Source organism: Henckelia pumila, chromosome 3, assembly GCF_033568475.1.
Source record: "Henckelia pumila isolate YLH828 chromosome 3, ASM3356847v2, whole genome shotgun sequence".
Lineage (NCBI taxonomy): Eukaryota > Viridiplantae > Streptophyta > Magnoliopsida > Lamiales > Gesneriaceae > Henckelia > Henckelia pumila.
In genome coordinates, this window is record NC_133122.1 from 16,582,510 (window position 1) to 16,652,606 (window position 70,097).

The 70,097-nt window shown below is 37.4% G+C and overlaps 8 protein-coding genes and 1 pseudogene across 8 annotated transcripts; 7 read left to right on the top strand and 2 right to left on the bottom strand.

The window, feature by feature from the left end:
• The first annotated feature begins 8,619 nt into the window (after positions 1 to 8,619).
• LOC140886715 (purple acid phosphatase 22-like) lies at positions 8,620 to 11,727 on the top strand. The gene is made up of 5 exons (XM_073293447.1): positions 8,620 to 8,757; positions 8,860 to 9,154; positions 10,464 to 11,032; positions 11,260 to 11,348; positions 11,466 to 11,727. Exons 1-5 carry the CDS (start codon positions 8,620 to 8,622, stop codon positions 11,683 to 11,685), a joined length of 1,311 nt encoding a protein of 436 aa, XP_073149548.1. The 3' UTR covers positions 11,686 to 11,727.
• A 1,133-nt stretch (positions 11,728 to 12,860) lies between these two features.
• Positions 12,861 to 16,494, top strand: LOC140888144 (subtilisin-like protease SBT4.15). The gene is made up of 11 exons (XM_073295833.1): positions 12,861 to 12,956; positions 13,260 to 13,354; positions 13,446 to 13,543; positions 13,633 to 13,776; positions 13,865 to 13,970; positions 14,314 to 14,821; positions 14,919 to 15,019; positions 15,109 to 15,327; positions 15,406 to 15,514; positions 15,589 to 15,802; positions 15,944 to 16,494. Exons 1-11 carry the CDS (start codon positions 12,861 to 12,863, stop codon positions 16,492 to 16,494), a joined length of 2,241 nt encoding a protein of 746 aa, XP_073151934.1.
• An 873-nt stretch (positions 16,495 to 17,367) lies between these two features.
• LOC140888145 (purple acid phosphatase 22-like) lies at positions 17,368 to 18,426 on the top strand. The gene is made up of 3 exons (XM_073295834.1): positions 17,368 to 17,769; positions 17,997 to 18,085; positions 18,207 to 18,426. Exons 1-3 carry the CDS (start codon positions 17,368 to 17,370, stop codon positions 18,424 to 18,426), a joined length of 711 nt encoding a protein of 236 aa, XP_073151935.1.
• A 1,173-nt stretch (positions 18,427 to 19,599) lies between these two features.
• Positions 19,600 to 25,455, top strand: LOC140888147 (subtilisin-like protease SBT4.15; annotated as a pseudogene).
• Positions 25,456 to 26,327: 872 nt separating this feature from the next.
• On the top strand, positions 26,328 to 27,382 carry LOC140888148 (purple acid phosphatase 22-like). Its single transcript, XM_073295835.1, has 3 exons — positions 26,328 to 26,729; positions 26,957 to 27,045; positions 27,163 to 27,382. Exons 1-3 carry the CDS (start codon positions 26,328 to 26,330, stop codon positions 27,380 to 27,382), a joined length of 711 nt encoding a protein of 236 aa, XP_073151936.1.
• A 1,176-nt stretch (positions 27,383 to 28,558) lies between these two features.
• Positions 28,559 to 32,191, top strand: LOC140888149 (subtilisin-like protease SBT4.15). Its single transcript, XM_073295836.1, has 11 exons — positions 28,559 to 28,654; positions 28,959 to 29,053; positions 29,144 to 29,241; positions 29,331 to 29,478; positions 29,563 to 29,667; positions 30,011 to 30,518; positions 30,616 to 30,716; positions 30,806 to 31,024; positions 31,103 to 31,211; positions 31,286 to 31,499; positions 31,641 to 32,191. Exons 1-11 carry the CDS (start codon positions 28,559 to 28,561, stop codon positions 32,189 to 32,191), a joined length of 2,244 nt encoding a protein of 747 aa, XP_073151937.1.
• A 250-nt stretch (positions 32,192 to 32,441) lies between these two features.
• LOC140886910 (IQ domain-containing protein IQM3) lies at positions 32,442 to 36,275 on the bottom strand. The gene is made up of 9 exons (XM_073293820.1): positions 35,918 to 36,275; positions 35,604 to 35,718; positions 35,393 to 35,458; positions 35,161 to 35,249; positions 34,652 to 34,739; positions 34,282 to 34,428; positions 34,081 to 34,173; positions 33,440 to 33,541; positions 32,442 to 33,070 (listed from the first exon to the last, which is right to left on the bottom strand). Exons 1-9 carry the CDS (start codon positions 36,271 to 36,273, stop codon positions 32,597 to 32,599), a joined length of 1,530 nt encoding a protein of 509 aa, XP_073149921.1. The 5' UTR covers positions 36,274 to 36,275; the 3' UTR covers positions 32,442 to 32,596.
• Positions 36,276 to 42,259: 5,984 nt separating this feature from the next.
• On the bottom strand, positions 42,260 to 47,705 carry LOC140886543 (monodehydroascorbate reductase). Its single transcript, XM_073293154.1, has 10 exons — positions 47,547 to 47,705; positions 46,523 to 46,594; positions 45,321 to 45,372; positions 44,761 to 44,841; positions 44,495 to 44,613; positions 44,184 to 44,403; positions 43,968 to 44,086; positions 43,745 to 43,870; positions 42,967 to 43,107; positions 42,260 to 42,755 (listed from the first exon to the last, which is right to left on the bottom strand). The coding sequence occupies exons 1-10, from the start codon at positions 47,595 to 47,597 to the stop codon at positions 42,432 to 42,434; spliced, it is 1,305 nt and encodes a 434-aa protein (XP_073149255.1). The 5' UTR covers positions 47,598 to 47,705; the 3' UTR covers positions 42,260 to 42,431.
• Positions 47,706 to 48,955: 1,250 nt separating this feature from the next.
• On the top strand, positions 48,956 to 50,163 carry LOC140888150 (uncharacterized). Its single transcript, XM_073295838.1, has 4 exons — positions 48,956 to 49,131; positions 49,458 to 49,750; positions 49,825 to 49,865; positions 49,930 to 50,163. The coding sequence occupies exons 1-4, from the start codon at positions 48,956 to 48,958 to the stop codon at positions 50,161 to 50,163; spliced, it is 744 nt and encodes a 247-aa protein (XP_073151939.1).
• Positions 50,164 to 70,097: the final 19,934 nt, after the last annotated feature.

The window sequence follows — 70,097 nt, forward strand, 5'->3', positions numbered from 1 at the left end:
TCCCACAGTTGGATGGCAAACAAAACCAAAAGCATGATTTTCTACATAATATACTTTATAATGTCCTTAGTTCCATCATTCATAAGTTACGATTTTTTTTTAAAAAAAGAAATAAAAATTTTTGCCCATGCTCAAGACTTTACACCTCCATTTGCATTAATATCTAGTCCTTTCATATTTATTTTTTATTTTGGTAATATCCGGATAATCTAATTAGAATGTTACGTACCCGCGGCCTACCTCTTATGGATGTTATTTATACTTGAGGTGGTTCGGTACGATATATCGCGGCATTCAATGAATATCGCATATCGTATTGAAAATTTCGGTATATCGAAATGTCGGTATACCGAAATTTCGATATGATATATATAAATTCATATCGTTCTTATCGAAAAATTTTGATATACCAAAATTCGGTACGGTATCTATATGATACAGTGTATATCGACATTTTAAATATTTTAAAGCTATTTTTTAAAAAAAAATGTCGGTATACGCGGTATCATACCGATACCGTGTATACCGAATTTTTTTATATTTTTTTCGGTATACTGAAATACCAAAATTTCGCAAATCCTATACCGATACCGAAAATTTCGATATGCTATAGGTAGTATGACGACATTTCGATATTTTTTCTCAACCCTATTTATACCCATTTTTTCGTCATTTGTATTCTATTTTGTGAATAAAATTTACATATTGAGTGGAGTATAGATAAGTACTCACAATGAAATACAAATATCATGCATTCATGTGTCATAGCTATTATAAGAAAGAGCTATTAAGCTAGTTAGCTTTTAAAACAATTTTTAAAATTTTACCTCATATTTTATTGACCGAATTACAATATTATTTGAAGGGTATACCTGTTGTTCTTTATATTACATCGTACTAATAATTTTTTTTTTTTTCAAAATTGGAAATGGTTTTAGGAAACTTCTTGTTGATACCCTAAAAACTAATTTACCACGAAACATATTAATAAACTTGTTTATTCCCAATAAATTAACTCAACATTATAAATTATATCATATAAATTAATATCTTAAACCGTGTGACCTTTAATTTTTTGTACAATTTAAATATTATAAAGAAAATATTTTAATTTTTTTAAAAAAATGTCGAAATACAAATTACAAAGTAATTATAAATGCTGGGTTATTATTATTACTTTTTTCCCTGGACCAATTTAAAAGGGTTGCTTGCAGTTATGTTGCAATTTCCAATTTAATTATCCTCTGACAAGAAAATAATGGTGTTCCCAATCAAAAATAGAACAAAAGCGTGTTACAAGAAAGGGGTTATTATTAGTAAAGTCGTCGATGGGATTCTTTGAATTAGGTCTGAAGATCCAAATGATGGCAAAATTTAAAAGCGTGTAATTGATAATGGTCTGGAACGTCTTTTATTAAATTAGATTCACGCTTTTTTCGCAGCCATTTGTAGCGAGAAAATTAATAATTAATAATTAAAAAAAAAGCTGGTGGGTTCCTTTGATGATTCTTGAAAGTGGTTTTGTTTTGGGGGCAAAAGATTTTTGGATGCCCAAAGTCATCAAAACCATTCATTCATCCCAATTGAGTGCTCATCATATTCTCCTACAATATCTACTTGTATTCTCATTATGTTATCCATCTTCATACATAAATCAAAAGCAAAGTGCCATTTTCATCACTTCGTGTGTTAAAATGTTGTTTTCGTTTTCGTTTGTTTTCGATATTGTTGGGTGTTCAACTAAAATTTCAATGATATTGTTGGGTGTTCAACTAAAATCTCACATTGAAAGATCAAGAAAAGATCACGAGTTAATAGAATAATATCTTCATTGGTATGAAGTTTTTTAGGTGAAGTCTAAAAATAAATTCATGAGGGTTTAAATCCAAAATGAACAATATCATACAATTGTGAAGAATGAAGGTATGTGAGTTATGTTATATTACAGTTATCGATGAAAAATATAAATATTTAAGGCGTGCTCAAAATATATTATAGGTTGCTTAATTGAGATGTTTTGATTACATATATGATCATATATAATATGGAAGCCGGATAAATAGAATACTTGCATATTAATTTGTAGTTATATATATGTCACAAAAAATATATAATACAATAATATATTATTCAATTAGAGAGTAGCTATCCTATATGGCCAATATCCAAGCCCTATTGAGTTTGTGCGGACTAATAATTACACGTATACACGGTTGAGGGATGATTGCAATAACTATAATTCAACTTTAAATTCAATTCTCATTGGGCATTATTGATACATGTGATGACATCTTTTTTATTTTGGGGCTATAATTAATTACAAATACATGTGAATGCAAATTTTTAACTTTATTTATTATTTTTATTTTATTTTATTTTTACTTTTTAACAGCGACCTCATAATGGAGAATGGCCTCCTACTTTCTGAGGTAAATTTAATCATTTCACATAATAATTATACCAAATTCCTGCAACCCCTAATGATGGAATTACATTATGGTTGTGATCTGCATTTCAACCCTACACGTGACCCCTATATCATCAATCTTCCTCTCTTTATTCGACGATATTACGTGCAATCACATTATAAACTATTATTTTATTTTATGAGATTTTGAAATAAAAGTAAACAATCGCCTTTACATTTTGTTACACTCGAAAAAATATTTCAACTCAAGCCCGTTTATAATTGGTCTACTCGATATGGCCCAACATGTCAAGATCCAGCCTAGTTTGGACTATGTTGGACTTTGACCAGGGCTGGTCATTATGGGCCGATCTAGGCTGTTTCTAATGGGCCGCAAGTATTCTTTTCAAGTTCAGGTAGAACTCTGATATATATGAGATAAGTCTGGATCTTTTCAAATATTCACGAGATAGAGATAAACTTACAAAGGGACCAATGGATGAAGAGTCCTAGTCCAAGACATGTTATAATTCGACTAGGTAACTTACTATTTTTTCCCTATAAATACAGGTATTGTTATGGTTGTGATTATTCATTTCATTATTCACTATTCATTATTCATCACACATTCAGTCTCACGTTTACATTCACACACTCATATATCTCAGTTTACGCATTAATCATACCCTCTGCCTTCAAGCCACTGACTTTAGGCATCGGAGGGGTCACGCCGAAAATACCTTCGGCGCCCCTTGACCTAGCTGTTGCGTGTGCAGATTTTGGTGGTGCCCGACCCGACCAGTTTTATAAAGAAGTTGGAGGATTCATTCTACCGAACCGAACCCGAGGTAAAAAATCGACATCATCAATTGACGCCGTCTGTGGGAATTTGAAAACAAAGGGTTAAGATGGTGAGTACAAGAGAAGAAACAAATTTCGGATTCTCGCATGGCTTGCACATCACAAACTTGCAAAAATCATAATAATTCATTGAACCGTTGGATCGAATTCAAATTTTGCAGACATATTTATTAATATGTTTTCTAGGATCTGAACGGTGAAGATCGTGATTGGTTTCTTGTAGAATCAGATCTAAACTGCCGAACAAACATTGCTCGCTCGCACAGCTTCTATGTGTTTTTCGCATGGCTTGCGCATCAGAAACTTTCAAAATTCATAAGAATTAATTAAACCGTCGGATCGGGTTCAAATTTTGCAGAAATATTTATTAATATGTTTTCTAGGATCTGAACGGTGAGATCATGATCAGAATTTTAGGACTTGGGGAAAGGTGGATCAGACCGCCGAGCTGCAACACAATCTGCTTGCATAGTTTCTGAGCAGTGTTCTTGAAAAAGTCATTCTAAAAAATCTAACCGTTGAAATTATTTGAAATTTTTATCATGAGTTTAGAACATCTTGACGCACATTCTGGACGGTTGAGATCCATTTTCGCTTGTTATATCAAGTCGGTCCTTTGATCAAAGTATATAAGATATTATCTTGCTATACATCCAAAGTCATGTCATCGACAACGCATGAACAAGAATTACATGTTTGTTTTCTTGTGATCAAATTTGTTGGACTTCTCTTCCTTTGTATTTTTGTTTGGGTTATTTTACGTCATTGGGCATGCAATCTTGCAGTAAGGCCCAATTTTATTATATCGGGCATGCGATCTCGCTGTAAGACCATTTTTTACGTCATCGGGCATGCAATATCGCAGTAAGGCCCAATTATATCATATAGGGCATGCAATCTCGCATTAAAGCCCAATTTATGGTTTAACACTTTTAAAAGTCCGGGCAGGTCCGGCATCAAAAGCCCACATCAGTGGCATCAAAACCCACATTAGTGGTATACAAAAGCCCAGTCAGGTCTGGCACTCAAGGACCACATCAGTAGAACTCAAAAGCCCAGGCAGGTCTGGCACTCAAGGACCACATCAGTGGAACTCAAAAACCCAGACAGGTCTGGCACTCAAGGACCACATCAGTGGAACTCAAAAGCCCAGGCAGGTCTGGCACTCAAGGACCACATCAGTGGAACTCAAAAGCCCAGGCAGGTCTGGCAGACAAGAACCACATAAGTGGAACTCAAAAGCCCAGACAGGTCGGGCACTCAAAGTCCACCTCAATGGCCCACGTCAGTGGTATTCAAAGCCCAGGCAGGTCTGGCATTCAGTTTCATCAGATTGTCGTCTATTGCTCTTTGTTCGAGCTCAGTTCTAATCAGAATTTCATCTTAGACCGTTCGTCCAAAGGAATCACATGTAGTTTAGGGTCGGTTCTACATTATTGATTTAAATTAATTCTTTTTTTAGACCAGTTAGGGAGGTACTATTGTTATCTCCGAGAAAATATTTCAACCCGAGTCCGTTTATAATTGGTCTACCCGATATGGCCCAACATGTCAAGGTCCAGCCCAGTTTGGACTATGTTGGACTTTGACCAGGGCTGGTCATTATGGGCCGATCTAAGCTGTTTCTAATGAGCCGCAAGTATTCTTTTCGAGTTCAGGTAGGACTCTGATATATATGAGATAAGTCTGGATCTTTTCAAATATTCACGAGATAGAGATAAGCTTACAAAGGGACCAATGGATGAAGAGTCCTAGTCTAGGACATGTTATAATTCGACTAGGTAACTTACTATTTTTTCTCTATAATTACAGGTATTGTTATGGTTGTGATTATTCATTATTCATTATTCACTATTCATTATTCATCACACATTCACTCTCACGTTTACATTCATGCACTCATATATCTCAGTTTTCACATTAATCATACCCTCTGCCTTCAAGCCACTGACTTAGGCATCGGAGGGGTCACGCCGAAAACACCTTCGGCGCCCCTTGACCTAGCTGTTGCGTGTGCAGATTTTGGTGGTGCCCGACCCGATCTGTTTTATAAAAAAGTTGGAGGATCCATTCTACCAAACTGAACCCGAGATAAAAAAATCGACATCATCACATTTGAATTTTTAGGGGTGTAATAATACGTTTGAAACTACGGTACGGATCAAAAGATTGGAATTTTTACAAATTAGTTATAATTTTTAGTAAAGTGATTAAATGTTCGCATTCATATAAAATATAGTTTTTTTAAAAAAAAATAATTAAATGGAGATTTTTAGAGTTTCAGGAAAGCGATTTGGAAACTAATTAATTGAATCAATATTTTTATTTCGTTAATTGCGATCAGCTTTTTGAATGTTCGTGTCTTCTTTTTCTCCAACACTATCAAAGCCTAAATTGCTTTGGGCACTAACATAAAATTATGTGAAGTGGGTACCTGGAAAGATCATGCAAAGAATCTGAAATCAACCTTAATCTCATTTAATTAAATATTTTTTGAATAAAATATAATATAATGGAGTGAATTTGTTTTTCTAATTCTTCGTCTTGATTTTTTTTAAAAAATAATAATAATTCGAATACGAGACTCTTGGCTCTTACATGATACAACAATGTAAATAAGTAATTAAATAACCATATTTTATTTTAATTTATACAACCTAATTTTATTATTTATTTTATAAAACAATATATTACTATATTATAAAGTGGCCAAGTGGGAGCCCTTTAAAAAACACCTATTTTGGTGTAGCCACATAAAAATTTCATTATCACATTCATTTTTAGTTAATTATAATTGAACCAAAAAAAAACAATAACTCCTCACAAAAGTAAAAGTACATATTAATAAATCTAAATATATTTTGTTGTATTTAAATATAGTTAATATTTATATATGTTATACAGGCAAAAAGTGTCTCACGGACTAGTTATAATTAATTTTGAGGCCAACCACGTAATGAACTATCGCTACATGTGTTATTAAGATTTTGGATTAGATTTTATTTGGGCCGAATGCATAGTAGTCAGCTCAAGTAAACTGTATTGGATATATGGGCTATTTGGGCTTCTCCTAAGAAGTCAATTTTTGTAGATTCTTAAAGTCTAGCTTGACATTTAGCATAAGGCCCAATCAGAAAAAGAAAGGAACTTTTATCATCGGCCATTTGGCATGGACATGGTCATTACTCATTCATTCATTCACCATGTCTATAATATGGCCTAGACCTACAATAATTTTTTTTTTTTTTAAAAAAAGTAACGTATTCTAAAAAAAAAAATTAACTACTTGACATCTGGACTAATTTTTCAGGAAAAAAGTTTTTTCAGACAAATTCTAAAATTATCTTTTAAACATTTTGAATAATAATAATAACAATAAGGATTTTCATTGCAAATTGTGAAATTGGTAATCTATGTTAACAAATTTTATTCTTAGTATAATAATAATTTTATTTTGGCTTAATTTGGTTTTTTCTTAAAAAATATTTTTGTTTAATTTATTATTTTTTATGCTTGACACAAATATGAATATGACAATATGCTGACGTGTCCAACATGGCCACCACACGAACACACTCATGAATTTATACTATATTAAAAAAACCCCAAAGAACATGTAAAGGTGGAGATTTATCGCCTCCAAGGGGGTGTTTAAGTTGGTGGAGTAGGTGAACTCTTGACCAGATGTCGGAAGTTCAATTTCCTTTACCAACACTTTCTTGGACTAGCCTGTCACACAGAGCTTACCTAGTGCGGTTTATCTGGCTAACATAGTTTGCAGAGTATAGCGTTAGTTTGAGAGTTTACATAGTGAGCACCGAAAGGTAGCGGCTGTGGGTTCTCACGTCATAAAAAAAGGAAGAGATTTATCAATAAATATGTGGGTTCCACTTATTAAGACAGTGTTTGTATAAGTAGAGTGAAAATTTTCAATTAAAAAGATTGAGCACCTCTTAATAACTACCTTTGATATGGTCACTCTACATTTGCAATTCCAACCCATATTTGTAATTTATTTACAATTAGTTACTTCATTCAAAACTAATATTATAATCTATTTTTAAAGTTAATTATCCACCCAAAAACATTCTAAAATTTGTTCAGAGTTAACAATTATGTGTTTTTTGCTTTAAATTAGATATTTTGATTTCCAATCTTGATGATAATGTAACAAACCCGGCTTAATTAACACGGACCACTTCCATTGCTAGGGCTACATCCTATGAACCAATCCAAAATTGTAATTAATGAAGTGTACCAAGTAAATTAAATCAATTTATCCTTCAAGTATAAATGAAACTTGACAAATCCAAACGTCTGGTACTGTACATCTTGTGTTTTATTCGTGGGAAACGAATCGTGTCGATTCACGAGTTTCGAATAAGCTCGAACTCGAAATCAAATACAATTTCGAATTTGAGACTTAATCGTTTTAGTAATATTCGACTCAATTAATTGATTCATTTACACCACTAGTCCATGAATATAATTTATTCGAGCTGTTGGATTTTGTTTAATAAGAATTATTAAATGAGCGTTAAATAATATTTTGGCGTCTATTTTATATATTCTAATAATTCCAAATCCTTAAAACTTCGAAGTAAAGTCTATCCTTCCAAATGGGGTACGTGGTGGTTCGAAAAGAAAAGTTCCGTCTTACAAGATATAATACGTTAAGTTAAAATCTTTTTTTTGATTTATAATCTTTTTATTCTATGTTTTTTTTTAAAAAAATTTAATTCATCATTCACATTGGTAAAAAAAGACTGTAATATTACATGTGGCGGAACATTTAAGAACTACAAACGCATGCCCAATTTAGAAAATATTTAATTTATTTTTTTTAAAAAAAATGAGAAGATCATGTTGTAAATGTGCAATTTGCAAGAAATTACCAACCAAATTTCTTTTATAAATTTTCAATCCATACTTTCCCCCTTTTTCTAAATTAACGGATCACAATGCTTTTTAAATAGTAAACCGAAAATGTAAAATTTTCTAACAATTTCTTTACTTTACTTGCTTATGCTCTTTTCAAATTTCACGAAGGAGACCCCATTTCACATAAGTCAGAGGCTCATTGGCTCATGCGAGGGTTAAATCGAGGGATGTGCACGAGCGACAGTGACCTGAGGTAGTTAGCAACATGACCAACCCCCAGAGTATACCCCACAATATTTCAACAGACAATATATTCCACGCGAGGATCGAAACCACAACGTTGAGAAATTTCTTTCCACGTCACCTCAAATCTTACCAACTCGCCTATGCCCCTATGAGCTATGTATGACCTTTATATATAAATCCTTAGACTACACAAATAAAAGCATAAATATTCTTGTTGGAAAAAAATGAAAATAACGTTGCCAAATTCCGTCATCATCCTCTTCTTGATAACAGCCACCGGAGCTTCGCCGGAATATACCCGTCCCAATCCACGGCGACTCATTCTCCGGCAGCATGACCGGCCAGATTCGCACGCTCAACAGGTTATATATAAATATATATAACAAACCTGCCTTAGCATGTACATTTTATGTAATTATTATATATAAAGACAAAATTTATTTAATTTATTGGTTTGAATTCAGGTTCATATCTCATTGGCGGGGAAAGATCACATGAGGGTTTCATGGATCACGTCGGATAAAAAAGTGAAACCAGTCGTCGAATACGGGACGAAGAGCGGAGAATATGAAGCCTCCGCAAGAGGAGAGCGCAGCATTTCGTACAGTTACTTTCTCTACAACTCCGGGGAGATCCACCACGTGAAAATCGGGCCGCTGGAGCCGAGCACGGTCTACTACTACAGATGCGGCGGTTCCGGCCCGGAGTTCAGCTTCCGGACGCCTCCTGCTGCTTTTCCGATCGAATTTGCGGTTGCTGGTGAGCTAAATTATTATATTAATTGTTACTTGTTTGGGTGTGTTGCGTGCAATGTGTGCGAGCGGGACTTGCAAGCAATATCCTATATTATATACTTTTTTCTTGTTTTAATTTATGTTGCAAGATGTAATAATTATCAAAATATCCCTTTTATCATAAAAGGTTAAATTGACATATATAATTCCTCAATACAAAAAGAAGAAGAAACTGACGTATTTAATCTAAACAAAATGCATTCATGTCAATATTTGTGTAAATTTTAAGTGAATACTAGCTATAATTCGATATTTACTCGAGTATATATGCTGCTTTCTTATCTAATAATTTTTTTTTAGATATTCTTATCTATTAATTAATTACACGAAAATATCAGTTAATGATGTGGCACACTTATTACTATCTTTGAATTTGATTTGCCTTTTCGTGATTTGGATTCCCTGTGTGTCAAATTTCAGTTTTAATAGTTTATTATTATTATTATTATTTACTATTTTAGTCCGATATTCACTTAATTTAGCACATTTCACGTGCCGTATGAAATATCAACCATCTAACCGAAAAAAAAAACAAAAATTATCAAAAATCTAAAAAACATAAGAATAAATTTGAAAGTTGTCAATAAATTAAATGAGCCATCAAAAGCCATATATATAATGATCTCAACCTTAATTTTTTTAACCCGAACAAATACCCTGAACTTGATTGATTGACCAGCCTTATCTTCAGTCCGACCCAATAATTAACAAATTAATTTTTTTAAAAAATAGATTCGAAGAAGACATTGAAAACTGCTTATGTCGAGAAGTGTATATATAATATATTTTTTGAATTTTATTGTATTTTTAATTTCAAAATGAGACTAGTAAAAAAAAATGTCTAACTGCATTGCCAACTCTTTCGAAGCCCAATCAATAAAAATATATATCAAAGATCTTTCAACAACTCTATTCTTTCATACCCAAAAATATCCTTCGCTAGCTAATGACCTCTTAATTAAGGTTATTAATAAGTTATCTAATCTTGGTCAACATTTCAATTCGAAAAATGATTTGTAGTATATTTCAATACATCTGGAAAAGTTATTCTTTTTTTTAAAAAAAGTTTGATTCGGTGTCCCGGTTAAATAACAAAAAGGAACAAAACAAAAAAAAATCATAATTATCGGGCTAGCTAAGACCAAACTTTGAAAAGTTATTAGTCTAAAACAAAAAACATACGAACTTACATGACTAAAATTACAATTTCCCCACAAAAATATCAATTCATTTATTTAATTGGCATTTTCGCTTGAACTTTTACATATCTATAGGAGACCTGGGACAAACAGAATGGACAGCTTCAACCTTAGCCCATGTTGGGGCTAAGGACCATGATGTCTTCCTCCTACCCGGCGACCTATCCTACGCCGATACTCAGCAGCCACTCTGGGACTCGTTTGCACGTCTAGTTGAGCCGCATGCCAGCTCTAGGCCATGGATGGTAACACAAGGGAACCATGATGTCGAATCATTCCCCATCATATACCCTCATGGTTTCAAGGCATACAATGCTAGATGGCTGATGCCACATCAAGAAAGTAGGTCCACTTCGAACTTGTACTACTCGTTCGACGTGGCCGGAGCCCACATAGTCATGCTTGGATCATACACGGATTTTGACGTGGATTCGGCTCAGTACAAGTGGTTACAGGCCGATCTTGAGAGGGTCGATAGGAGTGTGACGCCTTGGATCTTTGTCTTGATACATGCGCCATGGTACAGCTCCAATCTTGCTCATATGGGGGAAGGGGAGAGCATGCGCAAATCGATGGAAGAGATGTTATATAATGCTCGAGTCGATCTAGTTTTCGCAGGACATGTTCATGCCTATGAAAGATTTGTAAGTAAATCTGTGAGAATTTCTAAGAAGTATTTCTCAGCTTTTTGCTTTCTAGAAACTCTCTCAAACACTACCTAAGTTTAATTTCTTTAGTACTATTCGCTTATAGAAATATTTACTAGGTTTTACACATTATTATTCTTAGGTTAATCAAGCCCCATAATCATCTTTATCTGATAATATTGTATATTTAATTACTATTTGATTGAAATATTTTTTCATTCTAGACTAGGGTTTATGATAATAAGGCTGATCAATGTGGTCCAATGCATGTAACCATCGGTGATGGAGGGAATAGAGAAGGACTTGCCATGTTGTAAGTAGCTTTATATATAGGCACAACCTTATATATATCTTAACTTGGAAAGAATTAATTATAAGCTTGTTGAGTACGGCATGTATATTGATTTGCTACGTATATATATATGGATAGGTTTGAGAGCCCTAGCCCTTCGATTTCGCTCTATCACGAGCCGAGCTTCGGACATGGTCGATTGAGGGTCCATAACAGAACGCACGCCCACTGGTCGTGGCACAGGAACAATGATTCCGACTCGATTCAAGCTGACGAGATATGGTTGGAAAGCCTTAGCTCTTCCACTATTTGCAAGGGAATAAAAAAAAGATCAAAATCTTCGAAAGATGAACTATAGTAAATTATGTCACACATTTGATGAACTAAGGTTATAACTCTCACAAATACAACGTATATTGATAATATATGTTCATTAAATTGTAATATTGGTGTACGGTTTTTTTTGCAACAGTATTGTTGTACCTATATATGTATCATTTGTGATTAATATAATGATTAGATTAATTATAAAATTTTTGAATACATATCGTTTTAATTATTTACTTGATTAATTTGTACTATTTTACGCCTCTGATTAACTGTTCTAATGATGCATTATAACTTATAACAAATATGGGCTAATTGCATCCACACCTCCTGTGAAAATTTTAAAAGACATAAAACCCCTCTGTGTAAAATTAATAGCATGTTAGACCCTATGTTTTAAAAAAATTAGCATAAAAACTCCTATGAGAGGGTATAAATGTGTCTGAGTTTGTATAACATATGGGTGAAATGTGCTACATTTTAAAAAACGGAGGGATGCATTAGCCTATTAATATTTTTTAAAGGGTTTTATGCCTTTTAGACTTTTCATAGGGGGTGTGGATGCAATTAGCCCTAACAAATATAGAAAAGAAAGCTTATAAGCACACCACTTCGCGCGGTAGTTTCCTTAATATTTTTTTATATATATATATACAATGATTAAATTAGAGTATTTCTCTTGTGAGAAACGGTCTTTCCGTGAGACGGGTTAATTTGACTCGTCATATATTTTTCACATAAAAAATAATATTTTTTTATAGTTCGGATCAAATAAATGATTATCGTGTCACAAATTTGACCCCTGAGTAGTGACATTTCATGACACGAGTCTTTGTGTTTAAACTATGCTTCCCCAAACTGCTTGTCCACAATACACGCATATATTTAGCAGGATCTTGGAATTTTTCCATATAAAATCTAAATTCTGGTTAGATATTACATATTATTTGTTGGTTTCCAAATGTTACAGCGCATGCATGCATGCTTGTTAATTTTAACGTACGAGGATCCGGATCATGCGTGGTGAATCTTCTTTCCTTCACGTTTTGAAAATTAATATACTGATTTTTAGTAACAGATTCAGTTCCAAAAACCCAACCCCATTCCTCTATATATATATTTGCCATGGATGTATTTATAATTATTAGCCATCTTCACTTGATCACTCTATTTTGCGGCACTAATTATTCACTAATAATACACTAAATGTCTAGGTTTTTAGTACTTTTTACGCTTCTCAATGTTGTCTTCCTTCATTCAGGCATTCTGTTAGGCAACGCAGACGATGAAAGTGCAAGAAAGGTACTGTTTTTCTTTGAGTCGAGTGCGGACTCGGCCAGCGGGGATCGCCAGTTCGGCTAGTCTCGATCGCCACCTGATTTGAGTTTATAGGTCCCTAGGAAAATTCTTGAAGTTGAGAATTATGCATTTGAGTATACCTATAAGGCTGTAACAGTATAGCTAGCCTAATAATTTATATTGAAATCATTATTACGATTTATATCATGTTAATTAAATTAAAAGTTTGGTGATCATAATATTAATATGGTTTATATATTTTTTTTTTAAAAAAAATTATGCCGTAATCATATCTTGATTTTACAGCCTTACATCGTTTACATGGGAGCATTGCCAGAGGAGAGAATGCCTGTTTCTTTATCAGACATTCACCACACTCTACTTTCAGATGTCATTGGAGAGTATGAAAATTTCTATAATACAATATGCTTTATATTATGAAGACTTGACAACCAAACGAGTTCGATATCAACATATATGGTGTGATTTCAGTGAAACAATAGCTAAAAACTCCAAGATTCATAGCTATGGAAGGAGTTTTAATGGATTTGTGGCAAGACTATTGCCACATGAAGCCGAATTATTGTCCGGTATATGAATGGTTATGGAGATTTTCTTTCTTCTGGTTCTTTAAATCGTTTTTCAAAACTGAATTTCCTGGATTTGTTCTGTTTCACAGAGAAAGAAAGCGTTGTTTCGGTATTTCAGAGCCGAAGGCGGCAGCTGCTGACAACAAGAACATGGGATTTTCTTGGAATGCCAGAGAATGTGAGGAGAAGACATGATTGTGAGAGCGATATCATAGTTGGTCTTCTTGATACAGGTTGGTGAAATTTGGTGTTTACTCAAAATTTTCCATTTTTAATGAACTATGTATGTGTTGATTTTTGATTATTTCTTTCTCGTTTCAGGAATATGGCCTGATTCCCCAAGTTTCAATGACAAGGGGTATGGGCCTCCCCCTGCTAAATGGAAGGGGAAATGTGTCAAAGGTGTGAACTTCACCGGTTGCAACAAGTGAGTATATATAATTTTCAAAGATTTTGGACTATGAGGATGGACCTAGCTATTTGGTGTCGCCCATCGTGTCCTCTAACGAGATATGTACTGATGTAATAATGCATACACCACCCCACCAAATCAAACTATATGAGATCATGTTCAACTTATATGGTAGCTAGGTTCATCGCGTAGGACTAAACGCTCGTCGTAGTACTTACGTTTGGTATGACACAAACTGCATGAATGAATTCTTGTTGAACTAGCTTCTAGTGACAGTTAAGTGTAGTCAATCTATGCTCCTCCCAAACATTCCACCAGTACTTAGTATTTATGAGTTGATCTTGTTTGACAACGGCAGCAAAGTCATTGGTGCACGGGCCTTCGATCTTACAAACATGGTTCCACCAAATGAAACTACTCCGTTAGACACGGACGGCCATGGGACTCACACTTCCTCGACCGCAGCCGGCATATCAGTGAGACGTGCAAGTTTATTTGGCATAGCAGAAGGCACGGCACGAGGTGGGGTGCCATCTGGCCGAATAGCAATGTATAAAGTGTGTTGGGACGAAGGCTGCGATGACTCGGACATTCTAGCAGCGTTTGATGCAGCGATTGCTGATGGAGTGGACATCATATCAGTATCCTTAGGGGGAGATGTCTCCAGTTACTTGGATGATTCTATAGCCATCGGATCATTCCACGGCTCGGAGAAGGGGATCCTGACCGTCTGTGCGGCTGGAAACGAAGGGCCTTATTTATGGACGGTCCACAATGTGGCTCCATGGGTCTTGACAGTGGCTGCTAGCTCCATAGATAGGAAGTTTGTCACAGATGTCAAGTTGGGAAACGGACAAAAGTTTATTGTATGTTTCATATTTTCCTTATTTCTTTCTTTGTTTTTTCATTTGCTCGAATCCTAACACATCTGATACTTCTTTTTCTGACGTTGTTTCTTGACAGGGGACTTCGCTTAATACAATTTCTCCAAAAAAGAGATTTTATCCTTTAACAAATGGAGCCCTTGCTCGAAACACCAGTCATTTTGAAGCTGGAAATGCCAGGTTTCTCAATACTAATTGAATCTTCATTTTATGTCTATACCATGACTATCTTTTGTTTTCACCTTAACATTTATCATCTTCTTTGGCAGTGCATGCGAATATGAGACGCTAGACGCGAGTAAAGTGAAAGGAAAGATCGTGTTTTGCCAGGGAGTTGGGGGTAATATTATCGTTCACGCATTAGGCGCCATAGGCACCATCATGACTGATGATTATACTGAAGACACGATGTTTGTTGAGAACAATCCATTAAGTTATGTCAGTGTTCAGGAAGGCCTAAAGATTGATAAATACATAAACTCCTCGCGGTGAGAGCATACTATGTAATATAACAGCCGAGAGATTATACTATATATTTTGATCTTTACATAATTTTGGTGTAATAGATCGCCTCACGGTGTTATATACAAATCAAGAACGATCAAAACTGCTGCACCATTTATAGCTTCGTTTTCATCTAGAGGACCCCAAGAAATAAGTTCTCACGTGCTCAAGGTAAGAAGGATATTGAGAATTTCTGGTTCTGTTTTTGTTGAGGTATGTTGTTACATGTGATTTTTTACATGTAGCCTGATATTACTGCTCCTGGAATCGACATATTAGCTGCATACACAAAGTTTGCCACAGTAACAGGACATCGAGGCGATACTCGAATTTCAAAATTCAACATAATATCAGGAACTTCAATGGCTTGCCCTCATGTTTCCGGTGCTGCAGCCTATGTCAAATCTTTTCATCCGAATTGGTCGCCCGCCGCCATCAAATCTGCTCTGATGACCACCGGTAATCTTTCATTTCGTCGACTGGCATACTTTCTTTCCATTGCACCTAAACATATAAAGCTAATGCACAATTCAATTCAAATCTTTGAAGAGCATCTACTTTTTCTTCTCCTCTTGCTGATATGTGAACTTATTTTTGCAGCTACACAAATGAGGGCAACGCCACTGGGGGCCGCGTTATCCTCAGGCTCGGGGCAGATTCATCCAAGGGCAGCATTACATCCCGGTCTGATTTACGACATTGATACTGAAGAATACATCAGCTTCATATGCAAAGAGGGGTACAACAACACAGCCGTTGCACTAATAACAGGAAACAAGAAGTACAATTGTTCCAACGTCCGCCGAGCGAAAGGAGACGATGGGATCAACTACCCTTCGATACATACGCAGCTCGACAAAAATGTGACAGAATTTTCAGCTGTGTTCTATCGAACAGTGACTCACGTCGAAGATTGTAAAGCAGTGTACAAGGCCAAAGTCAGGTCGCCGAAGGGTCTTTCGATCAAAGTGATTCCAGACATTTTGAGGTTCGATGAAAGTAATGAGAAGAAGACTTTCAAGGTGAGTTTGAGTGGAATATTCCTGGACAAGAAGACATGGTACCTCTCTGGATCATTGGAGTGGTGGAGTGATTCTAAACATAATGTTAGAAGCCCCATTCTTGTTTACAAGGATACATATGATGATTAATTTGCAAAGTTGTCAATAAATTAAATGAGCCATCAAAAGCCATATATATAATGATCTCAACCTTAATTTTTTTAACCCGAACAAATACCCTGAACTTGATTGATTGACCAGCCTTATCTTCAGTCCGACCCAATAATTAACAAATTAATTTTTTTTAAAAATAGATTCGAAGAAGACATTGAAAACTGCTTATGTCGATAAGTGTAAATATAATATATTTTTTGAATTTTATTGTATTTTTAATTTCAAAATGAGACTAGTAAAAAAAATTGTCTAACTACATTGCCAACTCTTTCGAAGCCCAATCAATAAAAATATATATCAAAGATCTTTCAACAACTCTATTCTTTCATACCCAAAAATATCCTTCGCTAGCTAATGACCTCTTAATTAAGGTTATTAATAAGTTATCTAATCTTGGTCAACATTTCAATTCGAAAAATGATCTTTAGTATATTTCAATACATCTGGAAAAGTTATTTTTTTTTTTAAAAAAAAATTTGATTCGGTGTCCCGGTTAAATAACAAAAAGGAACAAAACCAAAAAAATCATAATTATCGGGCTAGCTAAGACCAAACTTTGAAAAGTTATAAGTCTAAAACAAAAAACATACGAACTTACATGACTAAAATTACAATTTCCCCACAAAAATATCATATCATTTATTTAATTGGCATTTTCGCTTGAACTTTTACATATCTATAGGAGACCTGGGACAAACAGAATGGACAGCTTCAACCTTAGCCCATGTTGGGGCTAAGGACCATGATGTCTTCCTCCTACCCGGCGACCTATCCTACGCCGATACTCAGCAGCCACTCTGGGACTCGTTTGCACGTCTAGTTGAGCCGCATGCCAGCTCTAGGCCATGGATGGTAACACAAGGGAACCATGATGTCGAATCATTCCCCATCATATACCCTCATGGTTTCAAGGCATACAATGCTAGATGGCTGATGCCACATCAAGAAAGTAGGTCCACTTCGAACTTGTACTACTCGTTCGACGTGGCCGAAGCCCACATAGTCATGCTTGGATCATACACGGATTTTGACGTGGATTCGGCTCAGTACAAGTGGCTACAGGCCGATCTTGAGAGGGTCGATAGGAGTGTGACGCCTTGGATCTTTGTCTTGATACATGCGCCATGGTACAGCTCCAATCTTGCTCATATGGGGGAAGGGGAGAGCATGCGCAAATCGATGGAAGAGATGTTATATAATGCTCGAGTCGATCTAGTTTTCGCAGGACATGTTCATGCCTATGAAAGATTTGTAAGTAAATCTGTGAGAATTTCTAAGAAGTATTTCTCAGCTTTTTGCTTTCTAAAAACTCTCTCAAACACTACCTAAGTTTAATTTCTTTAGTACTATTCGCTTATAGAAATATTTACTAGGTTTTACACATTATTATTCTTAGGTTAATCAAGCCCCATAATCATCTTTATCTGATAATATTGTATATTTAATTACTATTTGATTGAAATATTTTTTCATTCTAGACTAGGGTTTATGATAACAAGGCTGATCAATGTGGTCCAATGCATGTAACCATCGGTGATGGAGGGAATAGAGAAGGACTTGCCATGTTGTAAGTAGCTTTATATATAGGCACAACCTTATATATATCTTAACTTGGAAAGAATTAATTATAAGCTTGTTGAGTACGACATGTATATTGATTTGCTACGTATATATATATATATGGATAGGTTTGAGAGCCCTAGCCTTTCGATTTCGCTCTATCACGAGCCGAGCTTCGGACATGGTCGATTGAGGGTCCATAACAGAATGCACGCCCACTGGTCGTGGCACAGGAACAATGATTCCGACTCGATTCAAGCTGACGAGATATGGTTGGAAAGCCTTTGCTCTTCCACAATTTGCAAGGGAATAAAAAAGAGATCAAAATCTTCGAAAGATGAACTATAGTAAATTATGTCACACATTTGATGAACTAAGGTTATAACTCTCACAAATACAACGTATATTGATAATATATGTTCATTAAATTGTAATATTGGTGTACGGTTTTTTTTGCAACAGTATTGTTGTACCTATATATGTATCATTTGTGATTAATATAATGATTAGATTAATTATAAAATTTTTGAATACATATCGTTTTAATTATTTACTTGATTAATTTGTACTATTTTACGCCTCTGATTAACTGTTCTAATGATGCATTATAACTTATAACAAATATGGGCTAATTGCATCCACACCTCCTGTGAAAATTTTAAAAGACATAAAACCCCCCTGTGTAAAATTAATAGCATGTTAGACCCTATGTTTTAAAAAAATTAGCATAAAAACTCCTATTAGAGGGTATAAATGTGTCTGAGTTTGTATAACATATGGGTGAAATGTGCTACATTTTAAAAAACGGAGGGATGCATTAGCCTATTAATATTTCTTAAGGGGTTTTATGCCTTTTAGACTTTTCATAGGGGGTGTGGATGCAATTAGCCCTAACAAATATAGAAAACAAAGCTTATAAGCACACCACTTCGCGCGGTAGTTTCCTTAATATTTTTTTATATATATATACAATGATTAAATTAGAGTATTTCTCTTGTGAGAAACGGTCTTTCCGTGAGACGGGTTAATTTGACTCGTCATATATTTTTCACATAAAAAATAATATTTTTTTATAGTTCGGATCAAATAAATGATTATCGTGTCACAAATTTGACCCCTGAGTAGTGACATTTCATGACACGAGTCTTTGTGTTTAAACTATGCTTCCCCAAACTTTTTGTCCACAATACACGCATATATTTAGCAGGATCTTGGAATTTTTCCATATAAAATCTAAATTCTGGTTAGATATTACATATGATTTGTTGGTTTCCAAATGTTACAGCGCATGCATGCATGCGTGTTAATTTTAACGTACGAGGATCCGGATCATGCGTGGTGAATCTTCTTTCCTTCACGTTTTGAAAATTAATATACTGATTTTTAGTAACAGATTCAGTTCCAAAAACCCAACCCCATTCCTCTATATATATATTTGCCATGGATGTATTTATAATTATTAGCCATCTTCACTTGATCACTCTATTTTGCGGCACTAATTATTCACTAATAATACACTAAATGTCTAGGTTTTTAGTACTTTTTACGCTTCTCAATGTTGTCTTCCTTCATTCAGGCATTCTGTTAGGCAACGCAGACGATGAAAGTGCAAGAAAGGTACTATTTTTCTTTGAGTCGAGTGTGGACTCGGCCGGCGGGGATCGCCAGTTCGGCTAGTCTCGATCACCACCTAATTTGATTTTATAGGTCCCTAGGAAAATTCTTGAAGTTGAGAATTATGTATTTGAGTGTACCTATAAGGCTATAACAGTATAGCTAGCCTAATAATTTATATTGAAATCATTATTACGATTTATATCATGTTAATTAAATTAAAAGTTTGGTGATCATAATATTAATATGGTTTATATTTTTTTTAAAAAAAAAAAAAATTATGCCGTAATCATATATTGATTATTACAGCCTTAAATCGTTTACATGGGAGCATTGCCAGAGGAGAGAATGTCTGTTTCTTTATCAGACATTCACCACACTCTACTTTCAGATGTCATTGGAGAGTATGAAAATTTCTATAATACAATATGCTTTATATTATGAAGACTTGACAACCAAACGAGTTCGATATCAACATATATGGTGTGATTTCAGTGAAACAATAGCTAAAAACTCCAAGATTCATAGCTATGGAAGGAGTTTTAATGGATTTTTGGTAAGACTATTGCCACATGAAGCCGAATTATTGTCCGGTATATGAATGGTTATGGAGATTTTCTTTCTTCTGGTTCTTTAAATCGTTTTTCAAAACTGAATTTCCTGGATTTGTTCTGTTTCACAGAGAAAGAAAGCGTCGTTTCGGTATTTCAGAGCCGAAGGCGGCAGCCGCTGACAACAAGAACATGGGATTTTCTTGGAATGCCAGAGAATGTGAGGAGAAGACATGATTGTGAGAGCGATATTGTAAGGCTCGAGATTATTTAATTTTAATCCGAGAATATTTAATTTGAGAATTTTTGGAGTTTAGATTTAAATTCTAATATTCTTAAATTATTTAGGATTGAAATTGAATTAAAAAGAAGTTTCAAGGGTCAATTTGCAAATAGTGAAGAGATGAGGGGCTAAAGTGCAATTTTGACATTTTGAGTGGGACACTTGTTTACATATGCATATTCACGTGTATTGTGTATGAAATCATCAGATTTTCATCTTCTTCAATTGAGAAAACCGAGACTTCATTTTTTTTGTTGAGATTTCATCTTCAAACCAAGATATCTCAAGATCCGTCCGGTCGATTTCAATTCCGGGCATAGTTCTACGATCCTCTCGTCAAGAGCTATGAATTGATGTAAGTATTGATGAGATTCAGTATATTTCGAAATTATGTGTGTGAAGAACTCAGAATTTGAGTATGGATATATGTTCTTGAGATTCTATGTGTTGTATTATCGCAATCGGGTCGAAGATTGGATGCCGTTTCTATTTCTTATGAATTTTTCAGCATATATTTCGAAATGGTAGCTGCTGATATGCTGGTTTATTGATGTATTTTGGCTGGTATATCATGTATTGAAGTAGATATGAATGATAGATTGGTTGGATTTCAGTTTCGGTTACCGATTCCATACCGTTACGCCGTCGGTTTGAAAAATGATCAAGTTTGAGTCTAGATTGTTTGAGCTGAGTATGATGTGAGTTCTTGCTGATGTTCTTAGACATGTTTGATGTATTTTCAGATTGAAAACAGGGGACTTCAAGTTAAGAATCACGACTTCGAAACCAATCGACGGAAGAACAAGGTTTGTGACTTGTTAGCCTTGAAGATTGAGAAGAGAATGAGCAGATTTTGATTGTGTTCTTGTTGTGCAGCTATATCAGATTGGAAGAGCTTTGAAACCAAGTTTGAAAGGTATAAGACAACCTTTAAATAAGGGCTTGTACATTCAAGAGATTTTGCTTGAATGCCCTTTCCAAAACCACATACTATGTGCTTATATGTGTTGTATTTGCACATTTACTTGCTTGTTTGACTTAGCTTGTTATTAGTTGGCTTTTACTCTTATGCTTCTAGATTTTGATGCATTCATCTTGAGCCAACAACCCTTTGAGATTTGAAATGGCAGATTCGCCAAAAGAATACGGATGTTTGGATATATATAAAGGAACCTAGGAGATAGATCAACTCCTATGGTTAGAAACTTGATATAGTATGCCAAAGTCCGGGAAAAGAGCTCAACGCCACCCCGAAAGGGAGAGTAGGTGGGAGATTTGTTGTGTTCTTATTCCCCGGGATCCCAAGAACCGATATAGAATTTGATAGCAGATTTTTAAGTCATGCATTGCTATAGATTGGTTTAATGCTTGTTGAGATGTTTATATGAGTATTTCCTTAAACTTTAAGATATGCATGATATAGTTGTTTTATACTGGGATTCAATTCTCACCGGAGATATCCGGCTATTTCTACGTTTGTATGTGTGCATGGGAATAGATGGGGCGAGCACAGGACAAAGAAGATTGTAAGAAGGACGAGAGCAAGAGTAGCATGTGGTGAACTCGGGTTTATGCAGTAGAGTTGATGTCAACCTTTGTATTTAGATCTTGTCTATGTTTTGCATATAAAGACTTGTATGAATGGCAATAATAAGAACATTTGAGCATATAGATATGTATGTTGTAAAGAACAAGAGTATGTAAGATCTTATGGTTGTATGTCAAGTTCCATGTTTAGTTACTTGATTAGTTCATGGATTTGCATGTTTTCATCTAGATTTTGATGTTAAATTCATGTTATATGTGTTTGTCAATGTTTGAGAATCAAAACAGGGACAAAGACATCATTTTTCAGCTGTTTGAAAGGCAAATCAGAGGGCCAGGCGCGCCCACCCAGCCCAGAGGCGCGGCCGCGCCTAACCAAGGCACCTTGGGTGCCTTGGCCCGAGCCCTATGCGCGCCCGCGCCACATGAGGCGCGCCCGCGCGTCAAGGTCTACTAAAAAAATAATAATAAAATTTGTTGATCTTTTGCGACGTGTTTTTGCGTCGCCAAATGTATGGTTTTGCGTCGCCAAATGTCCTGTATTATTTATTTGATTTTTAAGCAGATTAATATTCTGATTGAATATTTCTTGTTATTAATCGCCCTATAAGATGAGATTAGCACCCGAGGTCCCCACAGATATCATAGTTGGTCTTCTTGATACAGGTTGGTGGAATTTGGTGTTTACTCAAAATTTTCCATTTTTAATGAACTATGTATGTGTTGATTTCTGATTATTTCTTTCTCGTTTCAGGAATATGGCCTGATTCCCCAAGTTTCAATGACAAGGGGTATGGGCCTCCCCCTGCTAAATGGAAGGGGAAATGTGTCAAAGGTGTGAACTTCACCGGTTGCAACAAGTGAGTATATATAATTTTCAAAGATTTTGGACTATGAGGATGGACCTAGCTATTTGGTGTCGTCCATCGCGTCCTCTAACGAGATATGTACTGATTTAATAATGCATACACCACCCCACCAAATCAAACTATATGAGATCATGTTCAACTTATATGGTAGCTAGGTTCATCGCGTAGGACTAAACGCTCGTCGTAGTACTTACGTTTGGTATGACACAAACTGCATGAATGAATTCTTGTTGAACTAGCTTCTAGTGACAGTTAAGTGTAGTCAATCTATGCTCCTCCCAAACATTCCACCAGTACTTAGTATTTATGAGTTGATCTTGTTTGACAACGGCAGCAAAGTCATTGGTGCACGGGCCTTCGATCTTACAAACATGGTTCCACCAAATGAAACTACTCCGTTAGACACGGACGGCCATGGGACTCACACTTCCTCGACCGCAGCCGGCATATCAGTGAGACGTGCAAGTTTATTTGGCGTAGCAGAAGGCACGGCACGAGGTGGGGTGCCATCTGGACGAATAGCAATGTATAAAGTGTGTTGGGACGAAGGCTGCGATGACTCGGACATTCTAGCAGCGTTTGATGCAGCGATTGCTGATGGAGTGGACATCATATCAGTATCCTTAGGGGGAGATGTCTCCAGTTACTTGGATGATTCTATAGCCATCGGATCATTCCACGGCTCGGAGAAGGGGATCCTGACCGTCTGTGCGGCTGGAAACGAAGGGCCTTATTTATGGACGGTCCACAATGTGGCTCCATGGGTCTTGACAGTGGCTGCTAGCTCCATAGATAGGAAGTTTGTCACAGATGTCAAGTTGGGAAACGGACAAAAGTTTATTGTATGTTTCATATTTTCCTTATTTCTTTCTTTGTTTTTTCATTTGCTCGAATCCTAACACATCTGATACTGCTTTTTCTGACGTTGTTTCTTGACAGGGGACTTCGCTTAATACAATTTCTCCAAAAAAGAGATTTTATCCTTTAACAAATGGAGCCCTTGCACGAAACACCAGTCATTTTGAAGCTGGAAATGCCAGGTTTCTCAATACTAACTGAATCTTCATTTTATGTCTATACCATGACTATCTTTTGTTTTCACCTTAACATTTATCATCTTCTTTGGCAGTGCATGCGAATATGAGACGCTAGACGCGAGTAAAGTGAAAGGAAAGATCGTGTTTTGCCAGGGAGTTGGGGGTAATATTATCGTTCACGCATTAGGCGCCATAGGCACCATCATGACTGATGATTATACTGAAGACACGATGTTTGTTGAGAACAATCCATTAAGTTATGTCAGTGTTCAGGAAGGCCTAAAGATTGATAAATACATAAAATCCTCGCGGTGAGAGCATACTATGTAATATAACAGCCGAGAGATTATACTATATATTTTGATCTTTACATAATTTTGGTGTAATAGATCGCCTCACGGTGTTATATAAAAATCAAGAACGATCAAAACTGCTGCACCATTTATAGCTTCGTTTTCATCTAGAGGACCCCAAGAAATAAGTTCTCACGTGCTCAAGGTAAGAAGGATATTGAGAATTTCTGGTTCTGTTTTTGTTGAGGTATGTTGTTACATGTGATTTTTTACATGTAGCCTGATATTACTGCTCCTGGAATCGACATATTAGCTGCATACACAAAGTTTGCCACAGTAACAGGACATCGAGGCGATACTCGAATTTCAAAATTCAACATAATATCAGGAACTTCAATGGCTTGCCCTCATGTTTCCGGTGCAGCAGCCTATGTCAAATCTTTTCATCCGAATTGGTCGCCCGCCGCCATCAAATCTGCTCTGATGACCACCGGTAATCTTTCATTTCGTCGACTGGCATACTTTCTTTCCATTGCACCTAAACATATAAAGCTAATGCACAATTCAATTCAAATCTTTGAAGAGCATCTACTTTTTCTTCTCCTCTTGCTGATATGTGAACTTATTTCTGCAGCTACACAAATGAGGGCAACGCCACTGGGGGCCGCGTTATCCTCAGGCTCGGGGCAGATTCATCCAAGGGCAGCATTACATCCCGGTCTGATTTACGACATTGATACTGAAGAATACATCAGCTTCATATGCAAAGAGGGGTACAACAACACAGCCGTTGCACTAATAACAGGAAACAAGAAGTACAATTGTTCCAACGTCCGCCGAGCAAAAGGAGACGACGGGATCAACTACCCTTCGATACATACGCAGCTCGACAAAAATGTGACAGAATTTTCAGCTGTGTTCTATCGAACAGTGACTCACGTCGAAGATTGTAAAGCAGTGTACAAGGCCAAAGTCAGGTCGCCGAAGGGTCTTTCGATCAAAGTGATTCCAGACATTTTGAGGTTCGATGAAAGTAATGAGAAGAAGTCTTTCAAGGTGAGTTTGAGTGGAAGATTCTTGGACAAGAAGACATGGTACCTCTCTGGATCATTGGAGTGGTGGAGTGATTCTAAACATAATGTTAGAAGCCCCATTCTTGTTTACAGGGATATATATAATGATTAATTTGCAAAGTTGTCAATAAATTAAATGAGCCATCAAAAGCCATATATATAATGATCTCAACCTTAATTTTTTTAACCCGAACAAATACCCTGAACTTGATTGATTGACCAGCCTTATCTTCAGTCCGACCCAATAATTAACAAATTAATTTTTTTAAAAAATAGATTCGAAGAAGACATTGAAAACTGCTTATGTCGAGAAGTGTATATATAATATATTTTTTGAATTTTATTGTATTTTTAATTTCAAAATGAGACTAGTAAAAAAAATTGTCTAACTGCATTGCCAACTCTTTCGAAGCCCAATCAATAAAAATATATATCAAAGATCTTTCAACAACTCTATTCTTTCATACCCAAAAATATCCTTCGCTAGCTAATGACCTCTTAATTAAGGTTATTAATAAGTTATCTAATCTTGGTCAACATTTCAATTCGAAAAATGATCTGTAGTATATTTCAATACATCTGGAAAAGTTATTCTTTTTTTAAAAAAAAGTTTGATTCGGTGTCCCGGTTAAATAACAAAAAGGAACAAAACCAAATAAATCATAATTATCGGGCTAGCTAAGACCAAACTTTGAAAAGTTATAAGTCTAAAACAAAAAACATACGAACTTACATGACTAAAATTACAATTTCCCCACAAAAATATCAATTCATTTATTTAATTGGCATTTTCGCTTGAACTTTTACATATCTATAGGAGACCTGGGACAAACAGAATGGACAGCTTCAACCTTAGCCCATGTTGGGGCTAAGGACCATGATGTCTTCCTCCTACCCGGCGACCTATCCTACGCCGATACTCAGCAGCCACTCTGGGACTCGTTTGCACGTCTAGTTGAGCCGCATGCCAGCTCTAGGCCATGGATGGTAACACAAGGGAACCATGATGTCGAATCATTCCCCATCATATACCCTCATGGTTTCAAGGCATACAATGCTAGATGGCTGATGCCACATCAAGAAAGTAGGTCCACTTCGAACTTGTACTACTCGTTTGACGTGGCCGGAGCCCACATAGTCATGCTTGGATCATACACAGATTTTGACGTGGATTCGGCTCAGTACAAGTGGCTACAGGCCGATCTTGAGAGGGTCGATATGAGTGTGACGCCTTGGATCTTTGTCTTGATACATGCGCCATGGTACAGCTCCAATCTTGCTCATATGGGGGAAGGGGAGAGCATGCGCAAATCGATGGAAGAGATGTTATATAATGCTCGAGTCGATCTAGTTTTCGCAGGACATGTTCATGCCTATGAAAGATTTGTAAGTAAATCTGTGAGAATTTCTAAGAAGTATTTCTCAGCTTTTTGCTTTCTAGAAACTCTCTCAAACACTACCTAAGTTTAATTTCTTTAGTACTATTCTCTTATAGAAATATTTACTAGGTTTTACACATTATTATTCTTAGGTTAATCAAGCCCCATAATCATCTTTATCTGATAATATTGTATATTTAATTACTATTTGATTGAAATATTTTTTCATTCTAGACTAGGGTTTATGATAACAAGGCTGATCAATGTGGTCCAATGCATGTAACCATCGGTGATGGAGGGAATAGAGAAGGACTTGCCATGTTGTAAGTAGCTTTATATATAGGCACAACCTTATATATATCTTAACTTGGAAAGAATTAATTATAATCTTGTTGAGTACGGCATGTATATTGATTTGCTACGTATATATATATGGATAGGTTTGAGAGCCCTAGCCCTTCGATTTCGCTCTATCACGAGCCGAGCTTCGGACATGGTCGATTGAGGGTCCATAACAGAACGCACGCCCACTGGTCGTGGCACAGGAACAATGATTCCGACTCGATTCAAGCTGACGAGATATGGTTGGAAAGCCTTAGCTCTTCCACAATTTGCAAGGGAATAAAAAAGAGATCAAAATCTTCGAAAGATGAACTATAGTAAATTATATCACACATTTGATGAACTAAGGTTATAATTCTCACAAATACAACGTATATTGATAATATATGTTCATTAAATTGTAATATTGGTGTACGGTTTTTTTTGCAACAGTATTGTTGTACCTATATATGTATCATTTGTGATTAATATAATGATTAGATTAATTATAAAATTTTTGAATACATATCGTTTTAATTATTTACTTGATTAATTTGTACTATTTTACGCCTCTGATTAACTGTTCTAATGATGCATTATAACTTATAACAAATATGGGCTAATTGCATCCACACCTCTGTGAAAATTTTAAATGACATAAAACCCCCATGTGTAAAATTAATAGCATGTTAGACCCTATGTTTTAAAAAAATTAGCATAAAAACTCATATGAGAGGGTATAAATGTGTCTGAGTTTGTATAACATATGGGTGAAATGTGCTACATTTTAAAAAACGGAGGGATGCATTAGCCTATTAATATTTTTTAAGGGGTTTTATGCCTTTTAGACTTTTCATAGGGGGTGTGGATGCAATTAGCCCTAACAAATATAGAAAAGAAAGCTTATAAGCACACCACTTCGCGCGGTAGTTTCCTTAATATTTTTATATATATATATACAATGATTAAATTAGAGTATTTCTCTTGTGAGAAACGGTCTTTCCGTGAGACGGGTTAATTTGACTCGTCATATATTTTTCACATAAAAAATAATATTTTTTTATAGTTCGGATCAAATAAATGATTATCGTGTCACAAATTTGACCCCTGAGTAGTGACATTTCATGACACGAACGAGTCTTTGTGTTTAAACTATGCTTCTCCAAACTTCTTGTCCACAATACACGCATATATTTAGCAGGATCTTGGAATTTTTCCATATAAAATCTAAATTCTGGTTAGATATTACATATGATTTGTTGGTTTCCAAATGTTACAGCGCATGCATGCATGCGTGTTAATTTTAACGTACGAGGATCCGGATCATGCGTGGTGAATCTTCTTTCCTTCACGTTTTGAAAATTAATATACTGATTTTTAGTAACAGATTCAGTTCCAAAAACCCAACCCCATTCCTCTATATATATATTTGCCATGGATGTATTTATAATTATTAGCCATCTTCACTTGATCACTCTATTTTGCGGCACTAATTATTCACTAATAATACACTAAATGTCTAGGTTTTTAGTACTTTTTACGCTTCTCAATGTTGTCTTCCTTCATTCAGGCATTCTGTTAGGCAACGCAGACGATGAAAGTGCAAGAAAGGTACTGTTTTTCTTTGAGTCGAGTGCGGACTCGGCCGGCGGGGATCGCCAGTTCGGCTAGTCTCGATCGCCACCTGATTTGAGTTTATAGGTCCCTAGGAAAATTCTTGAAGTTGAGAATTATGTATTTGAGTGTACCTATAAGGCTATAACAGTATAGCTAGCCTAATAATTTATATTGAAATCATTATTACGATTTATATCATGTTAATTAAATTAAAAGTTTGGTGATCATAATATTAATATGGTTTTATATTTTTTTTTTTAAAAAAAATTATGCCGTAATCATATCTTGATTATTACAGCCTTACATCGTTTACATGGGAGCATTGCCAGAGGAGAGAATGTCTGTTTCTTTATCAGACATTCACCACACTCTACTTTCAGATGTCATTGGAGAGTATGAAAATTCTATAATACAATATGCTTTATATTATGAAGACTTGACAACCAAACGAGTTTGATATCAACATATATGGTGTGATTTCAGTGAAGCAATAGCTAAAAACTCCAAGATTCATAGCTATGGAAGGAGTTTTAATGGATTTGTGGCAAGACTATTGCCACATGAAGCCGAATTATTGTCCGGTATATGAATGGTTATGGAGATTTTCTTTCTTCTGGTTCTTTAAATCGTTTTTCAAAACTGAATTTCCTGGATTTGTTCTGTTTCACAGAGAAAGAAAGCGTCGTTTCGGTATTTCAGAGCCGAAGGCGGCAGCTGCTGACAACAAGAACATGGGATTTTCTTGGAATGCCAGAGAATGTGAGGAGAAGACATGATTGTGAGAGCGATATCATAGTTGGTCTTCTTGATACAGGTTGGTGGAATTTGGTGTTTACTCAAAATTTTCCATTTTTAATGAACTATGTATGTGTTGATTTCTGATTATTTCTTTCTCGTTTCAGGAATATGGCTGATTCCCCAAGTTTCAATGACAAGGGGTATGGGCCTCCCCCTGCTAAATGGAAGGGGAAATGTGTCAAAGGTGTGAACTTCACCGGTTGCAACAAGTGAGTATATATAATTTTCAAAGATTTTGGACTATGAGGATGGACCTAGCTATTTGGTGTCGTCCATCGCGTCCTCTAACGAGATATGTACTGATTTAATAATGCATACACCACCCCACCAAATCAAACTATATGAGATCATGTTCAACTTATATGGTAGCTAGGTTCATCGCGTAGGACTAAACGCTCGTCGTAGTACTTACGTTTGGTATGACACAAACTGCATGAATGAATTCTTGTTGAACTAGCTTCTAGTGACAGTTAAGTGTAGTCAATCTATGCTCCTCCCAAACATTCCACCAGTACTTAGTATTTATGAGTTGATCTTGTTTGACAACGGCAGCAAAGTCATTGGTGCACGGGCCTTCGATCTTACAAACATGGTTCCACCAAATGAAACTACTCCGTTAGACACGGACGGCCATGGGACTCACACTTCCTCGACCGCAGCCGGCATATCAGTGAGACGTGCAAGTTTATTTGGCGTAGCAGAAGGCACGGCACGAGGTGGGGTGCCATCTGGCCGAATAGCAATGTATAAAGTGTGTTGGGACGAAGGCTGCGATGACTCGGACATTCTAGCAGCGTTTGATGCAGCGATTGTTGATGGAGTGGACATCATATCAGTATCCTTAGGGGGAGATGTCTCCAGTTACTTGGATGATTCTATAGCCATCGGATCATTCCACGGCTCGGAGAAGGGGATCCTGACCGTCTGTGCGGCTGGAAACGAAGGGCCTTATTTATGGACGGTCCACAATGTGGCTCCATGGGTCTTGACAGTGGCTGCTAGCTCCATAGATAGGAAGTTTGTCACAGATGTCAAGTTGGGAAACGGACAAAAGTTTATTGTATGTTTCATATTTTCCTTATTTCTTTCTTTGTTTTTTCATTTGCTCGAATCCTAACACATCTGATACTGCTTTTTCTGATGTTGTTTCTTGACAGGGGACTTCGCTTAATACAATTTCTCCAAAAAAGAGATTTTATCCTTTAACAAATGGAGCCCTTGCTCGAAACACCAGTCATTTTGAAGCTGGAAATGCCAGGTTTCTCAATACTAACTGAATCTTCATTTTATGTCTATACCATGACTATCTTTTGTTTTCACCTTAACATTTATCATCTTCTTTGGCAGTGCATGCAAATATGAGACGCTAGACGCGAGTAAAGTGAAAGGAAAGATCGTGTTTTGCCAGGGAGTTGGGGGTAATATTATCGTTCACGCATTAGGCGCCATAGGCACCATCATGACTGATGATTATACTGAAGACACGATGTTTGTTGAGAACAATCCATTAAGTTATGTCAGTGTTCAGGAAGGCCTAAAGATTGATAAATACATAAACTCCTCGCGGTGAGAGCATACTATGTAATATAACAGCCGAGAGATTATACTATATATTTTGATCTTTACATAATTTTGGTGTAATAGATCGCCTCACGGTGTTATATACAAATCAAGAACGATCAAAAATGCTGCACCATTTATAGCTTCGTTTTCATCTAGAGGATCCCAAGAAATAAGTTCTCACGTGCTCAAGGTAAGAAGGATATTGAGAATTTCTGGTTTTGTTTTTGTTGAGGTATGTTGTTACATGTGATTTTTTACATGTAGCCTGATATTACTGCTCCTGGAATCGACATATTAGCTGCATACACAAAGTTTGCCACAGTAACAGAACATCGAGGCGATACTCGAATTTCAAAATTCAACATAATATCAGGAACTTCAATGGCTTGCCCTCATGTTTCCGGTGCTGCAGCCTATGTCAAATCTTTTCATCCGAATTGGTCGCCCGCCGCCATCAAATCTGCTCTGATGACCACCGGTAATCTTTCATTTCGTCGACTGGCATACTTTCTTTCCATTGCACCTAAACATATAAAGCTAATGCACAATTCAATTCAAATCTTTGAAGAGCATCTACTTTTTCTTCTCCTCTTGCTGATATGTGAACTTATTTCTGCAGCTACACAAATGAGGGCAACGCCACTGGGGGCCGCGTTATCCTCAGGCTCGGGGCAGATTCATCCAAGGGCAGCATTACATCCCGGTCTGATTTACGACATTGATACTGAAGAATACATCAGCTTCATATGCAAAGAGGGGTACAACAACACAGCCGTTGCACTAATAACAGGAAACAAGAAGTACAATTGTTCCAACGTCTGCCGAGCGAAAGGAGACGACGGGATCAACTACCCTTCGATACATACACAGCTCGACAAAAATGTGACAGAATTTTCAGCTGTGTTCTATCGAACAGTGACTCACGTCGAAGATTGTAAAGCAGTGTACAAGGCCAAAGTCAGGTCGCCGAAGGGTCTTTCGATCAAAGTGATTCCAGACATTTTGAGGTTCGATGAAAGTAATGAGAAGAAGTCTTTCAAGGTGAGTTTGAGTGGAAGATTCCTGGACAAGAAGACATGGTACCTCTCTGGATCATTGGAGTGGTGGAGTGATTCTAAACATAATGTTAGAAGCCTCATTCTTGTTTACAGGGATACATATGATGATTAGGACATTGTTAATTTTTCCACTTTTTATTTTCATGTAAATGGTCTTCTTTCGTTTTGTGCTTCTTAAATTTATGCTAATGTTAGGAGTGCTCTTTTGTGAAGTAGTACCAATAACCATAAAAGGCTCTTTTGTAATGTAGTATCAATACTAGGGAGATAATTTTGTAAATAATAAAATAAATAAATATTGGGGGAAAAAACATTTTTTTAAAAAAAATTCAGATTCTGATAATATAATATGATCACACACATCTAAAAGCTGAAATATCATAGATGCTGCATTTAAAAATGCTTTGTCAAGGATTATATGAACATTACACACTGTAACAGAACGTTGCAGCAGCCAAGGACCAAACTCGAGCTGAAATTACAGGTCCAAATTCAAGAACTTGCCGTGTCGTCAGTATTAAGACTCAACACGTGCAGAAGGAGAAAGCAGAGCACCGAGCCTTCTGGGGGTCGGTAATGAAGAGCATGGTCGCGGAGACAGGTTAGTGAGTTCCAATGCCTGTAACCTCAACTCCACAGGATAATCAGCAACACAACCAATCCGGGGGCCAGCTCCAGTAGACCATTTGATCGATAGCTGATGGCCCAATTGATATGACTTTGCAACATTCTTGGAGTTGATCCTTTCAAGAATTGCCGTTTTGGGAACGTCGGCTTTGGGGCTCTGGAGACCACCGGAGAGTGTCCTCTTGTAATCAGTTCTAACTTCAGGACGAATAGGTTTGGCTGTTTCGGGAGACAGGTTGTTCTCCTCAATTGGAATATCAGATGGAACTGATTCTGAAGGTAGAGAAACTTCAGGCACCGCCGCCTCGTCTTTTGCCCTCTTACTGTAATCAGAATAGTCATAGTCTTCGTTTGCCTTCCGTATCTGATAAAAGAGGAAATGGAACAAGAATATAAGGCGAAAAACTAAAAGCAGAATTACAAGTGGAACGATTGTTAGCCAGAAAGGTATATCAAAGCGAGAGAATGCATGAGAATGGGAAGCCTCCATGGTGATACAGAGATAGATCGTGTTCTAGTTATATCAACTTAATTACGCAAAATCTGAAGCAATTTATAGACGCATCTTGCCTCCAATATATAAGAATAAGTAGTTTTTTTTCCAACAATGTGTCGTTGATTGCATAGGTTCATCCAAAAAATAGAGAATGTGTTTCTTCATAGGGCTAGTTAAAGAGATGTGTGCTGACATAGGTTAAGTGAATAGTAAGTCAGGGAAAATGTAGTGATATACCTCGACTTCTTCTAGATTGACTCCATTTTCCCCGAGAAAGGATAAAAAACAATCCAGGCTCTCATCAGTTGGTTTATAGTGTCCACTGTAAGGTGAGATACACTGAAGAGCACAAAGCGTGATCATGTTAGATCGAAATCATTGAATAATCTTACATCAGTGCAACAATAAAATTAGAAAGCTACAGCTTCTCCTCGCATGTGAAATTTCTTAGATAGACATTTTACTGTGCGTATTTAGACAGAATGATGTATATAATTAAGAAATAGCAGAAGATTGACTTCAAGTGTTTGGGTTGTAGGTGACTTCCCTGATAGCGTCCCTAAACTCACAAGGACTCGAGAACAAACTTCAAGCAGTATGTTTGCACTAAGTTTACATAGTGATAAATCAGCTAACAAAAAAGGATGGAGAGATGAATCAATCGAATTTATCAGCACCACAATGTCTTTAAATGTTGATCAAATCATGTATCATAGTATTTGTCTGATTTGGCAGTATTGGGGACATCATAAGAGTGCAAGTTGATCTCTGTTTAGTCTTTACCGGAACACACGTGAAACTTTTAGAGAGGTGCATTTGGATGTAAATTCATGTCAAAACATCAGGGAACAATTTGATAACAACATCTCATATAGTACCTTAAGTATTCCATCCTCTGCCGCGAGCCTTCCAGCAGCTAGAGTAGCACCTCCAGCAAGAAAGCTTGAATGATGGAACAATCCTTTCTTTTTCTGGAGGCAAGTCAAGTACGAGAATGAAACATAACTTGCAAGAAATGGAGGATAAAGAAAAACATCAAATATGTGATAATGTGATTCTATCTGATAACCTGGCATTACCTCTCCAGCATAGAGTCTCTTGGTGGTGCCCATGACAAAGATCCATTTTGACCCAGGTGATCCTTCGTTTGTATCAAGAGGTTTATCGGTGAGTTTTTGCAATAGTTTACCGTCAACAACTACATATTCATAGTGTTCTCTCTCTTGCTGGCCAAAGCAAACATATAACCGTTAATTGGTATTACTGCTTGGAATGACTCAGATTTGCAAAATTAAGGCAAGACGCCATTTACTATAATTGCATGGCTAAATTGTGATCACAGTTCTAAATATATCTGCATTATGATTGTTTGAGCTTCTGCAAAATGGGGAAAATCCTAAAAGAAAACAAGTTTCTCAATACAAACTAACCAAAATCTTGGTCACCTACCGGTCCGAGATATTTGATACATTGCTGGCGAAGCTTTGATCTAGGGCACTCTTTAAGATCAACCTCTTTGCCATCTCCAAGATCCAACCTGCATAAAACAAAGAGTGCTGAGATCTCGACCTGCCTTTAAATTAGACACCATCTAATCAAATAAAAATGATATATGATACGTCCAGCTTTAAAGCATCAAAACCACAGAAGATCAGAAAGCCATGAACTGAAAACCAATAAAAAATTCACCAATCTTCTCAACCTATATATTCATTTAATTAAGTAAAACTTTTCCGGATCATTAACAATTGCAGGTTGATATTTAGATAGTAACATGTAGACTTTGTTTTCTTCACTTTCTCCTGTACCACAAGAATTACACCGAGCTATCATATTTGACCACCTTTAAGTGGAGCACTATTGCACTACGATGGTGGCAATTTCAGGCCATTGATTCAAGCAAAAAAGTATTATAAACTAACAAGAAAGACATAAAAAATACAGATTTTTTTTCTCACCAGTAGAAGAAGGGCTGACCAGCATTACTTTTACACCACTCTTCATAGTAAATGTGTAAGCTGTGACCATATCGATGCCTAGGATCAATCTACACAGAAATACAACAGATAAAAAATGAAACAGGTTCGTAAAAAAGCATACCATTGTGAAAAAAGGGCCAAACAAAAATCTTAAGGACCGCGGATAAAATATTCCAAAAGACTGGAAAAAAAAACAAATTAAAGCACTCACAGCCTCTATCCAGTGCTGAAAGGCCAACTTTTGTGCCTTGGCATCTTTGGACAAACCTTTGCCTACCTGTTCCCATATTTTTAATAAGCACAATCACACAACAGGGTATAATTCATTGCTCTCATCCGTCTCTTTCTTTCGTAATAATATCCATTCTTTTATTTAATTTTTATTTAATATAAAAGCCATGGAAAACCAATCCGGTTCAAACCTTGGAAGCATTTAAAGTGACACGATTCCACCGCAACGCAGCACTCTCCGGCTTCAGGAAGTTGAAAAACGAGATTGTACTGTGATTTAATCTCGCGAAATCGATCGCCTGCCACCTTCAGATTCATCATGCAACGGGAGTTTAATAAAACAAACACTTTGCCGACAGAGTAAGCGTAAAAAAAAGTAACAAAATAAAGCACACATCACAATTCACAAATCACATGACTACGTGGTGTATATGTACAAAAAAGAAGAACATTTATTGCACTGGCGAAATGAATTAATCGTTGATCACCGAAAAGGCAAGCTCACCACAGCTCTTCTGCAACAACGGCGGAATCAGCCAACATGCGGCGAGTACGGTAGCTCCGGTAGACCTTCTGAACTTTCATAGCGGCGCTCCGGGGACATCTCTCCGGAGCCTCACATTCCACGCCGTCCTCCGCCGCCATGGGTTCCTGCAGCACCTCCGAGGATCCGGAGAGATCAGAGATCCGGAATTCGGAATAGTCTCTGAAGGAGAAGGCAGGAATGTTATCAAAAGTGGGGAGCGCGTGGGGTTGGACCTCCATTGAAAGAGTGGGAGGAGGAGCTTCAGAGAGAGAGATAGAGCTACTTCCCCGCTCATCATACCTGTCCTTTTTAACGTTGCACATGAGCGTGCACATCACTCGCCACCCCCTGCGATTCAAACTCCACTCGCCCACCTAGTGGTACACTTTATCCAATCGTTTTCTCTTTATTTTTCTTATTATTCAGTCATTTTTCCGGTTGAGGAGATGTTACTCGGGTACTACCTTGCGGGTGACGTGGTGGCTCATGATTGGTTAAAATTAATGGATTCCAAGTGGGACTCACTAATTTCAACCAATCATGGATTACACGTCACCCGCATGGTAGTGCCCTACGGGTGATATGTACTAAACCCATTTTTCTCATATAAATAGTACAGTTTAGTACTAAGTATAATGTAACATAATTATATTTATGAGACATGGTGTTCTTGATATAAAATTAATATTTTTTTATTGTTTGGATAGAATAGAATATATTTATTATTAAATTCATCCGTTAATAGGAGTTCTTGTGATATTATTAACGATTGATTTCATGTAAGCATAAGTGCAGTCCCTAATGCTAAATCTGAAGATTCAAAATTGGTGTGAATTTGTAAGATCCATAATAATATATGACGCCAAATTAAAATTGGATCTTTAAATATAATGTGATGATACTATTTTTATTTTAACATCTCTCATCAAGCAATATTAACACTAGTGTTGGTAGACATGTCATGCGTGTACATATTAAAATTTGTGTTCGTATAATTTTAGTGTAAAAAAAATTATTTTATTAGGGTATGATATTTATAGATTATGTATTATTTTATTGAGATAATTTAAACTTTGGGATGTAGTAAAGAGATGTTGGAGAAATACTGGGAAATGATTGAGATAATCACGAAAATTACTAATAAACTCACATAAAAAAGTTGAATAACAAATATTATTAATGGTAAAACTGTAACTTTGGTGTCACATTAACGAAAGGGTCGATGCTGGCAGACGGGTATTGTCCGTCCACCAACATCAAAGACTCAAAATCAATTGCATCTCATAATTAGCCTTCGTATGTTAATGTGGAAAAATTCGAAGCTATCCTTCGGGTGGATCAATACGTGCTACACTCAGGGTAGTGCCCAAAAACTGATCTGGATGGACCAGATCAGTTTGTAGATCAAATGATTTGATCTGTTGAGCTGATCTGGGCCATCCAGATCAGCTTGAGGGTGCTATCCTAAAAGTAGCATCGACTGAATTCCTTTGGGTAGCTACCCAAGGGTGCCAAAACTAAAAAACTTGTGGTTACATATATACTTTATTTTTGATGAAATTATTGTGTTTCTAATTGCATTTCACGTTTAATTCGTTTAGTCACCTTCGGATAGTCATAAATGTTTTCCCCTTTTAGTTATTATTATTATTATTATTATTATTCTTTTATAAAAGAAACCGAAATAAACTTTCAAACTTTCACGAAAATAATTGATCCTAATAAATTATATACATCGAACCTAATATGAGACGGTGTTTGCAAATGATTAAAAAAATGATTATAGACTTTCTGTTACAAAGTTTCCAAGCTTTGGTAAACAAAATCCATAATCACTTTTTTAAATATTTACAAATACTAACATAATATTTTTTAATATGATAAAAATTCTTTGAATTTGTTTCGGGAGAAATTAGAGCTGCATGGGAATAAATTGAAGACTCCATTTTGGGTTCATATTTTTTTTGTAATTTTAGAACCTACTAACAAAATATTATAAAAACTCACTCAAACATTACATTAACAAGTTAACTAAATTTATCTCTTTCGGCTCATGGTATTCTTGGATTAAGTATATGTTACGAGTCAAGTCGATAATGTTGTCTATACTAGGGGTGTAAACGAGCCGAGCTATTCGTGAGCAACTCGCGAGTAGCTCGGTCAAAGCTCGACTCGAGCTCGAGCTCAAGTAGTTCGAGCATACAATTGAGCTCGAGTCGAGCTTTGAAACTATGTGATCGAATAGCTCGCGAGCTACTCGATAAGCCACATATATATATATTAAAAAATAATATAAATATATATAAATATAAATATATATAATATTATATTATATTTATATATTAATTTATTTATAATATTTAATTTTATTTATTTTATTTATTATATTTATATATATATTTATTTTATAATATATATAATATAATATTTTATTTATTTATTTATTTATATATTTTTAATTTTTATATATATATAATATAAAAGCTCGAGCTCGAGCTCGAGTACTCAAACTACAACCGAGCTCGAGCTCGAGCTCATATTTTACTACTCGATCGAGCTCGAGCTCGAGCTCGAGTAGTGTGCTACTCGAGCTCGGTTCGGCTCGATAACACCCCTAATCTATACTCTATAGTCTAGCTAAGCCTAAATTTGCTTATTTTTTTTGTTCTATTTATAATGTAGTTTAGAAAAATAATGGATTCCCTTCTTGGTCACAAAAAATTATAATTCATATATAACCTTTCAGAATAATACAATTTTCATTCCTACAAATAAGAAAAAAAAGAAAGTTGACTAAAAGATTTTTGTAACTTGTTGATGAAATGTCCTTATTCGACAAAACACGATCTCATCATGAGACGAGTCGATATTAATGGTCCAACTTTCACGTATTGGTCTCGATAGTTTCCAACCAAATTTAAATAATGATTTAAAAATTGTTTCGGATCAAACTTGTTTTATTCCGTCATTTTAACAAAGTATGTCTATAGTTATTTATCCTAAACCACTTTCATTAACATCAACTGATACAAATAACCAAATATGTAGTGTTTTGAAATGATTTTGGGAAGCATTTTTGCTTTTCTTTCATAAAATTTTAAACTTTTGTGAAGGAAAAGCTCAAAATTACTTCCTAGAATCATTCCAAAACACTACAATAGCATTCGTCGAACCACTTTAATTTAAATGCAACAAAATATTTTTTATAAGGTCGATTAAATACTTGAGGATCGTCTGATTTATAGGAAGAGATAAATGGGTTATATATATAAGGAAAAATTGATTTTTTTGGTCCTGTATGTTTGTCACTTTGTGATTCAGTTCTTTATATTTTCAGATTTCAGTTTTAGTCCGTTATCTTTATTTTTTTGGAAATTTTAATCCTTTTTCCGACGTGACGCTGACGTAACACCAATTCAATGCTGACGTGGAGCTGACGTCTACAGTGCCACGTAAGTATTTTCGAATAAAAATGATCGAAATTGCCAAAAATCAGAACATGCAGGACTAAAACTAAAATGTGAAAACATAGAGGATCAAAATCGCAAAGTGACAAACATACATGACTAAATTTGCAATTTTTCCTATATATAATGATATGATAGAAATTGAAAGATAGATTGGAGTAATATAGTCATAAACATTTAGTATGCATTATTTTATATGCATTTAATTTGTATAATTATTTTGTTTACTTAATTAAGACTAACTATAGTATGTAACTTTTTTTAGTTACAATTTTTGTATCCAAACTGATCATAAAGCATACTCAAATGATTTCCATAAGAAGAATGACACATTCATCGGGAAAAAAAAACCGGAAGTCGAATTATTACATGCGCGGTGTTCTACATATGCCTTAACGATGGACCACACACTTCAAATGATATCATATATATGCTGTTACAAATTGACAAATGATTTCTTGTTACTCACATGAGTCCACTTTGGTGGGAATTAGCTAGTGTGGTTGACGTTAAAAGGTTTATGCCTAAATGAACCATAGAAAATTTATTGGAGAAAATGATAATTACGGAAACGTTTCATTCCACATTTTTATCATGTCACTAAAGGAGTGACGTATGTTTTGTGCGCGCATGTAAATATTTTTGTACAAAAATATATTGTAAGTTGAAAGTTGACTCAAAAGTTAAGAAAGTGGATTCCATTTTACCTTTGTGCGTGTCTCACGTGGTTAGAAAAAGGATTCGTGAGTTTTTGTGTCGGGGTGGGCATGTGTGTTTGCCTGTTTGGGCCATTGCATTTTATTAAAATTGTTTTTTCAACCTTATATGTTTGTTTTTATTGAGATTTTGTTATTCAAATATCAGTTTTCTCCAATTATAATTTTATTGTTTTTTTCATTTTTAATTTTTTCTCAGAACGCTGACGTGAAATCAATATTGATGATCACGTCAGTACTATGATACTATCAATAAAAAAATGACTAATATTGCCAAAAATAACAAAATTTATAAGAATAAAACTGAAATTTGATAACTTAAAGGACAAAAATCGCAATGCGACAAAATTATAAAACCAAAAAAAACATAGCTTTCACTTTTCCCTTATAATTAATCATTCTGAATTCAAAATTGGACTATTGTAGTGTTTGAATTGCTAAAAAAAATGCTTATGAGCTTTTAGTTCACAAAATTTGAAAATTTATGCAGGAAAAACTCAAAATTATTTATTGAAACAATTTCAAATACTACTTAAATATTGAAAAAGAAAATGAAGTCTATGTAATTGAGACGCCACGGGTATAAAATTTTGAATCTGTGAGTGAAAAATAATCTAACACAATGAGTGCTTTAAAGTTCAAAGCTGAAATTAATAATGGCTTGTGATTTTCATAGTCTAGTAGAGCAAAACGAAAACATTAATTAATTACTCACGGCATCATTACTTCTTAGTGTCCTTATCAAGAAAGTGAGTGATGGTGTTATTCTGATTAATGATCACATTTAAAGACTCAATTAATTCTAGTCTCCGAAAAATCAAAAGACCCAGGATGGGACACCCTTTTTTATGGACATGATTTTATTATATAATACTTGTAAGTTGTAATTATTAAGTGTTCCACAAGAAGTTGGTTATATTATCTTTTTGTTTATGGTATTTTTTTAAAAAAATATTTTTTGAAGTACATAAAGGCATGTATAATGTATTTATTTTATTTATAACCATGCCAATTAAGATATATGGGATTTTTTTATTTTCGTGTGTAAAGTAATTCTAAATTTTAGAATATACTATACTTTTTTGACGGAGAATATACTACATATAGATATAATATAATAACAAAATTGTGTTTGCAGTGGTATAAAAATAAAAATTTTATATGAAAATGGGAAATAGGATGAGATTTACTCTTCCAAAATAAGTTTAAATGGTTTATTCTTGCTTTTTTATATATATAAAAAATGAAAATGTTTTTCGAGCATTAAAAAAAACACAGCCCATCGAGTTTGACTCTATATCTGGAATGTTTTTGACTACTGACTACTCGTATTTATGTGTTTAGATTAGATTCAAATGGAAAATCTTTGACGCAAATTATTAGAAAATATAAACAATCTTTATCAAAAGAAAAAAGAAAGAAATAAAATTAAATAAAATAAAATACATAAATCAGTCTATTAGATCGATCCTTGAAATAATATATTAATATTTTAAATATATATACATATATAGCATTGTTACTTTTATTTTATTTTAGTATTAAATGGAAGAGGAATCCAGATCCTAGCTTTTCTATTTTTAAGAGAGGCTATGTCATCAAATGATTAGGTTCTTACTATAATTAATCCCTTTATACATAATTCTGTTGCGAAAATCCTTTTTTTACCCCTACAAATCCTTTTAGCCATTCAAACTCCATTTGAACCAATACCTTAAAAATATTGTTTTATGTTTTATAAGCAACACAAACTCAAAATATGTCTTTGAACAAGTTTCTTGTAATATATTTTTGAAAATGTATTTAAAAAATGTTATCCAAGTACAATTCTCAAAGAACAGTTGTGATGCGTTTTTTATATTTTTAGAATTGACGGTAATGATAAAATAAAAAAAAAACATTACTTTTCAATTGTAAAACGTTTTTTTTAAATAGTTGTTCAAACACATATTATTATTTAAACAACTTCTAAAATATTTTATAAAAACATTTTAAAAATACTTGTTTGAACTCAATTCAAGTTTTTATCAACTATTTTTATCAACTATTAATTACAAAGATATAAAGCACCTAAGATAAATCTGTGGACAGTGCTAGGGGATGTGGTGTGCCAACAACCAAGTACCAATAATGCAAGATTTAAAGGAGAAAAACGACAAATTTTATTTTTCAAGAAAATACAAGCATCTTCGGGTATCACCATCACATGATTTGTCCAAATCTCTTCACTAAAAATTAGATGTGACATTACCAGCAAACATATTCCATAAATCATTGGACAAGCCAACCAAGATACATCAAGAAAATACCTTAAACTTTATGAGCAAATGAGAGACCCTCTGTAGCTAGTTGATCCAAACTATCAACCGAAGGCTGTACCCTAGCAAGATTGGCCAAAGCCTTGTTTTCATCCGGGGTACCACCTTCCAAGAACGCCCCGACAAGTTTTCCATCTTTGATCCAGAACGTCCCAAACTTGTGAGTTGGAGATGTTGGGTTGTTGTCTCCAAACAGCACGGAGTCACCGACGTTGTCACCATAGAATTGCCATGACAGGTCAAACGCGCGGGAATAAAAGTATGGGAGATAATCATACACGTCGATTGATGTTTTTTGTTCACTTGCAAAAATTGCCTGAAGAATAGTATGTGAGACACAGTTTTGTGTTACAAGGAATCTTGAATAACAGAATAACAAATATTTCAACAATCAGTCTGTGTCTAAGCGTTCACAGATAGTTGCAAGTAGGATCTGGGGATTTTGTTGTCTGATATCATTAATAAGAAAATTTTGAGGATTTAATTTATTTTTAAAAAAACACATAAAAACATCTTGTGGGACGCACCTTTACGGCTTGTTCAGCAGATTTACGAGCATGATCAACGTGTTCGACTCTTCTGATATCATTAAACAACTTCATGGGGAATGTGGCAACATCACCCACAGCATACACATCAGGATCACTGGTTCTGAAGAAGCCATCAGTCTGCAGGTAAAAGATCAAACGTGGTAAAACTCATTATCACTACTTGAACAATGAACACAATCGAATACTTGCAGCACAACGTGCTGGGTTGTGAAAAATTTTAAGTACAAAAGGCCATCGTGCCCCAGATTCGATAAAAGTTGGAGATTCGCCTCTCCAGTTTTTTGATATCTTAATATGAATATAGAAAGCAGAACATTCCACAAGCGTTTGTGGACACCTCCAAAGAACAAAGTTATCTTCTAAAAATGTGAATTGTAAGTTCTACAAAATAATGATTGATTTATGTATGTCCAAGAAACAATCAAACCACTCATCCTCAAACCCTTTGGAGGCAGTTTTTTAAAAAGGCCCTACAGTGTATCTTCTATAAACATAGCCATTTCCTATTTTTCAAAACATAGAGGGCTGTTTTTAGAAACAAAACACACGGTTGGTCCATCGACCCTAATTTCCTCAATTCTTTTGGGTGATTCTTGTATATCAGTATATATCTCGTCAATTTCAGAATATTTAAGTATGACCTTACATAATATCATTAACATCAACTGAGAAGTGGAAATTTTTTAACATGAACAAACAAGATAACAAGAGTGTCTGTGTGGCCAGTTTAGGACATAAAAGTAAAGTTGCACACCTTAATTCCTCCTTTCTCCTCTTCAAGTTGGCCCTTGAATAGGTTAATAAGTGGCCTTCCACCTACACCAACGACAACAATATCTGCTTCTAAGACCCGACCATCTTTAAGTTTTACCTCTGTAACCTGAATGATGAGATCAAATTTCACCTGGCATTAGCCCGTGATCTACAGCATAATTAATCAGCAAAGAGAGATGTTTGGTGTAACTCCAAGAACTCACCTCACCATCCCCATTAGAGCTAAATCCAACAGCTACAGTGCCCTTTATAATTTGGACTCCCTTGTTTGCATAATAACCTTCATAGAAGGCAGCTATGCCAGATGTGAATAGCCTAGGCACTGTAAAGACAGTCGACGGTGGCCCCCCACATAAGAGTAATAATAGAATATATCAAATGACTTGAAAGTTTGAAATTTGCAACATATTTTAACTTACTGCACCAAGGTTCTGGATAAACCATTGTGACGTCAATATCATTGATCCTCAGAGCTGCACTTAGCTCAAGACCAATGTAGCCGCCACCAACAATAACTGCCTTTTTATTTTTCTCCACTTTGATTGCTTCTACAAGTTCATCAGCATCGATAATTTCTCTCAAATAAAAGATATTTTTGGCATCAGCACCCTGTACACCAAAGTCCGTCAACCTAATAACCTGACCAAAATAAAGTATATAATCAGAACACACCAGCTATAAAATAATAACCAAAGGGGGAAAATAAAAATTTGGAGAAAATAATTCTCACGCTAGATCCTGTTGCAATAATCAGCATTTCATATTTAAAAGTTTCACCAGCAGCACTGGTAAGAGTTTTTGAAGCAAGATCTGCTTTGACTATTTCCGTGCTAAGGATCAAAGATATTCCTGTAAAAGCATAGAACATAAAGCTTTAGAAGGGATGTAACAGGCAAAATTTTCAGGGAGATTTGAGTAATGAACCCCATTGAAACACCTTCAAAAGATATCCAATGTTCGCAGGTATTTTCAGAGGCAAGTGTTTAAAGGAACTACCTTTCTCAGAGTACCACTCGGGAAGGAGCCTCTCTCCTCCACTTCCGACGCATACATGAAAACCAGGAAGTCTTGCAGTTCCTGCCAGACACAAAATTAAGATGATTTCAGCTCTGTCAGATATATATGAGACGGGAAACATTTGGCAGTAAACAGATAAAATAAATGTGATGAGCATATGAAATCAAACTCAGTTTTGATTGAAATTCCCAAGTCTAATATACATTCCTCTCTTTGCTAAGAATAGTCAGTCGGGGAGTTCATTAGCTTCATAGCTCCTAGCTTAATTAATACTGGAAAGTAGCTCATAGCTCTCGGATATGTAGACACTCACTATTACATGCGTGTGTGTGTGTAATGACACCATTAGGTCTCGAGTCTTGACAAGAAGTCAAAACTGACACTCATTTCTGTGATGCACAAGTCACTTGTAAATTTTATTAGGCATGTGTTCCAGTATTTTTAGGTATTTTCACTTAACCAAGACAGAGTCAACCATTTCCCCATGACAAAGGACCTCAATTGACCATGGATAACAGAGTGACTGTAAACCAACTCACCCTGAGGAAATAAATATGCCTTGCTAAGTGCTGGGCGTTCATAAGGAGCCACCTGAAATCATCATTAAGAGTAGTAGAGTACACATAAATGTTTAGCACAGGGGGAAAAGCAATTATACCCAAGAAGTGCATCTAAAATTTCGCATATATACATTAGATGTAAGACCATAGAGGTAAGTAAGAAGTGAATACCAGCACCGACCAATACCCATTTTTGATAAAGATGATAAAAGAAACAAAGGTTAAAAAATTTACATCAACCATAGACATGAACTAACAGGAAACAGAGGTCAATAACTTATGCGAGCATGACTTCTTCCATGCTAGCCCAAGGCAGAGCCAGAATTTTGATTAGGAAAGAATAATTTTATGTGATAAAAATGTTATATAAACTGGTTAGCACGCTATCACAACTTGACAAGCTTTACAGATTAATATATTTCTGTAGATGGAATGGTTGTGAATGTAAATTTTGGCTCAGCACAAAGTGCTAAAAATAGAATAAAAATTCATTGACAAAATCAAGTGATTTTCAAGAGGATAAACAGGAAGTGCAATAATTTAAATCCTCTAACTTGGTAGATGAACAATTAACAAAGTTGTGTGTCTACTGTCTAGTATAGTTCAAGAACTTTTAGCGTGTGAATATGTGGATAACAAAGATGCAATCTGCTAGGAAAAAAACACATGTTTTATTAAATGACAACATCCAAAATGCCAGAAATAATTTGTAAGACTTAATCAAGAAAACTATTTTTTTATAGTCCAAACAAAAGGAAACAGTTAATGGCCAATGTTAAAGTGTGTCCTACATTATATATTAATTCTTTGAGCATGAAATTAAGAATTGAAAAGAATTGAAGATATCGCTCATACATCCAGGTTTATTTTACTTCATAAGGATGCAAGCCAGGTATTTAATTTTAGAGAGGAGATATTAAAGAACATTTTTTGTCCATCTTCTACCCTAACAAAAATTATTAACATTATTGCAGCACTGTTTTCCTGTTCTTTTTCCCAATAATTATAATGGGAAATAAGTTTTTTCTAGTAATTATAATGGAAAAAGAGACTTGACATGAAGCTTAGGGTATGTATATTCTGATGGCTTGTGGAAAATATGGTTTTCAAAAATATATTCTGGAATACAATGAGTGAAACATAATAATACTAGGACTAGGTGAATTGATAAGTTGGTGTACCGCTTCTTTGGAAATGATGGCCAGTTCTCCAGGTTTAACTCCCTGCTTAGAAAACTCCCTAGCAGCATATCCCTGCAAGCATAAACAAATGTCAATGCAGTGTCACATATTTTTAGGCAAATCCATATCACTGATAAATGGATATTACATTTTTTCCAAACCTATATCTGAAAACACAAGGTAGATATTATATGTGAGGAAATTTGGGACTATCATAGTCAGGCTAAACACTGAGCACTGCTGACAATATTTGGAAACAATAACTCCTCAAAGACAAAAAATAGTCCCACAAAAAGCCTTAACTTACAGACATCGCAGAAGAATTGACTGTACAAAACTCTTCGTTCATAAAAAAAATCTACCAAACATTCTTGAAAACGAGACAGATTTCAGAACTCCGTAAATTATTAACTATCGACCCACGAGAACTAGATGCCCATAAATAAATTGCACTCGAGCTTCAAAAGACGCTCTTATATTGAAGAAAAATTACTACGATTCATGTACCTTAATTCATTCTCCCCTGTCTGACATGAGGGTCAAAAAGGTTTTTCAGGAGACATCGGGAGCCTACTATTGCAGTTTTTTTTATTAAAGAGATTTAATAAAAGATCGGTTACAATAAAGTAATATCCCCTGAGAAAACATAATCCTCAAGTAATGTTACATAAAAGCAAAGAAAGTGAAAAGCTTTGCGCATAAACTACCGATGCATTTAGATTCAAAAAATAACAAACGGATCAAGATCTAGATAACCAGCAAAGTAAGAACGTATAATAACCAAAAAGAAACTGAACAAATAGCATTTACTAGCAAACGGTAGCAATTAACTCAACAAACGCATCATCTGTTCTCCATTTCAAATTGAAATTCATCATAATAAAAAGAAAACTAACAGCATAAACCCAGAAAACAACATAACCAAAAAGCATCATAAATCAGAATTCAATCACAACTCAAAAAAACACCAACACAAAACTCGAACAGAAGAACTGAGCTAAGGATCAATGAAAAGAATACTCACGGCAGCAACTCCACCACCTACGATCACATACTTGAACGCCTTATCCGCCATTGAATTGATTCAATCACCGATCGATCCTCAGTTCGCTCAATAATATATATCGCTTAGATTTTGGGAATTCTTTCTTTCAGTTTTTTGTTTTTTTTTTTGGCAAGAACAGTGGGAAAAGATATTTATATAGTTGGGAAGGGAGATTTGTATTGGTCGAAGGAGGCACCCAAAACAGTAGAATAGGTCATTGTGATGACTACACGTGGCGAGATATCAACCGTCAAAGTTGCTGACTTTGCAGTGGCCACGACAGAGATTAAAATTCTAAGGCTAAAACACGACTTTAATTTATGACAGCCTTGCCACCAATGTTGTCAATTAGAATTCAACGACTTTAATTAGTTTCCTACATTCTAGAATAGTCGTGTCCATTTTTCGTACCCTTGCGTGGATTTGGACGACTTTTCGTCCCAATTAACTTTCCGCTCTTGACTCATCCAAAAGAAAAGTATTAGATTTCCAAAAAAAATAAAAAAAGAGAGAAAAGTATTAACTCCAATTTGCATCAAATTTAATTTCGATTTTATTTTATTTATAAATATGTGTGTATACATACGGAAAGGGTGTAACTTGGGAGGTAGATATATAATCCGATCTATGTTTAAAAGGAAAATTTTCAAATTATATTTTTCGGGAATAAAAAATTTGATTTATTAGTATTTAAAACTTCGTCGTACTATGAATGTTTTTTTTTATATAATTCAAGATTTTAAGATCATTTGCGATGTCATACATGGTAATTTTTTTATGCCAAATAATAAATGATATAATTCAAACATTTGAAAATTTCAAACATTCCATCACCATGCCAAATAATAACGGGTTACTTCGATCTTACCCCATGATCCTACCTCATGGGGTAAGTGAACTCTTTCATTGGTTCAAATTATGGAGGTCTCACATCAATCATGTGGGGTTCGTATAATTTGACCAATCATGTGCTTTCACTTATCACATTGGGTAAAACCCATAGATTATGATGAAATTTTTCATAATAACGGTATAATTCAAAATGAATTCTTCCTCCCGAATATAAGTAGGATTTGTTCAATCAGAAGCATGAAAGATTAAAAAAAACAGCAAAAATATAAGGAACCATTTCCTTTTTTAAAAAAAGAATTATAAATAAAAACAACGACGCATGAGTCATGATAGATATATGTTCACATGACACTTGAGATGATAAAAATAATTTACTTGTTAGTTGTCGTGTTACATAAAACATTGTCTTTATTATTATAATCAATATCAGAATAGAGTCTCAAGGAATTGAGCGACTACATTTTTTTTTAAAAGTCGATAAAGGAATAAAACTTTTGCCCTATTTTCATGTGATTTATAAAATCGTTTCAAAAGTGATGGCTAATAGATTAAATAAAGTGATTAACTATATTATTTCGGAGCAGCTGAATGCTTTTATTTTTGGGAGGAGTATTACCGACAATGTTATTATTGCTTTCGAAATCAGTCATTATCTTAAATGCAAACGTATAGGAAAGAAGGGGGCATCTCTTAAGATCGATATGTCGAAAGCGTATGATCGAGTTGAATGACATTTCTTGAAAGCTATGTTGATTAGCATGGGTTTCCCTCTTAAATGGGTTGAGCTAGTAATGTTGTGTGTCTTAAGTTAAATACATGGTTGTGCATAATGGGCATGAAGTTGGCCCATTTATCCCCAGCGAGGACTTCGGCAAGGCGACCCATTATCTCCTTTTTTATTTTTGATCTGTGCTGAAGGCCTTAATTTTATTTTGCAGTCTGAAGTTAATAGAGGCCGACTTCATGGCATTAAGGTGGCTAGATCTGCTCCTTCGATCTTTCGTCTCTTTTTTGCAGATGATAGCTTCCTTTTTTTAGAACTAATTTGGAGGAGTGCAAGGTGCTGAAAGATTGCATTCGTGTTTATGAGGAAGCTTATGGTCAAATGGTAAACTTTGATAAATCATCTGTCTCGTTTAGCGCCAATGTGATTAACTCTTCGAAATCAGGGATTTGTGAGGCTCTTGGCGTGAGATACACCACTGATCATGGGCAATATATGGGTCTTTCTTCTCTTATTGGAAGAAACAAATCTGATAATTTTGCATTCATTAAGGAGAAAGCGTGGAGAAAGATGAATGGGTTGAAGGAAAAAATGTTATCTAGAGCAGGTAAAGAGATTTTGCTTAAAGCAGTGGTTCAAGCACTTCCTTCTTTTATGATGAGTGTATTTGTGATTCCGCAGTTGTTGTGCGTGGATTTGAAATGTTTGATGAATTCGTTTTGGTGAGGAAAATCTGGGCAAAGTGGGAATGGTATGCGCTGGAAAATTTGGCCTAAACTTTGCCAGAGGAAGGATATGGGAGGGTTGGGGTTCAAGAAGCTTCATGCATTCAATTTAGCTCTTCTTGCGAAGCAAGGCTGGAAACTTCTGTCAGATCCAAACGCTCTTGCTTCTCGGGTTTTAAAAGCTCGGTATTTCCCTCATAGTAATTTCTTGGATGCAAAAATTGGTCATAATCCAAGCTATGTTTGGAGAATCTTATTGATGTCCCAAGATCTTACCAGAAAGGGGGCACGATGAAGAATCGGTTCTGGCCACCAAACAAATATTTGGAATGAACCTTGGCTCCTAGATATAAACAACCCTTTTTTAGAGTCCTTGGGCTGTACTGAAATGGCCAATACAAAAGTTAGTTATCTGCGCATTGCTTCAAACAGTGGTTGGGATACTGATATCTTGAAGGATTTATTCTCAGAAGGGGATCAAAGATTAATCTTATCGATTTTGTTAAGCCAATACTTGTGTGATGATAAATGGGTGTGGACAGAGGCATCAAAGGGTGAATATACAGTCAAGAGTGGGTATAAACTCTTAATGAACAACATTGTGTTGGACCCTATTGCGCCAAATTTTGATTGGAAGTTTATGTGGAAGCTAAAAGTGCGGGCTAAAGTGAAGAATTTTATATGGAGACTTTTTTCCTCTTGTTTACCAACGAAGAAAACTCTCTTATCTCGGAAGGTGAATGTGATTGAGTGGTGTTCATTGTGTCGTCACAAGCCAGAAGATGAATTTCACACATTAGTTGCTTGCTCTCTTGCTCGAAATGTTTGGAGTCTCACTTCTATAGGGAGTAACCTGCCAGTCACTCATTCTATCTTGGAGTGGTGGAATTGTATTGTTATGCGTCTCGAGCATTCAGATATAGAATTTGCTTCTATTGTTCTTTGGTTTATTTGGCAGAATAGAAATGATGTAGTTTGGAATGGTATAATCTAGGTTGCGACTTCTATTTTCCAGTCAGCGTTCCAGCTTCTTTCTCAGTGGAAGGCAGCATCGATGTCGGCGGCTCCTCTTCAACAAAATCATCAGCCTGCTCACAATAATATTTGGAAACCACCATCAGAAAATCACTTAAAGTGTAATACAGATGTAGCGGTGTTCGAAGGAGCATAGTTTATTGGTTTTGGTTGCATTCTGAGAAATTCTCAAGGATTGGTGATAGATGCTATTTGTGGAACTTTGAGGGGGTATTTTTCTCCAACTACTGCTAAAGCTATTTGTATTAGATAGGCCCTTAGCTGGATGAAGACCAAAGGCCTTTCGCATGTTGTCGTGGAATCAGATGCTAAAGTGGTGATTGAGGCTTTGAATATTATGGAACCCGACACTTCTAGTTTGGATCTTATTTTACAGGATTGCATAATCCTTTCTAAGGATTTTTCTTATTGTAATTTTACTTTTGCGTTTAGATCAGCGAATCAGGTTGCCCATGCTTTGGCTAGGGAAACTGTTTCTTTGACTGATCAGGCGAGATGGGTCACTCCGTCTCCTACTTTGATTTCTAATGTAATTATTCCGGACTTGGTTTAATATTATCCATTGTTTGTTTCGAAGAAAAAAAACGCATGGCTTATATTGATGGGTTATGACCCAATTTGATTTTATCCCGGTCCAAGCCCAATTACTCAATTCATTTGAGTCTCATATTATTTATTTGGACATTTTGTCAAGGCACATAAATTCCTAAAAGCCCATAAGAGGCTCAAGCCCATGAAACTCTCCGAATATCTATAAATAGCTCAAGTCCTCTTATTATTAAGGTACGCACTCTATAGACACATGCTCTAGTTCTCTAGAACTTTTATTGGGCAAATACTGACTTGAGCGTCGGAGTGTTTTTGCCGAAAAACCCCCGGCGCCACTCACTTTGCTTTGTGATGGAGGTGATAACCCACGAAGTTCGGTCTTTGGAACAGTTCTAGTATTAATCCGGCTATCCATATCTTCACAAATCACTCAGATTCTCTCCAATCGGGTAATATAAATTTTTTGCTACATCAGCTTGGCGTCGTCTGTGGGAAATTGTTCACTGCATCATTGAGAATGCATACTCCACCACAAACATCTCAAAGAAATAATCGCAATGGAGACCTACCTCCAATCTCCAAACCACCACATGGATTTAGTTTCACACAGGAAACGTTGACAGCCTTAATGGAAGGAACAACCGCACGTGAAGCGACTGAAGCGATCGCTAAGTTTGTGAAATCCTGTCAATGCCAAATCACCGACAAGAGAGTTCATAGAAGAGGGCTCTCATCTCATGACCTCGATAACAAAGACCAAAAGAAAACTAAGTCTAAAGTTAATGACTAAGATTGTAGTGACCCTGCATAGAATCACCTACTAACTGGCAACTAATATAATGCATTAAACTTAATACAACAAAATACTTAACAGAGTAAAACGTGCGGAAACATAATCCATAATTTACACATCAGCTTAGTAAATTATCCAGGCTTAATACTGTAGTGGTACAACCAAATCGAAAACTTAAACAGTAAACATTATACAGCTATATCGAATCCTGCTGTATAATAAAATCCTCAAGGCTCCTGCTCCCTAGTCCTGCCTTGAACTACCAGCTCCGTCCATCCTGCGACCTGCCCCATGGAATAGGGTGTCCAAGATAATAACTAGGACGTGAGCGCTAACGCCCAGTACATAGACATGAGTAAACATATGTATATAATGCATGCAACATGATGACTGATACAGGGTCATCTGAAAAGTCATGCTCAGAACCGGCGCCATATGAGTGCTGCCACCGCACGGATCAACCTCTGGGTGCAACCACACTCGTCTAGTACACCAGAGTAGACAGACATAAATGCCCCCGCCGTCGCGATACTCTCAGTGACAGACTATCGAGTATAGAGCTGAGCGGCTCTATAGTCAGGTATAACAAGATATAGGCTCAACATGTATATGCACATGACATATGAATATAGAAAGCGGTAAATCATATATCATGCCATATAATAATGCCAAATAAATGCAACATATAAACATGTATACTCGCTGGCAATCTCAGTCAATGTGTACGTACCTCTAGGCTAGTTCAAGTATAATAGGATCCTAGGTTCCAAGCCTATATTCAAAAGTTCACCGTATCACTACACAAGTTCTATAAGCCTTAACTAAGCTAATAAGTACTCCCAAAACTTAAATCGATTCCCGGACCATACCTTCGTCCGAAGTAAGACCTTTGGAGATGCTAGTCCCGGATGACTATAACCACAACTTGGTTATTCCAGAACTTCGATTATAACCGATAGGGCCCTCAAGTGTATAACTCACACTTATATAACTGAAGAAGGAAACTCGGGAATTCGTAATTGAAAATGAACTCTGAACGGCCCCATTTATAGCCAAATTTCTCGGCCAGGATCGGAACTTTCGATTTCGGGATCAGAGCTTTCGATCCAGCTCATTGCGTGCATGTCTGCCACACCAGGATCGGAACTTCCGATCTACGATCGGAGCTTCCGATCTGCTCTATGATCGACACTTGTCAAAACTCGCGACTGAGTCATCGATCATTGCTGGCAGCTGGGGATCGGAACTTCCGTTCCAGGATCGGAGCTTCCGTTCCGATCGGAGCTTACTATCTAGGATCGGAGCTTACTATCTGGGATCGGAGCTTACTATCCGGCCCAAAATTAAAAAGCCCAAATTTTACTTCTGAAGTCCAATAACACTCCGAAATTGGTTAAATATCAACCCTTAATCATGTTTAACATATTATTATCTTAAAATGGTATCTGGGTTACTACATTCTCCCCACCTTTAGATATTTCGTCCGCGAAATAACATCTAAAGACAATAAAGATAACAATATGAAACATCAAACCATGGCTTATTACAACAACTGTAAGTACATCTTACATGGTAATCAAAAATACAAAGCAAACAACTCAGGATATTCTGATCGCATACGACTCTCAGTTTCCCAAGTTGCTTCTTCAACGCCTCGGCGCTGCCACTGTACCATCACAAGTGGTATAGTCTTGTTCCGAAGAACTTTCTCCTTCCTGTCTAGGATACAGATTGGTCGTTCAACAAAAGACAGATCTGGCTCTAGCTGAATATCAGTAGACTGAATAACATGAGATTCATCAGCTATGTACTGTCGAAGCAACGACACATGAAAAACATTGTGTATACTGGAAAGAGATGGCGGTAAAGCCAAACGATAAGCAACATCTCCGATCTTCTCCAGTATCTGGAAAGGCCCAATGTAACGAGGAGACAACTTGCCTTTCACACCGAATCTCATCACCTTCCTGAAAGGTGATACTCGCAGAAAAACATATTCACCAGACTCAAACTGAAGTGGTCTGCGGCGAATATTCGCATAACTGGCTTGTCTATCTTGAGCAACTTTGATCCTATGCTTGATCAAATCTACCTTGTCTACAATCTGCTGCACCAATTCAGGACCCTCGACTTTCCATTCCCCGACTTCATCCCAGAATAACGGAGTACGACACCGTCGACCATACAATGCCTCGAAAGGTGACATATAAATACTACGATGATAACTGTTATTGTAGGCAAATTCAATCAAAGGTAACTGATCCTGCCAAGATAAGCCAAAATCCATGACAGAAGAACGTAGCATATCCTCCAGCGTACGAATAGTGCGCTCTGACTGCCCGTCAGTCTCCGGATGATACGCCGTGCTCAAACTCAGAGTGGTACCCAACGCCTGCTGAAAACTACCCCAAAAACGTGAAGTAAATCGCGGATCTCTATCACTGACGATACTCACTGGAATCCCATGTAATCGCACAATCTCCTGGATATATAAGCGTGCCATGCGATCATAAGAATACTCCCGGTTATAAGGAATGAAATGTGCTGATTTTGTCAAACGGTCAACGACAACCCAGATAGCATCACACCGACGTGAAGTCATAGGCAAGTGGATAACAAAATCCATAGTCACGTGCTCCCACTTCCATTCGGGAATCTCAAGATTCTGCAGTAATCCACCTGGTTGTCGATGTTCAGCCTTGACCTGTTGACAAACCAAACATCTCGAAACAAATTGATACACACTTCGCTTCATCCCCTTCCACCAGAATCTAGTTCGCAAGTCCTTATACATTTTCATACTTCCAGGATGAACTGATAATCGACTCCTGTGAGCTTGAGATAGAATATCATTCCTGAGCTCCGCAACATTAGGTACAACCACTCTATTGGATAGGCACAATAAACCATCTGCCTGAAAATAGAATCCAGATGTATTAACTCCATTGGCTAGACGTGCCAATCACTGAGTCTTAACATCAGATATCTGAGCATCTCTGATCCGAGAATACAATGCTGGCTCAGATAGAATAGTATACAAACGAATCCCATTCCTCCCTTTCTTGTGCTTGAGCGTAAAACTCAATGAACAGCACTCTTGAATCATATGAGATATTTCATTAGTCTGAAGTGCAGACAGTCTCACCTGCCGACTCAAGGCATCAGCAGTAAGATTAGCAGAACCTGGATGATATTTGATTTCACAATCATAATCCTTCAGGAGATCCATCCAGCGTCTCTGTCGCATATTCAACTCTGCCTGAGTGAATAAATACTTCAAACTCTTGTGATCCGTAAATATCTCAAATTTCTCGCCATAAAGATAATGTCTCCAAATCTTGAGCGCAAATACAATGGCGGCTAACTCGAGATCATGCACTGGATAATTACTCTCATGCGACTTCAACTGTCGAGAAGCATAGGCAATAACATGTCCATGCTGTATCAAAACACATCCTAACCCCTGACCAGAGGCATCAGTATAGACAACATAATCTCCTGATCCAGAAGGTAGAGCTAGCACAGGTGCAGTAGTAAGACGTCTACGCAGCTCGTGAAATGACTCCTCACAATCCGAGGACCAAATGAAGGCAACATCTTTCCGTGTAAGCTGAGTCAAAGGCCTTGCCAACTGTGCAAAATTCTCGATGAACCGACGGTAATATCCAGCTAGACCCAAGAAACTACGAATCTCAGCAACCGTCGTCGGTTGAGACCAGTTCAGCACTGCCTCTATCTTACTAGGATCAACAGATATCCCTTCATTAGAAATCACATGACCGAGAAATACTACCCGATCAAGCCCGAATTCACACTTGCTCAATTTCGTATATAGCTGCTTATCTCGTAACGTCTGTAGAACAATCCTCAAATGTTGTGCATGCTCATCCTTGTCATGAGAATAGACAAGAATATCATCTATGAAGACGATGACAAATCTATCCAGATAATCTCGAAATACCTGATTCATCAGATTCATAAAGACTGCCGGTGCATTCGTCAAACCGAATGAAATCACCAGAAACTCATAATGCCCGTATCTGGTCCTGAAAGCAGTCGTATATATATCTGAGTCTCGTACCCGCATCTGATGGTATCCAGATCTCAGATCTATCTTCGAATAAACAGAAGTACCCTGTAGTTGATCGAACAGATCATCAATCCGCGGCAAAGGATACTTATTCTTGATGGTGACACGATTCAACTGTCTGTAATCAATACATAATCGCATCGATCCATCCTTTTTCTTGACAAACAAAACAGGTGCTCCCCACGGAGAAACACTCGGACGAATATATCCCTTTTCAAGCAGATCTTGCAACTGCTGTTTCAATTCCCTCATCTCTGACGGTGCCAGACGATAAGGTACTCGGGATATAGGCGTAGTTCCTGGTACTAGATCAATACCAAATTCAACCTCTCGAACCGGAGAAAAACCAGGAATCTCATCAGGGAATACGTCAGGAAACTCGCTGACAACCGGTAGCTGATCAATAACCGTACTACTCATGGACATATCAACTGCATAGATGAGGTAGCCCTCCCCACCTGACTCCAAGACATGACATGCCTTCAAAGCCGAAACAAGTGGCATCGGAGGTCGCGCACCCTCACCATAAAAGTACCAGCTATCACCCTCAACGGGATGAAACTGTACCAGATGCTGATAACAATCCACAGTAGCGTGATACAAAGTCAGCATATCTATTTCCAAGATACAGTCAAAATCTGTCATCGCTAATATCATCAAATTAGCTATTAACACATTACCCTCAAACTTCAGAAGGCAACCCATCACTAGACGCTTAGTTACTATCTCTTGCTCCAACGGAGTAGATACAACTAAATCTATATCTAATGATACGTAAGGTAATCTATGTCTCTTAACGAAGCGACTAGAAATAAAGGAATGCGATGCTCCAGTATCAATTAATACAAGTGCAGGAATACCACATAACAAGAAGTTACCTGCCAACATGCGATCGCTTCCCTCAGTAGCCTGCTCCTGAGACAGAGCAAACACCTGCCCTTGAGTCTGGGGACGATAACCAGAAGAACTCTGTGGTGCTGGCTGCTGACGTGGAACAATAGAAGCCTGAGATCCAACCTGTGATCCCGATCCACTAGCAGAACCCATGCGCTGAGGACAATCTCTCCGCAGATGTCCCTGCTGACCGCAAATATAACAAGCACCAGTAGATCTCCGACATGAAGCTGCAGGATGCTTCCCTCCACAATGGCTACAAAACTCCTCCTTCTTCTTCTTCTTCCCAAAACGGAACATACCTCGTGAACCACGAGATCCAGATGAAGTAGTAGAAGTAGAAGAAGACGTAGGTCCAGATTGCACAACAGATTGAGCTCGAGGCTCAAAAGATCCACTAGGCTGTGCTGGCATCATCAACTGTGCACGCCTGTTGCTCGTCTCCACAAGACGGCAACGGTTCACCAAAGTCTCAAAAGACACCGGGTCATCACAGACGACAACCTGAGAGTAGATATCTTGGTTCAAACCTTGTAGAAAGATATCATACTTCGATGCATCACTCTCATTAATATGAGGACTGAAAGGTAGCAGATCAAGAAATCGTTGCTAATATTGATCAATAGTCATTGATCCTTGCCTCAAAGTAAGCAACTCCATAGATCGTGCTTGGCGAACAGCCGGAGGAAAATACAATTTCTGGAACTCCCGATAGAAATCCCCCCAAGTCACCTGTTCTCTCTCAGTACGTGCCTGAGCAGCCTTGGCATCCCACCAAAAACGTGCTCTATCCTCTAGAACGAATTCTAGAACTTCCAGTTTCTGCTCCTCAGTACACTCGAAAGCTCGGAACGTGCTCTCAAGTTTAGACATCCAGCTTCTAGCTTGTTCAGGATTCTCGCCTCCCACTAAGGGTTTTGGTCCTACCTGCATAAACTTATTAATAGTATAGCGACGTCGACCCTCATGAGGACGATGTCGATCATCCTGATGATGATGGCGACGATGATGATGACCACCTCCCTGGCCAACACTACCGTGACTCTCGTCAGCCATATCCTGAAAAGAATTGCACATTAAAATCCCAAATGCGCAAGAATTACTCAAGACTAAACTAAATCCCAAGTACCAATCCCAAAATCTATGCATGCTCTGATACCAAAAATGTAGTGACCCTGCATAGAATCACCTACTAACTGGCAACTAATAGCATGCATTAAACTTAATACAACAAAATACTTAACAGAGTAAAACGTGCGGAAACATAATCCATAATTTACATATCAGCTTAGTAAATTATCCAGGCTTAATACTGTAGTGGTACAACCAAATCGAAAACTTAAACAGTAAACATTATACAGCTATATCGAATCCTGCTGTATAATAAAATCCTCAAGGCTCCTGCTCCCTAGTCCTGCCTTGAACTACCAGCTCCGTCCATCCTGCGACCTGCCCCATGGAATAGGGTGTCCAAGATAATAACTAGGACGTGAGCGCTAACGCCCAGTACATAGACATGAGTAAACATATGTATATAATGCATGCAACATGATGACTGGTACAGGGTCATCTGAAAAGTCATGCTCAGAATCGGCGCCATATGAGTGCTGCCACCGCACGGATCAACCTCTGGGTGCAACCACACTCGTCTAGTACACCAGAGTAGACAGACATAAATGCCCCCGTCGTCGCGTGTAACGCCCCGTTTTTATCTTAAATGAGTTTATTTGAGTTAATCGGAGATTGCAGAGTTCACGAGCCGACTTTATTTTGATCAGGGTTCTTTTTGCAAATTTTGGAAATTTCAGGGACTAAAACGCAAATATTGGATTTTTTATATTATCTACTCATTTGTTTGACTTTGAAAGCACTCCTCCTCCTCCTCACAACCGAGCTCCACCATTGAAGACGCCTCCAACACTTTCCAAGCTTTGTGATTTTGATTTCCGGTCGATCCAGCCGTTGGAAATTATTTCTGAAGGCAGATTATCGATCACAGCAGTGAGAGCTCTGTTATATTGTAAGTTCTTCTACGATCGGACGCATTCTAGTTTTTGGATGTTGTTAGAATCAAGTTAGATTCGAGTATGTTGTTCTCTACAGAGTTCTGATCGTTTATTATCTGTCAGTTTTGAAATAGAGCGACGTTCGGAATTGTTATGATTTTTGGAAGTATTATTCGAAAATCTAGCTTTTGAGTTTTGTTGGGTTGTCTTGTTGTTGTTGTATTAGCTTTGAATCGAGTTGATATCGGTATTGAACTGCTGTCTGCGTTGCCGATTTGTTCAGTTATAGCCGTTATGCCGTCGGTTAGAGTTTTGGGAATTTCGAACCGTTTTGAGTTATGAACTTGGCTTGTAAGTTGGTCATGGTTATTGATCAATCATCTCTTGTATCTGAACAGATTCGTTTGGAGTTTTCAAGCCCTGAGTTAGCAGCTGTTTGATCGTTTCAGAGTTTTGAACGAAGAACGGTATAGAGAAATTCTTTGCACTGTTACCTTGTTTTCGTATAAATTGGTTAGACTTTGATACAATCTCTTTGTAGCGTATCCAGACTTGGGAGCTACTGCATTGAAAGGTAAAAGCAGTCATCGTAGCGGGATAGCATACTCGGGACTGTGGTTCTCGAGTTTTCCCTTTTGAAATCTCATACTTGCATCTACACTTGTTCTAGCATGAGGAACTTGTGTATTGTTTGATTGTATTGGTTTTGTTAAAAGGATTATGTTTTATGTTTCTGTTATGCATTCATCTTGAGCCAATCTTATTTCAGCGGGCAGAACCGTCCTTTTGTCTAGACGTTTGGGAACTATGATTGAGTGGCCCAGGTCGTAGTCGTTTCGTCTGGTGCTAGCATACTCATTATAGTTGCTCAAAGTCTAGAGGAGAGATACGTGGCACCACCTCGATTGGGAGAGTCGGTGAGTTGTTACGTGATCTTATCCTCGGGATCCCAAAGGCACAGCAGCAATCCCTCGTTATCAGATTTGATATCCCTGTTTAAAGACATGCATTTCATTACGATGTTATTGAGTTCGTTATTGTATTGAAAGCATGTTTGTTACTTGTATTACTTGTTATGTTGCTTTACTGGGAATGTCGTTCTCACCGGTTATCCGGCTGTTGCTTTGTTTTGTATGTGTACTTGGCAACAGGTGGGGCAGGAACAAGTCAGAAGAGGCATGGTTAGCTTCGAGGGCAAGTAGTAGAAGTGAGACTCGGTTTAGAATTCGAATTAGCATGTTTATCTAGTTTAAGATTGAAGCATGTTAGAACTCGAACTTGATATGTTTTGTTATTCGAATTAGTTTGTATTCGGATTGTAATCTGAAATCGAAGTATGTTGTTGTTGTATCGATTTAGACTTCTGGTTGTTTTTAGGCCTTCTGAAAGCATGACTTGTTATGGCATGTTTCCCTACACCCTGTTATTGCATTTGTATTTGAAGGCATGTCGGACCAAGCGCGGAATCCTTTCTTTTTTTTTTTCTGCAACCTGAGCATTTTCTGCCCAGGCCTTCCGCGCGCGCGCGAGGCCTCCGTTGGGCCTCGGGATCGTTTGCCCGCGTGCGCGCGAGCTTGGTTCCTCGCGCGGGCGCACGGCGTTTTTTTTTTTAAAAAAAAAAAAAAAAAAACTTTGACTTGTTTTACTCTTGGATTCTTGTTCGCTTAATTGTTGTTTAATCCGAGATTAGTGGTTTAGAATCAAGGTCTCACATTAAGTGGTATCAGAGCGTTAAGATTCTTGGTCGAACTAGAGTGAGCGGGGTAGATCGAGTCTGTGTGTAATGACTCCTCGCATGTGTTTGAATTATTTAATTGTGTACTTAATTCCATGCGAGCATGCTTTATTGTTTGAGCATTATTTGAATTACATGGTTGTGTGATTTAAATTAATAAAGCATGATCTACTTGAGATATAACTGTTTCTGTTCTCGACTGGTATTCGGTATTCCAAGCGGTTGTAAGGGCACTGATGGTAGCGATTGAGATATCTCGTGTGCTAACCTTTGATTATCAGATGGGTCCTCGTCGAGTGATAAACAGAAACACACCACCAGTTATCCCTGCGACTGAGCAAGCTAGCACTGAGGTTGATCAGTTGGATGCTTCAGCAACTCCTATGGAAACCTTGCTGAAGAGGTTTCAGTCGTTCAATCCGCCATTGTTGATGGGTTCAGAAAATCCAGTTGACTGTGAGAGTTGGTTGGATGATATGGATCAGTTGTTTGATTCCATTGACTACACAGATGACCGCCGAATCAGGTTAGTAATTCATCAGCTGCGTGGTGGTGCTAAGAGCTGGTGGATCATGACAAAGAAAGCAATTGAGAGTAGAGGTACAGAGGTTACTTGGACTCTTTTTAAATCTGAGTTTTATAAGCGGTTTTTCCCTATCTCGTATCGTAAGGATAAGGGAGCAGAGTTTGCAAATCTGAGGCAAGGGAATCTGAACATTGAAGAGTACGTGGCTAAGTTCGATAGTCTGTTGCGTTTTGCACCGCTAATTGCCGGAGATGAAGAAGCTAAGGCAGATCAGTTCATCAACGGGTTGAACCCCGATGTCTTCACGTTGGTTAACACCAACAGGCCTAGCAACTTTGCGGATGCCATGAATTACGCAAAGGAAGCAGAAGCAGGCTTGTGGAGGCAAAGAGGTAATCAGGGGGCACCTCAGCAGCAGAGGCAGTATCAGAACCAACCATCTCAGTACCAGAATCAGCCACCTCAACATCAGAACCAGCAGCAGAGGTATGAAGGTGGAAACAGTGGAGGAAACAGAAAGGATCAGTACAAGGCAAGAGGTAAACAGTTCAAGAGACAGGGAAACAGTTCGTCCAGTTCCAGTGGTTCGAAGCAATTTGGTTCAGGACCGAGTTCTGGGTCATCATCCTTGTACTGCAGCAAGTGTGGAGGAAGACACTCACCGGATCAGTGTGTGGGAGTCTTCGGCAATTGTAACACATGTCAGCAACCGGGACACTTCTCTAAAGTGTGCCCTCAACGTAATAGAGATAGAGCTCAGAGTGGAAGTTCGTCTAGACCTGCAGCTCAGACGGAGAGGCAGTCGTCTGCAGTACACTCTTTCCAACCCCAGCAACAGCAGAACAGACAAGGAGGTAGCTCTAGTGCAAATCAGCCTCCGAGACAGCAAGCACGAGTCTTTGCATTGACAGAGGATCAGGCTCAGGCAGCACCTGACGATGTCATAGCAGGTAACTGTTCGATTTTCGGTCATTCTGCTCATGTCTTGATATATACAGGTGCTTCCCATTCCTTTATCTCTGAGAAATATGTGTTATTGCATGCTTTGCCAACTGAATTGTTGCCTACTGTAGTAGCTGTTACTTCACCTTTGGGTGGAGGAATTGTTTCTGTCCGACTAGTCAGGAACTGTGAACTTTGTTTCGAGGGGAATTGGTTAGAATTCGACTGTATTGTGCTTGGGTTGTCAGATTTTGATTGTATTGTCGGTATAGATGCTTTGACCAAATACAGGGCAACAGTTGATTGTTTTTTGAAAGTTGTCAGGTTCAGACCTGAAATGGCAGACGATTGGAAATTCTTTGGTAAGGGTTCTCGATCTAGAATTCCTTTGATTTCAGTGTTATCTATGACTCGTTTGTTACAGAGAGGTGCAGAAGGATTTTTGGTTTATGCGGTTGATGTACTGAAATCTAGCCCAGCTTTGGTTGACTTACCAGTGGTTAGAGATTTTGCTGATGTGTTTCCGGAAGATGTTCCTGGATTGCCACCCATTCGAGAGGTTGAATTCAGCATTGACTTAGTGCCAGGTACTCAACCTATTTCAAAAGCTCCTTATCGTATGGCACTTGTTGAATTGAGAGAGTTGAAGGAGCAGCTTGAGGATTTGATTGCCAAGGAATACATCAGACCTAGTGTATCGCCTTGGGGTGCTCCTGTTCTATTCGTTCGGAAGAAGGATGGCTCTATGCGGCTCTGTATCGACTACCGTCAATTGAATCAGGCTACAGTTAAGAACAGGTATCCTTTACCCCGAATAGATGACTTGTTCGATCAACTGCAGGGTTCTTCTGTCTACTCTAAGATTGATCTGAGGTCAGGCTACCATCAGCTGAGAGTGCGAGAGGAAGATGTTCCTAAGACCGCATTCAGAACGAGGTATGGTCACTTTGAGTTTATAGTCATGCCGTTCGGTTTGACTAACGCTCCAGCTGTTTTTATGGGTTTGATGAACCGTATCTTTCAGCGTTATTTAGATGAGTTCGTCATTATCTTCATCGATGATATTCTTATCTACTCGAAGAACCGTACTGACCATGCAGAGCACTTGAGAATCGTCTTGCAGATTTTACGAGTTGAGCAGTTGTTTGCCATGCTATCGAAATGCGAATTCTGGTTAGATCGAGTTGTCTTTCTCGGTCATATTATTTCTGAAGATGGGATTTCTATCGATCCCAGCAAAATCGAAGCGGTTATGAATTGGCCTAGACCGACATCAGTACCTGAGATCCGAAGCTTCATGGGTTTAGCTGGTTATTACCGTCGTTTCATCGAGGGTTTCTCGTCTATTGCCAAGCCTATTACCCGGCTGACTCAGAAGAATGCGCCTTTTGTCTGGACTTCAGATTGTGAGGCTAGCTTTGTTGATCTGAAGAGGAGACTGACCAGTGCTCCAATTCTTTCTATTCCGAAGGGTACTGGAGGTTTCACAGTGTATTGTGATCCTTCTAACCGAGGTTTGGGTTGTGTTCTTATGCAGCATAAGCATGAGCGTATGCATCGAGGCAGCTGAAACCGCAGGAGACTCGTTATCCTGTTCATGATCTTGAACTTGCAGCAATTGTATTTGCTTTGAAGATCTGGCGTCACTATCTTTATGGTGAGTCTTTCGAGATCTTTTCTGATCATAAGAGTCTTAAGTACTTGTTTTCACAGGCAGAGCTGAATATGAGACAGAGAAGATGGTTAGATTCATTGAAGGATTTCGACTGTGAGATCAAATATTATCCAGGGAAGTCGAATGCAGTTGCAGATGCCTTGAGCCGAAAGCTTTGTTCTTTATCTCTTTCAACTATCGGTGTTTCTCAGTTGGTCGATGATTGTTGCACTTCTGGTTTAGAGTTTGAAACAGATAGGGAGACTATCAGAGTATTTGCTATTCAAGCCGAGCCGGAGTTGTTTGTTGCAATCAGAGAAGCACAGAAGTCTGAGCCGAGCATTCAGGTTTCAGTAGAGAAAGTCAGAACTGGGCATCAGTCAGAATTCCAGGTTAGAGATGACGTTTTGTTTGTGAATAACCGTATTGTTGTGCCTGATATTTCGGAGTTGAGACAGCGTATTCTCCGAGAGGCTCATTGCAGTCGGTTTAGCGTTCATCCTGGAGGTCGTAAGATGTACAACGATTTGAAGAGTCAGTTCTGGTGGAAGAGAATGAAGGACGATGTTGCGAGATTTGTATCTCGGTGTTTGAATTGTCAGCAAGTGAAAGCAGAGCGAAAGCGACCAGGTGGTCTTTTGCACAGCCTATCTGTTCCTGAATGGAAATGGGATCACATTTCTATGGATTTTGTCACGAAGCTACCACGATCCGTTCGAGGATGCGATGCTATTTGGGTAGTGATCGACCGATTGACGAAGTCTGCATGTTTTATTCCGTACAGGATGACGTATCGTCATGATCAGATGGCTGAGTTGTATGTTAGCAATGTTGTGAGATTGCATGGTGTGCCGAAGTCGATCGTTTCAGACAGAGATCCTAGATTCACTTCTCACTTCTGGCACAGTCTTCAGGGGGCACTTGGTACTCGATTGCATCTGAGTACAGCTTATCATCCTCAGACAGATGGACAGTCAGAGCGGACCATCCAGACGTTGGAGGATATGCTGCGAGCGGTAGTGCTAGACTTTGGCACTAGTTGGCAGGATTCTTTGCCTCTTGTCGAGTTTTCTTACAACAACAACTTCCAAGCGAGTATCGGTATGGCGCCTTTTGAGGCTTTGTATGGTAGAAAGTGCCGATCTCCGTTGTTTTGGGATGAATTGTCCGAGTCACCAGATTTGGGACCGGAGATGCTTAGAGATATGGCAGAGCAGGTTAAGATCATTCAGACCAGAATGAAGTCAGCTCAAGATAGACAGGCGAAGTATGCGAATGTCAGACGTCGACCTCTGAGTTTTGAGCAGGGAGACCGTGTATTCCTTAAGATTTCTCCGTTCAGAGGCACCGTCAGATTCGGTAAGAGAGGAAAGTTATCTCCGAGATTCATCGGTCCGTACGAAATTCTCGAGAAAATAGGCGATCTTGCCTACAGACTTGCACTTCCTCCGTCTTTATCTGGTATTCACGACGTTTTTCACGTCTCTATGCTGCGAAAGTATCAACCAGATATTTCTCATATCCTTCAGCCTGACGAAGCCGAGTTAGACGAGACCCTGAGCTATTTTGAGCGACCGATTCAGATCCTTGATCGGAAAGAAAAGCAACTCAGAACCAAGTTGATTCCGTTGGTGAAAGTGCAGTGGAGCCGTCACGGAGTCGAGGAAGCGACTTGGGAGACAGAATCTGACATGAGACAACGTTTTCCAGAGTTGTTCGGATGACGTGAGTTCTTCTTACTGTCTTTAGTTCTTTATTCTATCTTATGAGTTATGGTTCTTGTGGATTCGAGGACGAAATCTCTTCTTAGTGGGGGAGAATTGTAACGCCCCGTTTTTATCTTAAATGAGTTTATTTGAGTTAATCGGAGATTGCAGAGTTCACGAGCCGACTTTATTTTGATCAGGGTTCTTTTTGCAAATTTTGGAAATTTCAGGGACTAAAACGCAAATATTGGATTTGTTATATTATCTACTCATTTGTTTGACTTTGAAAGCACTCCTCCTCCTCCTCACAACCGAGCTCCACCATTGAAGACGCCTCCAACACTTTCCAAGCTTTGTGATTTTGATTTCCGGTCGATCCAGCCGTTGGAAATTATTTCTGAAGGCAGATTATCGATCACAGCAGTGAGAGCTCTGTTATATTGTAAGTTCTTCTACGATCGGACGCATTCTAGTTTTTGGATGTTGTTAGAATCGAGTTAGATTCGAGTATGTTGTTCTCTACAGAGTTCTGATCGTTTATTATCTGTCAGTTTTGAAATAGAGCGACGTTCGGAATTGTTATGATTTTTGGAAGTATTATTCGAAAATCTAGCTTTTGAGTTTTGTTGGGTTGTCTTGTTGTTGTTGTATTAGCTTTGAATCGAGTTGATATCGGTATTGAACTGCTGTCTGCGTTGCCGGTTTGTTCAGTTATAGCCGTTATGCCGTCGGTTAGAGTTTTGGGAATTTCGAACCGTTTTGAGTTATGAACTTGGCTTGTAAGTTGGTCATGGTTATTGATCAATCATTTCTTGTATCTGAACAGATTCTTTTGGAGTTTTCAAGCCCTGAGTTAGCAGCTGTTTGATCGTTTCAGAGTTTTGAACGAAGAACGGTATAGAGAAATTCTTTGCACTGTTACCTTGTTTTCGTATAAATTGGTTAGACTTTGATACAATCTCTTTGTAGTGTATCCAGACTTGGGAGCTACTGCATTGAAAGGTAAAAGCAGTCATCGTAGCGGGATAGCATACTCGGGACTGTGGTTCTCGAGTTTTCCCTTTTGAAATCTCATACTTGCATCTACACTTGTTCTAGCATGAGGAACTTGTGTATTGTTTGATTGTATTGGTTTTGTTAAAAGGATTATGTTTTATGTTTCTGTTATGCATTCATCTTGAGCCAATCTTATTTCAGCGGGCAGAACCGTCCTTTTGTCTAGACGTTTGGGAACTATGATTGAGTGGCCCAGGTCGTAGTCGTTTCGTCTGGTGCTAGCATACTCATTATAGTTGCTCAAAGTCTAGAGGAGAGAGATACGTGGCACCACCTCGATTGGGAGAGTCGGTGAGTTGTTACGTGATCTTATCCTCGGGATCCCAAAGGCACAGCAGCAATCCCTCGTTATCAGATTTGATATCCCTGTTTAAAGACATGCATTTCATTACGATGTTATTGAGTTCGTTATTGTATTGAAAGCATGTTTGTTACTTGTATTACTTGTTATGTTGCTTTTACTGGGAATGTCGTTCTCACCGGTTATCCGGCTGTTGCTTTGTTTTGTATGTGTACTTGGCAACAGGTGGGGCAGGAACAAGTCAGAAGAGGCATGGTTAGCTTCGAGGGCAAGTAGTAGAAGTGAGACTCGGTTTAGAAGTCGAATTAGCATGTTTATCTAGTTTAAGATTGAAGCATGTTAGAACTCGAACTTGATATGTTTTGTTATTCGAATTAGTTTGTATTCGGATTGTAATCTGAAATCGAAGTATGTTGTTGTTGTATCGATTTAGATTTCTGGTTGTTTTTAGGCCTTCTGAAAGCATGACTTGTTATGGCATGTTTCCCTACACCCTGTTATTGCATTTGTATTTGAAGGCATGTCGGACCAAGCGCGGAATCCTTTCTTTTTTTTTTCTGCAGCCTGAGCATTTTCTGCCCAGGCCTTCCGCGCGCGGGCGAGGCGTTCCTCGCGCGCACGCGAGGCCTCCGTTGGGCCTCGGGATCGTTTGCCCGTGCGCGCGCGAGCTTGGTTCCTCGCGCGGGCGCGCAGCGTTTTTTTTTTAAAAAAAAAAAAAAAAAAAAAAAAAAACTTTGACTTGTTTTACTCTTGGATTCTTGTTCGCTTAATTGTTGTTTAATCCGAGATTAGTGGTTTAGAATCGAGGTCTCACATCGCGATACTCTCAATGACAGACTATCGAGTATAGAGTTGAGCGGCTCTATAGTCAGGTATAACAAGATATAGGCTCAACATGTATATGCACATGACATATGAATATAGAAAGCGGTAAATCATATATCATGCCATATAATAATGCCAAATAAATGCAACATATAAACATGTATACTCGCTGGCAATCTCAGTCAATGTGTACGTACCTCTAGGCTAGTTCAAGTATAATAGGATCCTAGGTTCCAAGCCTATATTCAAAAGTTCACCGTATCACTACACAAGTTCTATAAGCCTTAACTAAGCTAATAAGTACTTCCAAAACTTAAATCGATTCCCGGACCATACCTTCGTCCGAAGTAAGACCTTTGGAGACGCTAGTCCCGGATGACTATAACCACAACTTGGTTATTCCAGAACTTCGATTATAACCGATAGGGCCCTCAAGTGTATAACTCACACTTATATAACTGAAGAAGGAAACTCGGGAATTCGTAATTGAAAATGAACTCTGAACGGCCCTATTTATAGCCAAATTTCTCGGACAGGATCGGAACTTCCGATTTTGGGATCGGAGCTTCCGATCCAGCTCATTGCGTGCATGTCTGCCACGCCAGGATCGGAACTTTCGATCTACGATCGGAGCTTCCGATCTGCTCTATGATCGACACTTGTCAAAACTCGCGACTAAGTCATCGATCATTGCTGGCAGCTGGGGATCGGAACTTCCGTTCCAGGATCGGAGCTTCCGTTCCGATCGGAGCTTACTATCTAGGATCGGAGCTTACTATCTGGGATCGGAGCTTACTATCCGGCCCAAAATTAAAAAGCCCAAATTTTACTTCTGAAGGCCAATAACACTCCGAAATTGGTTAAATACCAAACCTTAATCATGTTTAACATATTATTATCTTAAAATGGTATCTGGGTTACTACAAAGATCCTGAGGGAAACAAGAAAATACTACTCAAAAAGAGGGTGAAACAAGTGCTCAGACAGTTCATGACGTCTCTGACGAAAACAAAACCATTAGTCCAACCCTTGCAGATGGATCTCGCACATATGTAACTGGAGAGAATTCCTCAACAATCTTGCTTGTGCGCCGGAGCCTGTTCACTAATTCCATTATATCTGAAGTATTGCCTAGTGAAGTCAAAATACCCAACCTACCTGAGTTCGATGGAACTAGTGATCCTCAAGATCAAATTGACAAATTCTACGCGAAAGCAGATTTTTATGACATCACAGAGGCGGCTTACTACAAGATATTTCGAACAACGTTATCAAGGCGAGCTCTCACATGGTTCAATAAGTTGTCATCCGAATCCATTGCCAACTTGGAGCAACTCGTCCAGTGTTTCATCCAACAATTCTCAATTAACAAGAAATACCCGAAAACAACAGCATACTTGTTCACAATTGTTCAAAAAGAAGGAAAATGTTTGAGAGATTATGTTAAGAGATTTACTCATGCGGTTCATGAAGTCCCACACGTGAACCACGATATGGTATCTGGAATAATGCATCAGAACTTGCGTCCTGGAAGGTTCAAGAAATCTATAGCAGGAAAATCCCCGAACACCTTGTAGAAGCTATTATCTGGAATAATGCAGCAGAACTTGCGTCCTGGAAGGTTCAAGAAATCTATAGCAGTAAAATCCCTGAACACCTTGGAGAAGCTATTATCTAGAGCTGAAAAATACATCCAAATCGAGAAAACTGATGAGTTGCACTCCTTGGAAAAAAGAAAACGAGACAAAAAATATGATGAAATATAACGCAAGACAGAGAGTCATGGCAATCTAAAGAAACTATATACTCATAGAGCAAACATCTGCAAGCTAAAATAAATTACTTTCCGCTAGTTTATTTGCTCTACTGATCAAAACTTTTTAGTTAATTCTCTTTTATTTTAAGTTTAATAATAAACTTATGTTTATTTTGTCTATTTTTCTATTTATTTATATAGGAAGGAACTCAGCTCCGTCAACGAATGCTTAACTCATACGTCACGATCTATGCAATCATTCAGGCTACCCATCCATCAGAGGCTTGGTCAGCCTTGTAGGAATACCTAAGCCACGATTCTATAACAGGTCATGACGATAAAAATAAAGTCCCGGGACACC

What these genes read in the sequence shown, in the direction of transcription:
- LOC140888150 (XM_073295838.1), top strand. Translation starts at nt 48,956, where the DNA reads ATGGCTAATAGATTAAATAAAGTGATTAACTATATTATTTCGGAGCAG. An exon ending in AAAAATGTTATCTAGAGCAG is followed by an intron (nt 49,751 to 49,824) that starts GTAAAGAGATTT and finishes GTGATTCCGCAG; the next exon opens with TTGTTGTGCGTGGATTTGAA. An exon ending in TGTTTGATGAATTCGTTTTG is followed by an intron (nt 49,866 to 49,929) that starts GTGAGGAAAATC and finishes AAACTTTGCCAG; the next exon opens with AGGAAGGATATGGGAGGGTT.
- LOC140888145 (XM_073295834.1), top strand. Translation starts at nt 17,368, where the DNA reads ATGGTAACACAAGGGAACCATGATGTCGAATCATTCCCCATCATATAC. An exon ending in TTCATGCCTATGAAAGATTT is followed by an intron (nt 17,770 to 17,996) that starts GTAAGTAAATCT and finishes TTTTCATTCTAG; the next exon opens with ACTAGGGTTTATGATAACAA. An exon ending in AGAGAAGGACTTGCCATGTT is followed by an intron (nt 18,086 to 18,206) that starts GTAAGTAGCTTT and finishes ATATATGGATAG; the next exon opens with GTTTGAGAGCCCTAGCCTTT.
- LOC140888149 (XM_073295836.1), top strand. Translation starts at nt 28,559, where the DNA reads ATGTCTAGGTTTTTAGTACTTTTTACGCTTCTCAATGTTGTCTTCCTT. An exon ending in AAATACATAAACTCCTCGCG is followed by an intron (nt 31,025 to 31,102) that starts GTGAGAGCATAC and finishes TTGGTGTAATAG; the next exon opens with ATCGCCTCACGGTGTTATAT. An exon ending in ATCTGCTCTGATGACCACCG is followed by an intron (nt 31,500 to 31,640) that starts GTAATCTTTCAT and finishes TTATTTCTGCAG; the next exon opens with CTACACAAATGAGGGCAACG.
- LOC140888148 (XM_073295835.1), top strand. Translation starts at nt 26,328, where the DNA reads ATGGTAACACAAGGGAACCATGATGTCGAATCATTCCCCATCATATAC. An exon ending in TTCATGCCTATGAAAGATTT is followed by an intron (nt 26,730 to 26,956) that starts GTAAGTAAATCT and finishes TTTTCATTCTAG; the next exon opens with ACTAGGGTTTATGATAACAA. An exon ending in AGAGAAGGACTTGCCATGTT is followed by an intron (nt 27,046 to 27,162) that starts GTAAGTAGCTTT and finishes ATATATGGATAG; the next exon opens with GTTTGAGAGCCCTAGCCCTT.
- LOC140886543 (XM_073293154.1), bottom strand. Translation starts at nt 47,597, where the DNA reads ATGGCGGATAAGGCGTTCAAGTATGTGATCGTAGGTGGTGGAGTTGCT. An exon ending in CCATCATTTCCAAAGAAGCG is followed by an intron (nt 45,373 to 46,522) that starts GTACACCAACTT and finishes TGATGATTTCAG; the next exon opens with GTGGCTCCTTATGAACGCCC. An exon ending in CTGCTGAACAAGCCGTAAAG is followed by an intron (nt 42,756 to 42,966) that starts GTGCGTCCCACA and finishes ACTATTCTTCAG; the next exon opens with GCAATTTTTGCAAGTGAACA.
- LOC140888144 (XM_073295833.1), top strand. Translation starts at nt 12,861, where the DNA reads ATGTCTAGGTTTTTAGTACTTTTTACGCTTCTCAATGTTGTCTTCCTT. An exon ending in AGTTGGTCTTCTTGATACAG is followed by an intron (nt 13,777 to 13,864) that starts GTTGGTGAAATT and finishes TTCTCGTTTCAG; the next exon opens with GAATATGGCCTGATTCCCCA. An exon ending in AACTTCACCGGTTGCAACAA is followed by an intron (nt 13,971 to 14,313) that starts GTGAGTATATAT and finishes TGACAACGGCAG; the next exon opens with CAAAGTCATTGGTGCACGGG.
- LOC140886910 (XM_073293820.1), bottom strand. Translation starts at nt 36,273, where the DNA reads ATGTGCACGCTCATGTGCAACGTTAAAAAGGACAGGTATGATGAGCGG. An exon ending in GTTGTTGCAGAAGAGCTGTG is followed by an intron (nt 35,719 to 35,917) that starts GTGAGCTTGCCT and finishes ATGAATCTGAAG; the next exon opens with GTGGCAGGCGATCGATTTCG. An exon ending in TCACTTTAAATGCTTCCAAG is followed by an intron (nt 35,459 to 35,603) that starts GTTTGAACCGGA and finishes ATATGGGAACAG; the next exon opens with GTAGGCAAAGGTTTGTCCAA.
- LOC140886715 (XM_073293447.1), top strand. Translation starts at nt 8,620, where the DNA reads ATGAAAATAACGTTGCCAAATTCCGTCATCATCCTCTTCTTGATAACA. An exon ending in GATCGAATTTGCGGTTGCTG is followed by an intron (nt 9,155 to 10,463) that starts GTGAGCTAAATT and finishes ACATATCTATAG; the next exon opens with GAGACCTGGGACAAACAGAA. An exon ending in TTCATGCCTATGAAAGATTT is followed by an intron (nt 11,033 to 11,259) that starts GTAAGTAAATCT and finishes TTTTCATTCTAG; the next exon opens with ACTAGGGTTTATGATAATAA.